The 72,089-nt window shown below is 39.9% G+C and overlaps 1 protein-coding gene and 1 long non-coding RNA gene across 13 annotated transcripts in view; one reads left to right on the plus strand and one right to left on the minus strand.

Moving 5' to 3' along the window:
* Window positions 1–2,593: 2,593 nt before the first annotated feature.
* On the minus strand, window positions 2,594–33,059 carry pax6b (paired box 6b). 10 transcript variants are annotated; one of them, XM_048606972.1, is made up of 17 exons: window positions 32,780–33,059; window positions 30,814–30,940; window positions 28,316–28,373; window positions 25,487–25,622; window positions 24,108–24,172; window positions 21,552–21,615; window positions 21,232–21,286; window positions 18,532–18,662; window positions 18,076–18,117; window positions 17,732–17,947; window positions 16,791–16,956; window positions 8,495–8,653; window positions 8,180–8,262; window positions 6,367–6,517; window positions 4,338–4,453; window positions 4,088–4,238; window positions 2,594–3,109 (listed from the first exon to the last, which is right to left on the minus strand). In XM_048606972.1, exons 7-17 carry the CDS (start codon window positions 21,239–21,241, stop codon window positions 3,024–3,026), a joined length of 1,311 nt encoding a protein of 436 aa, XP_048462929.1. In that variant the 5' UTR covers window positions 21,242–21,286; window positions 21,552–21,615; window positions 24,108–24,172; window positions 25,487–25,622; window positions 28,316–28,373; window positions 30,814–30,940; window positions 32,780–33,059; the 3' UTR covers window positions 2,594–3,023. The 10 variants fall into 10 exon arrangements, with proteins under 10 accessions (XP_048462929.1, XP_048462928.1, XP_048462933.1 ...); XM_048606971.1 differs by lacking the exon at window positions 24,108–24,172; XM_048606976.1 differs by lacking the exons at window positions 18,076–18,117; window positions 24,108–24,172.
* Window positions 33,060–68,225: 35,166 nt separating this feature from the next.
* Window positions 68,226–72,089, plus strand: part of LOC125485273 — a 10,908-nt gene continuing 7,044 nt past the window's right edge. Inside the window, exons 1-2 of one of the 3 annotated variants that reach the window (XR_007263997.1) lie at window positions 68,226–68,386; window positions 70,565–70,717. This is a non-coding gene — a long non-coding RNA (uncharacterized LOC125485273). The other 2 variants (XR_007263998.1, XR_007263999.1) reach the window with 2 other exon arrangements.

A 72,089-nucleotide genomic window follows, 5' to 3' on the forward strand; every position in this document is an offset into this window, starting at 1 on the left:
TATACTTGTGAGAGATCAAAGCAGGCAGGATTGAAGATTAAATATCCTCACGTACTAACTTGCAGGTTCATAGTCCAAGCTGACAGTGCCCCAAGGAATCTCGCTCCGTTTACACCCAATTAAGTCATCCCTCTGGATCCTTAAACTGCTCAATATTTCCAATGAACCAATGCATTCCAAGAATCAGTCGTATACCAGCAGCGCCATGATTTAGCAACGAAGGTTATGCCACGTGAACTAACTTTTCAAAGGGAAAACAAAATGGTGACTATCAGTACCAGAGGTTGTGCAAGTATTTTAAAATGATCCATTTCCCAACATTCACTCTCCTACTGCATAACCTAAACCTGATCTGCTTGAAAGCGAGCCACATGAAGCCAGCATTCAACTCGCAGAGAGCTTCCTGCCCAACGAAGAATCAAATTTATTAAAAATCGAAATAAAAACTGAAAATATTGGAGATGCTCAGGCTGCGCAGCGACTGACAAGCAAGTTAACGGTTCACTTGATAGCCTTTATGAAATGTTAACGTTGTTTCTCCACTGACTCTGCCTGATCTGCTGTGTGTTTGCACCATTTTCGATTTTTACGTCAGATCGAGACTTGCTCAAGCCTAACACCTCCGATAAGACAGAAAAATTTAGCTTTGTAAACGCTTAGTGAATTTGTCCTCGAGTTAAAAAATACCGCTTAAAAAAAAATAATTTTACAAGTGCTCAGGGCGTCCAAACGCAGATGCTGCCAGACCTACTGAGTTTCTCCAACGGTTTCTGGCTTTGTTGGTTATTCCATGTGACTTCCAAATTGGCTTGCATGCATTAAAAGTATAGTGGTAAAACTGCACTTGAACTTGAAATAACCGAAATAATTGCGGAACTTATCATTATGAAGGCTAATGTATGATAAGCATGTCTCAGTTGCCCTGATAACTGTGGTAAATTTATAAGAATTTCCGTTCATGTCTTCCAGTTCTGGAAGAAGAGTGAACCATTCAGTCTTTCCAGGCTATTCCGCTAGTCAATTAAATCATGGCTGATCTGTATAATTAATGAATTAAATCTACCCGTCTTACATCCATAGCTCTTTAAACCCTTACCCAACAAAAATCTAATTCTGAGGAAAGGTAATTGGACCCGAAATGTTAATTCTGATTCCCACTCCATAGATGCTGCCAGACCTGCTGAGCTTTTCCAGCAATTTCAGTTTTTGTTTCTGATTTACAGCATCTGCAGCTCTTTCTGTTTTTAAACACCCAATTATCTCAGTTTGGACACTTGCATCTGACTTGCCCTCAACAGCACTATTTTCTTTGGCGGAAAAGAGTTTGAGATGCCTTTATATTCTTGGAGATACAATTGGTTTTACTTGATTACAAACGTGAGTAATAATAATATTTAGTTCCTCTAAAGTTCAGTTTCTACAAATAAATAATGAGAATGAATATTTTTGAAGTTTGTTTTTATGCTTGTCTTTGTTTAAATAATTTGGTTATGTTTCTATTCAATGTTTAGTAGAATCTTGCAAAAACATCAAGTCACTCGACCTTGATCCATAAGAGTAGATGACTTTAGCTAAAGCGCAAAGAACGACATTATTCATAATTGATAATTTAGGGGTGTTACCCTCCAATCGACATTTTAATACTTGTACAAAATATGTACATTTTTACAAGTTTCTTTTGTTTCTGCTAGTAGCTGTATTCTGTGTAAACAGCAAAAATTACAGTGTTGAAGCCAGAACTTTAAAAAAATGCTTACTGCATCGAAACGTGAATATCACCAGTTACATTTATCAACTCACCCATCCAAGAATGATTAAAAGTCTAATGTTGACATGTAAGATCATTTTAGGAATTCCATGATACATCCATAACATAGCGTTTATTTTACTTTTCCACTTAAAAATTAAGCCGCATAAACAGGTAAAGGTAGTTTTTAAAAAAACGTAAGCGATAGGATCGCCATAAATCCAAAGAGTAACTCTCTCTGAATTTATTGACAAAATAAATGAACACAATACTATGTTTTAAAACAGGCAGGTAGTAACTGAAAAGTATGCTTTGGTATATCTCGGACATCATTCTTGACTGAAGCTTTGATATGCAATCGAACATAACTGAAACATTTAATGTTTTAAAACTCTTGATAACCAGTTTAATTTTGTATGAAACGTCGTTTTACTTTCACGAGAAATAAAAGTTTGAACGTGGCAGCTATCTATATACAAATACCAGAACAATTAGCTTGCACGGAGTTAAGGAAGAAAAATAGAACGTTGTTGGCTATAATGATGCATGGGTGGATATAAATCATCTCTAGCGTATTCGGGTGAATATAAATGAAATTAACTTTATTATAGAAATCATTCCGGGAGATTTCTAGGGAAGACAAATACTTACATTTCGACATAACAAATTGGATTATATCGAAGACACAATCTACCTTTATCTACCAAATTGTCCACTTCCTTGAAGTTCTGTTACCTTTGCACATAAACTTATCAGTCAACGACCTTGGGCGAACCAAAACAGATACAGTTCGCTTTTAACACAACTAAGTTGGCTTCCCTTCCCCCACCCCCACCCCCTCCCGCCCCTAAAATAAAATTTAGTGTAATGCAATGGTACAAGTTGGTAACATCAAAGTCCATAAATCTAGAAATGTAGTGGTAGAAGCATTCGATATTGGCCTAACTGATGGCCGCTAGGTTGACCATGATGTCTTGTAATCATCCCATGACCAACGTGTATCAAATATCCATCGAGTCTAGTTGTTCTTGTTTTAAACATACAGAAATGCCCATTTACAAATAATACACCGACTGAAGAATTTCAGTGGGGGAGGGGGAAAAGAACGTTTTGTTCCGTTGACTTCACACGCCAGGCACCACACAAGTCCACGTGGGTCTTCTCAAAGTGAACGTATCGGGCGCAGTCCCAGAACAAAGATACCTTCAGAGTTTCCTCTCAGAAACAAATACTGCTGGGCATCTGACTCTCCACAGTCTCTTTCCACTCTCCCTTTTTACTGCAATCGGGGCCAGTACTGAGACATGTCCGGTTCGCTTCCTGGCACTTGAACAGGTACAGACACTCCAGGGGAAATAAGTCCTGAGAAATCGAACCAAAACCATTATTAAGACACACAAACAAAAAAATCACAATTCTTGAGCTTGCAGCTTTTGTTTTGCACGCGATGAATTTTTTTAAAAGAAATCTAATCTTACATCAATAACAATGATGTTGTGCAACGCGACCATTTTGAAATCCAACAAAACAAAATCAGAAGAAAAACACAAGCATTTATTTATTACTAGTGAGTGCTAATTCCCCAAACAATTCCAAAAACAAAAATAACATAACTTGTTTATTATAAGACTCGAGCGCTCCGGTCCTCGGAGCTTTGGGGAGCTTTAATAATGTTTGCTAAAATCCTGACGCTATTTTAAGCTACAGGTTCATAATTAACTCGGGCGATGACAGTTTACTTTGACTCATGAATCCAGCAGGAATGGAGAAACCCATCAGTCATAGATTCGGAGACTCATACAGCACAGAAACAGGCCTTTCGGTCCAATTCGTTCATGCCGACCAAGTTTTTCAAACTAAACTCGTCCCACTTGCCTCCGTTTGGCCCATATCTCTCCAAATCTTTCCAATCATGTACCTGTCCAAATGTCTTTTCCTGTACTAGCAAATACTTATGCAGCATATTTTGAACACTGAGGATCCGATTTCATAATTTGTTCATCAAACGAAATACTAATGCAATTTCTAAGTTCAAATAACCGGTTAATTCGTTCACTAACAGGTCAGGCATAGCATCTTTAGCATTCGTTGATAATTCATTATTAATACTTGTTTGCATCTTTTTGTCAAAATATTCATCCAGGGGAAAATTGATGGTTTAAGAGGATCGAAATAAGTGGTTTACAAAAAAATGATTTTATTTACAGGGATCAAATCACTGAGAACTGAGGTTAGTATTCAGCTAAAACATTAATTCCTATAAGTGGTCCATCCAAATACCACTGGGCCTGGTATGGAAGATGCTGGCAACTTTTCAATTAATCTTCTCCATAGACTTACCTGTGGATGTGGCCCCCGAGGTGCCCATAGACTGGGGGTTCATATGTGACTGCATGTGAGGCGGCGTGTACGTGTCATAACTGCGTCCATTAACTGACGGACTGTTGGGCAGCATACAGGAGTAAGACGGCGTTTGGCTGGACACTGGCGACTTTCCAAAAAACAAATGGAAAACACAACATCCGTTTGTGCATGCCGTAGAGAAAGTATTTAATGGCTGTTGATTCTGTTTGTTCTGCTCCATACTTACTTGCATAGACAGGTTGTTTGCCATGCTGAAACTGGGCATCGGTGGCAGTGCGCTGTAAGTGTTAGTGAGGGATGTGTCTGCCCGACCCAGCATTGCACCTGTGGCAAAAGAGGAAACTGAAAACAAAAGAAGCGAAACTGTGTGTTAGAGATAAACTGGAACGTGAGAGTTGACTGTTAAACCCTGCGCACGAATTCACCTCAATTTATCACACTTAATTAAGAATTATCTGAATGGAGAGAGATGGTTTGGTTATTCATGGGCCAGTCCCGCCCACTAATTGACTTGTTACAGGATCTCGACACCTTTGCTGGACAATCAGAAGAGCAGGAGAAAGGCCATTCAGTCATTGGGGCCTGTCCTACCATTGAATTAAATCATGACTGAGTTGCAAGTTAACTCTATTTACCAGTCTTTCTGCCATAATTCTTTATAACTATTTACTCCTCCTTCTCAACCTCTCCTCTCGTCTGAGGTGTGGTGATCCTCGGGTTAAACCACCACCTTCAATATCTAATGAGACAGCAGCACTATGGTCTGATGAGACTTTGGCAACTTTACCTGTTACTGAACAAATGTCTATTCATACCAATGTCAACATTATCCATGACCCCAGCTCGAGCATGAGGAATTTTCGAGGGGTGACTTCTCGATTTCAACTCAGCATGAAGAATGCTCAGCATGTAAGGTGTTGCCCTCCTGCTCTGGACTTCCCCACAAGAGAAAACTGCTTCTCCATATCTACCATGTCAAAGTCATCTCATTGGGATCTATTCATGTTGAAACGTGAATCTGTAGTCTCCCTCAGGCCTTTCTTTTCTCGCGTGGCCGCCTTTCAGCCACTGGAGCTCGGCTGTTTAATGTGAGGTGTGGGGTTGGGGGGTGGGGGTGTCTTCCTTACTGGCTCAGTCAGATCTCACTTGGTGTCCATTTCAATGCACTCCCAACGGGTGCGGCCGGACAGTCAAGCAAGTTGTAAAAAATCTAGACGATGTTTGCCATGTCCTGACCAGTCACTTTGACGCACAGTTGGATTGAGGATCACCCGACTCAAAGGAGATTAGTAATGCAGCTAGTCACTTAACCGCACTGTGAAATTCAGACTTATAATACCCAACTGTTTTAACTATCGAATATGGTTGGTGGTGATAAAGTATGGAGGGGCGATGATAGGTAAATACGCTGGGCGGGGGGCGGGGAATGGTGTTGAAGACTTGTGGCCGGCGTTGACTGACTCACGCTTTGAATGTGTAACACAACTTTAAGCAACATTTCAAATAATTAATTGAACGGAATTTCAAGGGATAAGGTTATTCAATATTTTTTAATAATCTGTCCTATCCATGTTACAAGACCTGATTGTACCTTTATATTGCCGCCCTGACGCAACTAACGCCCGTTATCTGTTTCTTTAAAAATTATTAAAAGCCTCTTTTATCAGATAGTCCTTTATATTAAAGTTAAACTCATCAGCCGCTAGTAAAATACACTGGGAAAATTCCGGCTGCAAAGGAATGCATTCTATTAGCCCTGACCCAATTAAGACTTCAGTCCCACGTAGAACATATTTCTATTGTTACGATGCCCTCGGGGGGTCGAGGGACAAATGGGCCGCAGAAGCAGATAGCATTTTAACATGTCCTTTTATTGTAATCACTGCACTTTTCAGTTCTCGGGAAATCATAATTACTAAGTCTGAACACTCAATTTATTGCAAAAGTGTACGTGTCATTCTGTTCATGACGGACATTCAACCTTCATATTAAACAATATTGATGGGCAATTATTGCAATATTAGCGAGAATGTATCTGGGAAAAGAAATGTTGGCAACTTTAAACCTGTTCTCATAATGCTGTCCCCCTTTGATGACTTTACACTATTCTTTTCTGAGCTTTTTTGAGATTGATAATGTACTGGTTTCAGTCAAAGCACCCACCACACTCTGCTCTACCCCCAAATCCTTAAGATTGCATTTCTCTGGCGCAGCTTGTCATAACGCATGGATCTAACTTGGCGCACTGTCCTCACCGGGAGTTGTGGGCTGAGGGATGGGCTGGTAAACACTGGTACTGAAGCTGCTGCTGATGGGGATGTGGCTCGGGGTGTTGCTAGCTTGTCGTCTCTGGTTCCTCAGCTTTTCCTCCCGCCTCCACTTTGCTCTTCTGTTGGAAAACCAAACCTGCCGAAAAGTAGAGTCGGAGAGAGAGTGAGGTGACTGAATGTCAAACTCTAGAGAACAAAAGAAAGATATGCATTTTTATAGCGCCTTTTGCATGTGCCTTTCGTTTCCACAGTCTGCACCTTTCATGCCCATAAGACATTCTAAAGCACTTTAGAGCAAACATTTTTTTTACGTTTAGTCCCTGTTGTAACACAAGATACGCGCATAGCAAGCTGCCACACACGGCAATGTGATAATGACCAAAACATCTGGTTTCCTGTTGTTAGTTTAGGAATAAATGTTGGCCAGGACATCCGGGATTATTGCCCTGCTCTTCTTTGGAGTAGTACAATGGAATTTTTAATATCCATCTGATAGGGCAGGCATTAAAGGTTAAGGCCTCACCTAAAAGACAGCATCTCTGGCAGTGCAGCGTACCCCGAGTACTTTATTACGAAAGCCAGATTGTTACCAACTGAGCCACAGTTGTTAGAATCTAAATGGGACGTTTGAAGAGTCCTCACTGTTGTAAAGTAGCAAACACATAGAACTAGCTCCCAACAACAGCAATAAAATGTTGATCACCTAAGCATTTTTTATGATGTTGGTTGAGAGATAATTATTGGTTAGGGCAGATGGGGCTTCGACTTCTTGATGTACTTGAAAGATGGCACCTCGAACATGGTGCCCAGTGCTGCACTAAAGTATGTCCTTAGCTTTTGTGCTCCAGTCACTTTAGGGGATTTGAATCCAAAGCCTCGGAGTGATTCAATCCTTTCAAGTGTCATCTGTGTCCCAGTTGGTCACAGTCTTGCTTCTGAGTTACAAGGTTATAGGTTCAAGTACCACTTCACAGATTTGAGCACAAACTCCAGCTTGACACCTGAAAGTGCTAGTGAAGTGGTGTTGGTTTTCGAGTGAGATGTTAAAGAGGCCCATTTTCTTCCTAAGGTGGACTGAAAAGATCCCATGACACTATTTTGTGGAATATAAATGGAGCCACTCTTCTCAACACACGCCCTCCCCCACCCCGCCCAAGTCTGCCCCTCGACCACCATGACAAAAAAAATGGTCATTATCTCACTACTCTCTGTGACAGTTTGCAGTGGGGAATTGGCTGATGTGTTTCTAACATTACAATTATGGCTGACTTCTAAATTGCTGTCTTCTAAAGGGTTCATTGGCTCTAAAATGCCTTGGGGAGTCCTGTGGTCATGGAAGATGCTACCTGAAAAAATACAAGTCTTTGCAGAGCTTAGAGCGCTGCCAAAAGTACTGCGCTTGACTGAAGTACAACCGAACAAAAAAAAAGCAGCTGTGGATCAGAATTTGAGAAACAAACTGAAATATCAGAATATTTCCATGTTTAAAATTGGATTTTAGCTTGTGCAATATATTTCTTGGGCACTCCATCCTCGGACAGTACTGTATGCAGCTGAAATGTCCACCCTGTATATTGTTCGAATGGAGAAGAATTCCAATCCATTGTGCAAATTCCCGGCAAAAATTGATAATCAGTTCAAAAATTTTTAAGCCTTCACGACAAAAAAATTACAAATCTTACAAATGTTTATCTTCCGGGCTCTCAGAAATATACCAAACAGCTTCAGATGTGTTACTGTTCACAATGTAGTCAACTTCACTAGTTGAGTCACATTCAGAAACGGGCCATTGGTTTACCTGTATCCTAGCTTCCGGGAGATCTATTTTGGCCGCTAACCGTTCTCTGGCAAACACATCAGGATAATGAGTTCTCTCGAATTCTGGAAGAACAATTTTTTTCTTTGTTTATTTGTGGATCTTGACAAAATAAGGAATAGCAAGGTCATCCGATAGCAAAGCATTGAGGGTCGCAAATTTCTATTCTCCCTCATTCTCCTGCTCTCACTTACTCTGTCTCTTTGTGGTGTACACTTGCAGTTCGATTCTTGCCTTTCTCACTCTGTCTCACATATTCCCTCTCATTCACTCTCTCCATCCCACTGCAAATCTCACCTTTCTCCAGGGCCTCGATTTGCTCCTGAGTGAAAGATGTTCTGTTTCTTTGCAGTTTCCTTTTGAGCTGGAGCCTCATCTGTGCTTCGTCTGAATCGTCGCTGTTTGAGTTGATGGAGTTTGTATTTTCACCGCCTCCTTCCTGTTGCTGACAGCCATCTGGAGCAATAACGGAGGAAGCAAGACCAAATTAAAGGAACTCGGCTTCCTACACGGACTATGGCGTGAAGCTAATTGGAATATTAGTTTTAATGACGACCCAAAGAAGTAGCAGCTTCTCTCATAAATGCTGTTGAATTTCTCAATCTCAAACTATGACTGTGCAGTCTGCGCAAAATGCAACTGTGAATTACTAGTTTAGTTTCTTATCCTCTGGTTCCTTTAATCTAGGTCAAAAAAGTTAAAAAATCAATATGATTTGAGTGTCTGGAAAGAATTCAGCCCCATGAATTTATTTTTGCATCACTTTCATTGTATTTTGTTACATTATCCGAACCTTCTCAACACAGGTCATTCCCTCTACCAGCATGGAATAGTTCGGCCGAATGGCATTTTCCAATGCTCCATATTTTATGTCATGCTCGATTAATTAAGCAACAAACAAATCTGACTGGATTTTCCTTGAGGAGACAGAAGATAGAACAGAGAAAATGAAACTCCAAGCATCGACAACGATTCCCAATGTTTCTGGGCCACCAGAATCTTTGTGCCAACCCGTAGCCCAGGTGGTATTCTCATGGGTCAAATGCCTACCTGATTACTGGATCAAGTGTGAGACCACTTGAAGCAAATAGATTTACGTCACGTTGTTTGGCATTTGACTGTGATATCCCTGCACGCTCAGTGCAAAGTCACCCTTTAAAAATAATCAAGCCAATTTGGACACTCTAACAGTTTACAAAATTTAACATAGAATCTTCGTTGGTGTCAGGAGGAAGCTAACGTGCATTTTGCGTTAAATACCAGAGCAGAAATCCTTTCCTATTAATTACAATGGGGGAAGGGTAACCACCAGTCTTACTCCCCATTGCATCTTACGAACAACCGTTTGAAAATGCATCTATAGTGGAAACGTAACCCTGGAATTTTCTCTTCGCTCGTAGTTATTCCCAATAATTTGTCTGTACTTCCTATTGCTACTGATCTTATCAAAAGTTTCCCTGTCGAGTTACTTTTTAACTTTATACACTGTACGTTCCAGAAGTTTGAATGCCAGCATTTCTCCATCCGCTGACGTAACCAGAACGTTGCATGAAAGCTCATAATCTCGGTCTGTAGTTGCTAAGCACGGTGCAATTATATCATCAGTAATAACAGCCTATAATTTTCTTATATTTAGCAGAAACCACTGTTCACTACTTGTGATATATAAGTACTTTTAAAAAGGGAACATAATTTGTGACGAGCGCCGTAATAAATTCAGAGACGATAGTTTAACATTTTGGTTTAATCGAGACAGACCTGATTCTTCAGATGCACATTTGCTGCAAATAAGACAAAGCTATTTCGATTGGCTAAACAGCTAAACAGGTCTGCAGAAGAGTAACTGTCAGTCCACACTCCACGTTATTAAACTCTTGCAACAATGCAACCACAATCCTGTAAACATCTGTCAATATTACTGCTCGGTGACATTTTTGCAAGGTTTATGAGATAACAATTTTCCTATGATTCATGGTTGGTCGAATCCTTTTAAAGCGCGATTCGGACTGAAACCCAATGAGAATGATTCTATCATTATGTCCCTTTGGTTTACGATATTCCCCTGATTTTTTTTAAAAAAACCAGAATGTTGTAAACTACGACAAATGACCTGGTTCTGCCTTGTTGCATTTAAAACGTGGCTCGTTCGGAATTTGTTGAAATCTGTTTGTCAGCTGTATTGTAGGACACTGAAGATTAAGGAATTTCCCTTAAAATAGAGATTTTTTGTCCATCTTTCTAACCACCATATGGGCTTTTTTTCATGTCTATTGCAGTGGCCGCCAACACTTGAATAGCCTTTCAGGCGTACAATGCCAGCAGAGGACGGAAACTATTAAAGTCCCAGGCCAGAAGGTTGGCAAATTTTCGTGGGCAGAATTTTGAGAATACAATCGCTGGTTATCGCGGGAAGACAACAAAAGGATTCTCTTAGGCAGGCAGTGCTCCACATTGACACACAACGACCACAGTCAACAGACTTTTCAGCGAAGTATGTTAACCTTTGTACGACGCTGTCATTAATCACTGTCCAGTGAGTTGGACTGTTCAGCACCATTTAGGCTTAAACATTCTATAGGAGGAGAATGGGCCAAAGCATTTGGAGGAGCAGTTTGAATGGGACTGTATGCTACTGTTCTGTTTATTCAACGGGGAGATAAAAAAAGAAAATCTCACTTAGCTAAGACTAGAAAATAAAAATCTCCAAGCGTGTTGTTGTTGCATTGTTTTCCCTTTAAAACATTCTCTTTTCCGCCATGTGCTATGACCACTTCATGTCGAACTGCACCTAATTCCGCTTCTCCAGGACTAATCTTTGACATGGCCTTTGACGGCGCAACCTACGATTTGCAGCTACCATTGGTTCCATCTTCCACGCGTTTGCCCTCCAAAGCGTATGTGCACGTTTGTGAGGGGCGGCGGTGTTGGGGGTGATGTGTTGAATTTGGAGCCTGCGCGATAATCGAGGGGCTGGTTTAAGCAATCTTATCTCGAATTATTTTCTCTCCCACTGAACTGGGAATTAGGCGCTGCACTGCTCTTCAACGCTCTTCTGACCACTTGCCCCAAATGGCCGACTTCCTATAAATCCTTGGTGGAGTATCTGCTGTCCTTTATCCCGTGTCATTAGAAAACATTTCCAATCGCATCTTTCCTTCCTTTCTAAGCGCAAACAGCGCGATAAAGTTCCGTTCTCTACAGTCCAAAACTTGGCGACGTCTAATCGATAATTTAGGTGGATACTCATTGGAGAAAGAAATTGCCGTTAAACAACGAATTTATTAGTCCACGTTGGATGCAATAACGAAATTATGTTTGTAAATAAGCTTTAACACTCCTGTAAATATATGTACTTCATAATACTGAAGCATTCCATGTCCTATATTAACTATAATTGAACACAGGTGAACGGAGACACTCGCCATGTTGTCTATAGCTTTAGATATAAACCTAATATCCTGGTTGCCTTTGATATAGAGAGGGTACAGTAATTTGAAATTAAAACACAGACAGACACACACATACACACACACACACACACACACACACACAAACCAAACGACAGACAATTAAGTTATCTTTCTTTTATGTCTATTTTAGGGGAGGGCGGCTTGCAATCTCTTAAAGAACCAATTGAATACCCTGGTCCCTGGTGCTGTTACTCTTAATCCGTAAAAAGAAGGATAAATGTGCGTCCTATTATCCCACAGCCAGACCAACTGACGCTGGGGTTAGGATTTGTTTTCTACAATAAGGCGCTGGGAAATAAAATCATTCCTTAGTTTCTTAGTGTCTTAATCATTCACGCGGAAAACGAGCAAGGAGATAGCAAACGAATTGCGGCACTTCTCAGTGCTCCAGCCCAGATGAGAAACACTGTGCCCTTCCCCATAAACCTTGTGAAAGGGAAAGTGTCTAAATCCTATAGAAGGCTTTAGCCATATAAGAGAGAAAGAGAAAAAAAGATAGAAAAAAACCTGTCACAGCAATCCTTAAAACCCTAATTCGCTGGAGAATGCCTCACTCCCCTACTTGAAGGGTTGGCCAGATAGTGATGTCTCTCTTAGACTATTGTCAGGCTTGATACTGGTATTTCTTCCACAGCTGGCTGACATGAATCAGCTTGAAACCATATTCCCCCTTAAGAGACCTAACCCTGACTTGTGCTTCCAGTAATGGACTTTTAAAAATCTGCTCAAACATCCCGGCACGAGGTTGGGGGTGGGGGTTGGGAATCGGGATGATTGGGGCGAATTAAGAATCTGCGTGTATGTTGGGAATAAAATGCCGTTAATGATTTGGGGGATATATTTGTTCCATGACTGTCTCCATAAAGATATTGAACAAACATTTAAGTCCAGACGACCTGACTTACACTTGAAAAGTAATTATTGTCTACACGGGTTATCCCTATGTTTTAAATGAAGTGAAATCAGACTCTCTCTATTAATACTGCTTGCATGATTTATTTAGCCAATTGGAAGAACGCCCATGCACTCATGACGGCTTTTTTTAAAAGTTCGTTCAGTTTTATTTATCAAATCGTGTAACAAAAGTATAAATCACTTTAATGCGTTTTAATTTTACAGTCCGGTTCTCGAGGTGCAATACATTGACCTCATTGGCATAGCATCAAGCATTCGGATCTACGCAGTTTGACTTTTGCCCAAGTGTTAGACAAACTGAGATAACTTCGAATTGCAAGCACTCAGCTGGTCAGAGGGATAATGTATCAGATGTTTCATCAACAGAAGCGAAACGAAGTTACTTCGTATTTTTAGTGGGCTAGAATACTTGCCATTTTTAATATTTCGTTTCTTTCACTGTCAATGTAACACAAAGCATAGCTCAGATTACAACTTTGCCCCTCAACTTCCTCAGACCATTTAGCAGAGGCAATTGCAGCTTAAAGACTATGTGATTTCATTACACGTTTGATACCACTGTTCCAATCACACAATGTAGCATAAACGTTAATGATCAACGTTGACAATGAGATTAGGATTGATTTTTTTTCCAATTTTATGACTTTAGGTGTTCTATAACCCCGACAAAATGATTCCTTGTGATAACTTTGGAATAGAAGGTATGAAGGCAGTTCTGTTGAGAACTGTCCAGATACAACGCAGCTATGACCAGTAACACAATCGTTCTGTTGCACGTCAAAGACATGCTTATGTTTCCTGATCAGTTGAAGGTAATGTAAAACCAATAAAACAAAGACTAATGTTAATATGGCGCTTTTTTCACAACCTCAGGATGTCCCAAAGCTTAAATATGTATGTGTACAGCCGATGAAGTACTTTTGAAGTGTGTCACTGCTACATTGTTGGGCACAGGGCAGTCAATATGAGCACAGCAAGCTCCCACAAACAACAACGTGATAAAGGCCGGATAATCTGTTTGAAGTGATGTCGATTGTAATCAAAGATAGTAGTTGATTGTAATCAAATGTTGCTTTAGAGTTGGTATTTAAAACAATTATCAAGAAACACAGCGAAACATTTACAGGGCAATGGCGAAGGGGTGGGCGAATGCAACCAATCGAATTCCTCGTTGAAAGCGCACAGGGCCAAACACGAAGGGCTGAACGACAGTCCCCTACGTTACTTGATTCAAATGTTCGATAATTTCGTGCCTGCAAATAGCTGTTAGTCTGAAAATTATTTTGATCCTAAACCACCCGCATCCAGTATTTGGTATGGCCCGAATTGATGATCAAATGTCCGAATTTCGAGCAGTCAAAGCTCAATATGTTTCCATGCATGGCTTGCACGCTCCAGACAACTCAAAGGGACAGTAAAAAACATACCACCTCCACCAAAATCATTAACATATAATTGCAGTAAACAAATTTAGATTTCCCTTGCTATCCCTAGAGATTCCAATCGACACAATTCACCTAAAATACCTAGTCAGCTTAAACAGTCTAGTTAAGATCCAAACGAACAGGCCCAAACCAGGCTCGAAAAAACGGGCCCAACTGAAATGAAATGTCTTAGCCGTTATTTCAATTTTGATCGATAGAATACAAAGATCATTTTTAGATCTAGCAATAGTAACAACTTAAGACATCATTATTAAACATCTTATCCAAGATCTTCAAATCACTCCAGTGCTCTGACTTTAGTATTCCCACATTTACTTCGCGCAGTTACACAAAAAATATTTTACAGTCACAAAGTGAACTTTTTAAATAAAAATATTTCTGCTGCAAGTTTCTGATTTGTAATTAACATTGATGCCCATCTACCCCCTACTCTTGGTATATGAGACTATTCAAGGCACCCAGAAAGGTACATGAACGTTGTCACTCGGCTATCAAGTCTCTGAGCAAAGGCTACTTTCCCAGGTTTGTTTGTACTCTTCTTACTGTGATGAGTGGAGAGTTAAAATTGTTTAGAAGTTTGGACTTTTAAAGCGCCTTTGTATTGTAATACAATCGTTGTTAGTTGTGTCGATGGCTTCATTAAAAGTGCTATAACAAGCTGGGGGATATCTTACAGAAAGCAATGCGCTGCTGTGTATCTTTCTAGTGCCCTTCTTATATTGTTTGCTTCTCAGAAAGCTGACATGTCTAATTGGCAAGTGGTGCGATATGGTGTCCAGGGGTCTCATGTGTAACATTTCTACAGCTGTCTCCTAGAACTAGACGCTTATTCATGTTGCTTAATGAGAAACAAAACGCTCTCTAATGAGCAATTACATAGCGACAGAATTGTTCCCATTACAAATTCTTGCGTGTGGCTGAAGCATCCTTTGTACAATATATTCCGCACACTGTTGCTGATTCTGCGAACAAAAAGCAGGTTGTGGACGGGACACCTCCTCCCCAGGCTGATGACTGTCAAGAACAGGCTCACTAATGACACAGTGGATACAGAAAATGATTCACTTGTCGGTCTCGCCCACTACCTCCACCAACACCCACCCCCCTACCCCAATCCAAGCCACTAACATCACATCCAATTACACTGCAAATTATCTCGCTGCTATCGCGATAATAAACATGAGCTAACCTTAAACATGAACGACGTCAGCTCCCCAAATGACTTAAAGAAGGTTGTATGGAACAACGTAACGTTTCAAAACCGCATACACTTATTTTCATGTAATATTGGAACACGGTTTACATAAACGTGTACCCTTATTACTAAATACTTTTTAACTCGGTAAGAATACGCATTTGTTTTCAAAATGATTGGCCCGGGCGTTATTTGTGTTTTCAATTGTATGGTTCGCGTGCTATCAACAGCGTTAAGTTTACTCAAATAAATGAATTTGCACCAGGCTCCTTTCTGTTGCCCCCACTAACAATACACACGATCTCCTCCATCTTTATCCAAATTATTCAAGGATAAAACCTTTGACCAATGACCAGAAAGTACTTTCCAAAAATTAGTGCTTTCTAAGAGTTCTCTGGGACTTCCCAACTGAGTGTTTCGCTGCGACGTTTAACTGGTTTGCATTCACGATTTTAACTGATGGGATTGATAACGCCCGCACTTGAATTCTCATAGACGACCAGTGCCTTTGCACAATTCAAGCTTGATTTTAATTCTAGCTGATAATTTTCCATTTTCACAAGATTAAATTTAAGATACTCCTGCCATGAACCGGATACTTTATGTTAGCATTCTGCGTAATAATTAAATGTCATTGCAAGTTGTGAATATGTGTAAATGGATAATATAGCCATATTTAACAATTAGGACAATGAGAGCATTTATGTGCCCAATTAAATGGAAAAGCAACTCTGTTTAATTTAATGTTTAATTTCTAAAATTCCGGTATGAATTTTCATTGTATTCCTCACCTGGGAGAAATGGGACAAGGATGATTGAGGTGATTGGACAAATCCGCCTAAAAAAAATTGTTGATTTGCTGAACACATGTGGTGAGTTTTCCGTTGAAGGTAATATATAAATGCAATGTGCTGTTGGTGGTTACAGTCTTATTGTTCCTAACGCTTACAGAAGGCCTGGAAGATTTGCCCGCTCTAGGCGTTGGACAGTGTCAGTGTTCAAATGTTCCGACAAGAAGTCAGCCTTGAAATGGATAAAATGCATTCCTTCAAGAGTTGCACACTGTCATTTGTATTTGGCGTAAAATATACATTCGTTAATTTCATCACTAATCTTGACTTTATTCTCGTACAACGATTGTCTGCAACTGTGTTGCTATTCTTTTCAGATATTAGACGGAACATAATTATCTAATTGTCAAATTTAAGAAATTGACATCGAACGGAAAGAAAACAGCAACAACGGGACTGGGCTGACATAGGAAGATGAAATCCGCTGGCTCTTGACAGTTAGATCAGACGAGGAACAACTGCCAAGCTGCAAATGACCTATTATTTTATTCCTAAAATGTGTTGGATAATGTATACCTGGTCTTGTTTTGTCATTTACTTAGATATTTGCCTTAGCCTAGTGTGGCCCACTTGCTGAATAGCTAACCAAAATAACTGTATCTCTGAGTATGACGAGCTGACCAGCGAATCTAAATACCCAAGAACATTTTATATTAGGTTCTCCGTCAGTTAGTTAAAGACTGGCCCTCATAAGAATAGCTAGCCAGTGTTCCTTACCTTGGTTGGGCTGCCCTGGCACCGAACTGCCCGGATACCAGCCTGGCCGGGTACCCCATGCACCTGTCTGACCGTTCAGCATCCTCAGCTTATCATACATCCCATCTGCTCCCATCTGTTGCTTTTCGCTAGCCAGGTTGCGAAGGACTCGGTTAATCGATGACACCTGAAAGCCAATCAGCCATTCTTCTTAAATATCTTTCCGCTCTTTAAGTGAACAATTTGAATGTTGAAATTCAAGGATGTCCGTGATTAGTTCGTGCAATTGTTCAGTAGAAATAAAATCGAACTAAATCTACAAGAATTACGATCATCTAACACATTAATTTAATCTCATACTTCAGTCTCAGCTGCGTATATCAAGCACTTTCGTAAAGGCTTGACAATATGTGTTCATTTGCATTCATATCAATAAACAACACAAAAGAAAATAAATCACAAATGCCAACGATGAGTTAAATTAGTATATATACATATTATATACTTGGTGACACAGCCTTGTGACTCAATCTACACCAACTGGTATCTTCCATTTCACTAAGCAGCGAACACTTAGATCAATCAGTATGAAATTCAAGAGTAATGTTTGAAATAATCATTGCAATCAGGATCAAAAAAATCTGCACATTTCGCCAGTTTAAATGATTTCACTTCATAACATTCCACATTTACCCATCGAAGGAACAAGCAACATTTATTTAAATGCAATGTCTCTGAGTTCAAATTCCGAGGGAATATTAATCTAAAGAACAATCGATGTCTGAGGGAGCTAGTTATTTTAGTCTCCGCCGCTGCGGTCTCCTTGATAATGAAATCACACATATGCTTTTATTTTTTTAAAAAATTGTTTGAGCAAATGAGGCGTACTTTCTGCGTGCAGTCGTTAGTGGCAATAAATAAATCCTTCCCTCCGTTCAAAGTTAATTAAATGTTTTACTCACACTTGGTATATTGTCGTTAGTACAGACCCCCTCAGAGAGCAATCTGTCTCGAATTTCCCAAGCAAAGATCGACGGGCACTCGCGTTTATACTGAGCGATTTTAGAGACAACCTCAGGAGTGGCTACCCTTGGTTTACTCCCTCCGATTGCCCTGGGTCTGATGGATCCAGTTTCATAATACCTGCCCAGGATTTTACTGACACAGCCGTTAGAAACCTACATGTATATGTAGAAAAGGGAAAGCATTGCTATCAAAAAGTGTTTGACAAATAAAATGGTTCTTTTTGTTTGATAATATATATTTATATGGGTATATGGATATAGTTAAACAATGTTGAGCTTACTTTTCGATTATCCACTACTTGGACTTTTGCATCAGCATGGGTCTACAATACAAAAATATACCTTAAATGGCAGTGGGAAACGTACCAATATTGCATTGATTTCAAGAGAATTTCTGGCGCGTGCCAAAGTTATTTAAAAAAAGTTTCAAACTTAATTTTTTTTGCATCAACATTGGGTCTACAATACAAAAATAAACCCTTAAATGGCAGGGGGAAATCTGACCATTTCTCAATCATTTCAAGATAATTTCTTGTTTTTTTTTCGCCAATTTTGAAATAAATTACTTTGAAGGTACGAATGCAATTTTTAGGAAGCATTTTTGGATTGTAGAAAACCCCTTCTAGAAAATGATTCAATAAGCTGATTGCATATGCAACGGTAACACTGTGACATCCTGCATGCTTTTCAGGTCGATTTGCAATGATGTATAGACGTATTAACTGATAGATTGTTACCTGGAGAATCCTTGATATATCGCAGGGCCTGGCTCCGCTGTGAGCAAGTTCCACAATTTTCTGTCTGGTCGAGTCAGGCAATGGTCGACCATTAACAAACACGCCGCCGAGCTGGTTCACTCCACTGTGACCTAGGGGTAAAGCAACAGCGAACATATTCAGCGGCCGAGACCCAAGAGGTACGCTCGGCGAAGTTCTCTGCTCACAGCGCCCGTCCTTAATCACGCCCGAGATCTCAGTTGTAAAACAAAATCTGTCCCATAAACTCGCACTCCTGCTCTAAACACCAAAACCGCCAATCAAACCGGAATATCGTACGAGCTATGAAAACGTCGGTGCGCTTACAAATCATCACAGCCGAATTAAATACGACAAACCACTCGATACAGGTATTGCAACAAAACAAACAGAACCAACGGAAACAAGATTTTTGTTCAGCTAATCGAGCAGCTAACAATGCCTCTTTGACTGACAATGCAAAATCAACTGAATCCAATGTTACAAATAACACGTTTATCTTCCCGGTATTACAACAGATGTCCAGAGCAACCAAAACAAGCCATTCTTTTGCTTGTTAAAAACAGGAAAAGGTCAGTAATTGTCAGTTTATGGAGACTCCGAACCTGAAACTCAGGCTGCTAACAGTGTCCCTCGAGGAAGCTCCCGGCTTAAAGAGAACCTGTTCTCCTCTCCCTAGGAGCGCCTGCTAAATTGGCTCCAAAAGCCCAGCCACTTAGCCATAAATAAGCTCCGAATATAGGAGGGAAAATGATGAGGTTTGCTGACATTTGTCTCGAAAATCAAGCTAGCTGCACGTCAACTTTGAGCTTAATTTCTAGAAATAAGCGGAAGTCTCCCTGGATAGTGCACGGAAGGATAATTGAAAAGATCAGTCCCAAACACTTGTGGCAGGCATGTCACTTTATGACACTGTTCTACTTTGAAAATCGGATCGTCACGACAAATAGAAGCATGATAAAACGTCCCTTTCTGTCCGCATTTGTATATCATTCATAGTGTCTTGGACTATACTCGTTACCCTTAAAGGAAGGCTTCATTTTAAGGTTGCCTGGGGGCTAGGCGCGATCACGATACCGGGGACGCGCGTCCTACTTAAATCAGCGCTATTTAAAGACGCAAAAACGCCAGCAATTTTATGTTTTTCTTTAAATACAAAGCAAAGCCATCTAACATTTTAAGCACCATATCTAATACATAATTATAGCCCATTATCATCCGTGAGTTTTAACATTTATTCCAAGAATCACGAGTACACAATTACGTTTAGCTCCCAGTCATGTTCTTATATTCATTTCTTTTTTAAAAAAAAAGCAAGCGATACAGTTTTCACCTTTGAAAATCTATTAAAGTCAAGAGAACTCTTTTGTACAATTTTCGCACACATTTGGAGTATTGTTGTAAGTCGGTTGTGTGTGTTTTTTTAAGCAAAGCATGAATTCATATATCACACACCGAAATAGGACATCAGTTTTTAAACAAGCTTGGCATTTTCAAACAACAGCAATAGGTGTGAATCTCTTAAAGAAAACCATCAGTCCAGGTAACTGGAGAACTGACGCCCATTTATGTTTGGGAGTGTCGAGTTCCCTATCAAAAGACTCGCAGTGCATTTAGCAGTGTACCTTACACTGGCCAACGAATGCTCAGGCCCTTCCTGCATTCTCAAGCCACCCCTCCCCCACAACTTCCACGTGCAATTTTCCGGGTTTACTTTTCAAGAGAAGCAACATTTTTTAAAAAAGGCACAACTTAATCACTACACTCGTCTCTGTACTGAGGCGTGGAGGAATCGCCCAGTGGTAATGATTATGCGCCCTGTATTCTATTGCGAGTCATCTAATACAAAACCATATGGTGGCAATTTGGATGTTATGCAGCATATACACCCAGGAGTTATTAGCACAAAGCCCGCAGAGCCCGCCGCGACCTTTAAACAAACTAAAGGCTTCACCCGAATGATATCTCCTCAGTAATTCGCACAACAGCTTACTTGATCACACACACACACACACACACACCCAAATTCAATTAATCACATGAAGATTGAAAACAGGGATCTGAAGTTTTATTTCTATTTTTCGCTCCCGGAAGGATGGGGTGGGGGGTGGGGGGGGGGTTAATTTACATTAGCAACTAAATGCATTTTCTAAGAGACGAAAATAATCTATTTATTTTGGACGCATGAAATTTGGACCAAATTCGCCGTACGACCGCAAGATAAAAAGAAATCCTGGGTGGAAATGAACAAAGAAAGTGTAGGTTTGTTAGCTCTTGATTCAGTCTTATAGTGGAGTTGGGGGGCAATGAACCTGAACGGAGGAAGTATTCTTACAATAGATGGATCCACAGGTAATCGAGGTGATCATGTTTTTTTTCTCTCCGAGTTAGTAAATTTAGGTAGTCGTTTTAATTGGGAGTTTAGCGCCACATGAATTGAAGCTGGTAACCCCTCTTACAAGGGCCCTGGCTAACAGTCACTACGGTTACATCTCATACTGACGCTGAAAATTGCTAGTGAGGTCCTGGCTGGGCAATTAAATCAAGGTGTTTTACTATTGATGACGGAACCTGCATTCTTTGGCATTAACACTTGAAGTGCTGGGGAAGCGTCCTATTCCTGACACATTAGTATTTGGCATAAGTTCCATGATTCATAGAAGTACAAGAAGCGTCACTTACTGTTCTGCATGTTGAACTGTTACACCAGAGTCCCACGTGGCTTGTTTAGTGTGTTCTAATAGTAATAAAACTATGCGTTAATCAGGGCAAAGTCACAATCAAGGAAACATCTACAATCTCTGAGAAATTTGACTCCACAATATTCTTTAAAGGGAACAATTTTAAAAGAATTGGCTAAAACAAAGCAGATAGGCTACACAGAGGCCGCAGGCGGCTGTATTGTATGTATCTCATTGCAAAGCCAGGACTTTTTATATTAAGGGGTTTGGAATATTCGATATTTAAAATGCTGCCCGAATGTAATAATATTTGAAACTTGCCTGAAACCTGTGTTGACAGCCTGTGACCACAGGCATCTGTTTGTTACTAGTTAAAGTCTTCCCTCTATGGAAAAAGAAAACAAAAAAAGTTTATTATGGCAATTTGATGGGCGATTTAAATATATATATATAATTGGATTACTGGTGCAGCTTCCTGAACCTCCCTACTTAGACCAGAAACTGCACTGAATCATTCGGTAACAACCTGACCGTTTCAAGGTATTTGGACTTGTCTTACGGACCGCGTAAAAGTTGCTCAAACATGACAAGGGGAACCGGTCTTTCTAAGCCGGTATGCCCATCTTGCGCAATGTACCCTCCCCAACCCGTCATCAAGTTACTTTCAGGAAGGCGGAAAGAATTTACGCTCGAATTCTATGTCACATCTCAACGCAGTGAAGGCGCCTGTTTAACTCATCTCAGGGACTTCGAATGATGTCCGTTCAAAAATGTTTTGCCTCCTCGCACGGGTTTCATGGTTTCCTGTGTGAGAAAAATGATAATACCGCACGCTGGACGTATCACTTCAGGATCTTCCAGGGAATGTTTGCAATACTGTTTCAATGCCATAAGCATGCGCATAAACCGGCCTCATTTCCCATACTTTGTGAAGACAGTATGTGAATATTTCGCTTCTGCTTTGGGCGGACTTATAATATTTCATCATTGACAATTCTGCATATTTCTCGGCATGGTTTAGTTCGCTCAGTTTAGTATTTCAGTGTTTTTTTAGGGGGGATGGGCAGGGGCTCGTCCTCAGTCTAAGTTTTCTCCCCCCCAAAAAAAACTTATTAACGTACTGTACGCCATAACGTACTTTTGAACTTAGTTCCTCTTGATTAACTTTCTTCCCTGGTCTTTAGATCCTCTTTTATGCTGAGGTATTCTGACACACGCTGTCTACCTCGCCTCAGTGCTTAAAAAGTAGTAACGGGAGGGGGTCAGCACTGATCGACAATGGCTACAGAAAGTGAACAATGCTTTCTATTCTGCTTACAGCCCGTACCCAGAGAGTTACTCCCCCCCCCCTCACCCACCCACCCACACACACACACACACACACACACATACACACAGGCTCTCCGAACAGCAACACAATGTTCAGCTAAACGTAGCGCGTCCTCTCCCACTCACACTCATTCAAGGTGGGGGGGGGGGAAGGTTGGTGAGAGAGAGGGGAGAATCAACTTTCACTATCGAACTGTGAGCAGTTTTTTTCAGTTTTGTTTTGCTATTCCGTCTCCCCCACTCCCCAAATAAAACAAGTAATTTCTGTTATGAGTATCTGGAGGTAATTATGTTGCTGGTATTGGGTTGTTAACGGTTGTAAAAAGACACAACAGCTCCGTGGGACGCTCAATTGCAAGAAGACAATTACAATAAAGGGTCTATTCACGGGGTTTGCTAAAAGAGGGGTACAATAACGAAATGGACCAGCTTTCATTTTCCTTTTACCTCTTTCTCGAAATACTTCATTCTGTTTCCCTTTGCCACCGTAAGTAGAAGGTATACTCTGCACCCCCCACCACCTCCCACCCTCCCCCACCCTCACCCCACTCTTACATCTGACTTAAATTCCTGCAGCCTCGGTTTTCCACCCTCCTCTCTTCTTTCTATTCATCAACACACCACCGGAAAATAATTTATAGTCTAGCTTTGTTATCTATTCCTGCACACACAAAAAAAAATAAACTTCAAACAAACACTTTCTCCCAGCATGCAGACTTCCCTGCGTAAATATTTACAACAGCCAAGGGTGACTACCTGATTATCCACAGCAAGCGGGAGAAGCCGGGCGCTTTAACTCCGTTGCAGCCAGCGGAAGCCGTCGCTACTAGTAAGGCTACGAAAGATCGTTTGTGCTTTCCCGCTTTAAGAAAGGGCCTTAACATTTGCAATAAAAAAAATTAAAGGGAAAATGCCGTCTTTTGACTGCGATGGGCGATTTTCACGGCTGCAGGAAGTGCTTTCCTAATTACTCGGTTTGCAAAAAGCAATTCATCACCTTCTGAAAAGTCCACATGCCGTTTTACTGCCTTTTTAAAATGTACTTTTAAAAAATACACAGAAAAGCAGTTGATAACGCCCTGATCCATTTCAGGGCTAGAATTTTAAGACCAATCTTTACTATTGTCCCTCGGTACATAGATGAAATCAAGTGCTGAACAAGCAGTTGTTCCTCAAAGGCCCAGCCTGATACTGGTCTTTATATATTTACACGTTTTATATCTTCTACGTATATAAATGTACGTCTAACAGCAGACACCAAATACACAGGGTGCGTTCTTATTGTATCTAACAGCCGATTTCGAACCAAACTGTCACCCTTTTTTCGGCCCAGTCTTTGCTCAACGCTGGCCCGAGACTAGACGATATGAAGCATAGAATTGTATATATTTAAAACAAAAACACCCGTAAATCTCACAGTAGTCCCCTGTTCCATACCTCATTTGCTGAATTTATTTTTCCCTTTATCCTCCACATTCAGATTTTGTACCAACGAACCGCAAACTTGCATGCATTTTAACAAATGTAGAAACTCTATCTTCTTCTCACCTGAGCCAATATTTCCTTGTTTTAACTATTAAGATGCGGTCAGTTCACAATTGGAACACTCGTGCCTATAATAATGGGAAAACTACGCTGATTATTTTTACTATCAGAAATTCGAAGGCTTATTTATAATGAGAGGCACAGAAATCCTCGGTTCAGCGCTCAATAATTTATTATAGTATGGAGTAGTTACGGTAATTTAAATCTTACAGACACGGCTCCGTTTACGTCTGCACCTCACAGCTAAATATCTTAATGCTTGACGCGAAAGCTGAATTAATGTAATATTTTTGCTCTAAATTGCGAGTGGTTATTAATATCAACCCAAAAAATAAAACTGAGATGCTTGGTTCTCTTGTCAGGCCATGCTCATTTTAAGTGGCTATAAATTATTTTAGTGTGAAATTAAAACAAAGTTTGTAATACCGAAGGATCTGGTTTGAACCGCAGGGAAAGAAAGCATTGATCAAATGACTGCGTGGAACCGGAGCCGAGAAAGGACCGCTCATTTCAATTCATTTGCTTTTTAACACGAACACATGCAGTTTGGTGTTTACTCGCCGAGCCCATTAGCCCTCGACAAGGTGAAGCACGTTAATAACTAGATTTTGCCTTAAAAATAACGTAAAGCTCTAACGGTTGCACAGACTTCTGACGAGTTTGAAACACTCAATGCAAACGGCACTAATGAATCGGCTGATTGCTTAATTCAAACTGACACAATGCATTATCGGGTCATTGCATCTTCATCAAACAGCAAGCTTTGGCCTAAAGTGACTTATTTTACTCTTTTTTATCATTAATAAACAACAACTACTTATAAACATGCAGAAAAAAAATGACATTAGACAACCCCACAACGCAGCATCTCAAACACATTTCGCGTCTCCTCCCAGAAACGCCAATTTACATTTGCCTGCAGGGAGAATAAGGGGATTTTGCTAAATTCTCTGGTGTATCGTTCCGAAATTATTTATTTTAATAGTGAAGTAAATGGATGCGTGACCTCCGAGTTCGATTAAAATTGCCATTAATAGTCAAAACGGCTCGATAGTAGGGTATAAACAACTCACAAGTTAAAAACTAGCGAATGGTTTGATACAATGACTTGGAATAGACTGAATTTCCTTTGAGTTTCCTGAAGACAGTGCACCTTTATGTGCCCCCTTAAGAATTGCCCGTTGTTTCATTGCGGCATTTGAAAACAATCCGCAAATGATCAAAGTCTCGTTAAAATGTATAATATGTTGCACTGAATCTGAGCTGAGCTATAAATCATAGATAGAAGCTAAAGGAAACTTATATTTGTCTTGTGATTGAGTAATGTTAATTAAGATGTCCAAAATGCACTAAATTAAATGTAAGAAAGCAAACAGACTCACCTTTATGGGGCATTCTGCGTCGCTGTCAACACGTCCAGCAAACAGTTAAGATGGAATATGATGGGCGACTTTTTAAGACTTGCTAGTGGATTATAGTTTCTCCACAGAGAGAGGGGGAAAGAGACAGGGCAAATTCCTGCGAAGGAGACAGAGATTGACAATAAAATCTGCTGTCACTAAAGAGAGAGGGAGTTGTTGAAGCACGCGGAGATGGAGAGACAAGAGAGGGGAGAAAGACAACAGAGGACAGAGAGGGAGAGAGAGAGAGGGAAAGAGAGAGACAGCACACCTAGCTGATTGCTGATGGTGCTAGTTGTATTAATGTATGTCTGAATTCAGGAGGTGCGCTCGCCTCGCCTCGCCTCCACTTCACTGGCCCATTAGCAGAGGGTGACCTTTGTCATCATCCGCAAGCAAAACACTTCCTCCCTGCGCCTCACCAGAGCGGGAAATGCACTCTTTCAAACCCACTAATCACTCCACACGGTTTTATGCACCACATGCAAATACACACAAATAAATATTTCCTTATGCAAAGAAGGGGAAAGAAAGCACGCCGGGCAACCGGGTACAAGAGTCCTCACTGCTATCTTCGTCCTCCCTGCCTGTATGGGCAGCTTTTATGGGTGTACACAAAAACTTTATGTCAGGATTCGGCTAAACGGCACCGGTGTAATGTGTATGACCACGTGGGGTGTATGTATATATTTTAAAATGTACCCAAATTTCGAATTGGATTGAACGTTTTAAGAGCCTTTTTTCTAAATTTGGAAGAAGGTTTTGTAAGAACTGGGAGTTATGAAAATATTAAACCGGGAAGAACCAATTGCTTTATTGATTTGAGTTATTAGATGGCTGAAGGTAGTCATCCACTTTGAATAACTAATCATATTTAACATATCCTCAACTTTCCTATCGGAAAAAAAAACACATTTGGATGAATTCACACAAATTACCAATCTCTGGTAATGTTCTTCTAAGTAGAGGGCTCCCGTCCCCTTGTCAGGGCCGATTAAATACACATTTACTTTGTGGACTCCAGCCTCTGGTAAATAGGTCTGAAGTGTCTGCACAGAAAACATTCCCAAACCTCTCCCACGCGCCCTTTGTTTGCCTGGCGACCGTTGTTAGCTTTTTATTTTCTTAAGGAAGTAACAAGTTAAACCTCAACTTTTCTGGAGGAGATGCTCCGACGTTTGAAGAGAGAGAGGCAGAGACAGAGAAAACATATTTCACATCCTCCACGAGAGCTGTGCGTCTGTTTTACTGCAGCTTAGTGCAAGCTCTATTAATTTTAATTGATCATTTCCAATGGGCTGTGCCACTTCTCTGGCTGCCAGAAAATCACAGGGAAAGTAAGAAAATGAACTAGCAGCTGACCACACACCAGAACCACATTTGTTGAATGCCCCACCATTAATGTACACCTCAGTAAACTCCAAAGCAACCCCTCAGCGCCTGGTTTGAGGTTACATAGGTAGCACCAGTCTCTGCTCAGGGTGTCTCCATTATTTATCCCATTGGAATAGGGCGTACGTGTGTGTGTGTGTGTGTGTGTGTGTGTGTGTGTGTGAGAGAGAGAGAGACAGAGACAGAGAGAAAGAGAGAGAGAAAAAGATGCAGATAGAAATAAGGATAGATTGATGTAGAGAGAGAAAGCAACCAGAAGGGGAAAAGGGGGGGGGGGGGGGGGCAGGGGCTGGAGGTGGGGGGTTCACAGAAACGCGCAAAGCATAAAATGAAGTCGTGGATGCATACACTTGACTTCTCTTGACATGTGAAAAGTGCTAAAAGTCAGAGCTCATCAATAAAGTATCTTGAAAGTGAATAAGAGCACTGACAACCATTGCATTCCTAACTAAAGTACAATGCGGAGACAAACGACTCTGCCAAATACTTTGCATCTGAGTGAAAAGGACGCCTCAATAGGAGCTGGATAATGAGCTGCCCAGACCGTCATGCACTGTCATCTCGAGTCCTAGCCAGAGCTGCCACTCTCTTAGTATTGATCCAACTCCCTTCTAACTTTGCCCCTCAGCTAACGTCAATATTCCCGGATTCCACTTTTTTTTAACGAACGTCTATCTTTATAAATTCGAGAAGTGGGCCTATTCGGGAATGCGAGGGTGGGAATGAGAGAGAGAAAAAAGAAGGCATTATTTGTAGGGGAGTTACAGGTCACGCTGTGACCGAGGACAAGAGTTTGCATGGGAACGTCGGCCTATTACAGCAATTGTCTAAAGAGAGAGATGGTAATTGGTGGGGGTTGTTTTAGGTGGTTAAAATCGAGACTTTGTCCGTTCTGTTATGGCGGAGCCATCGCTCGCCTTGCAGTTCCACATACGCAAGAAAAGTGTCTTTTTGTTTTGTTGCAAAAAACGCCACTCGGGTTAGACAGCGCGGAGCGGGCCCTCCACTGGGTAGCCTCTCGCTTTGGTAAAGAACGGCTTTAAACCTCAAACATTAACTATAACAGAAAGAGGGAAGATAGGGGGAGGCAGGCGAATGCATTAAAATCTGCAACTAGATTCGGTGAACTGCCGGGGTTTTAAAAAAAAAGTTTGCCTTTCACAAGTGAACTTTGACAATTCAAATCTGCAATGATGCGTTTACTAAGCGTGAACACGGATGGTGATGAAATGAAAAGGCCTTGACTGTGCCGCATAGAAACTTGTCGAGCTAGTAATTTATTCCGAACCAGGGAGTGAAGTACACACACACAGACACACACACACACAAAAGTTTCACACCGTGCACTTCAAGCAGAAACTCCGCAATCGCAACAAAATGAATGCATAAGATTTAAAAAAATGATAATAATGTACAAACCGGTTTCCTTGTCCTTTGGCTGAAGGAAGGTGTGGCTTCGAAAAGCTTTTCAAATTAGCTGGAAACAATTGTGCATTAATCAGAGTCTGATTATTTGTAAGACAGAATCCGCCCCGCCGTTCTTTCTTGTTTAAAAGAAGGCAATTTAAAATGAATATCCCTTTTTTGTGTGCTACTTTAAAGTTTCGTCGATCAGTTCTTTCTGCAGCCGGTTGGACTACAGTTGCTTTTCTTAGAGGGAGGGGGGAAATTAAAGCGCCTGCTCATAACAAACAAAGTTTGAAGAAGTACAGTTGGTGCCTTCATAAATCCACAGGCGGCGAAGGTGATTTTTTTTTCTTTCTCTCTCCCTCTCTGTTTCGCTGCAAGCTCAATTAGCGCATTTCGGATTAGCGCCCACTAAAACGGACCAGAAGACCTTAATCTCGTCGCTATTTCCCCCCGGGGCAAAGTGTTCTTTGTGGGCTCCGCAAAAAAAAAGTTTTGAACACACACAACACACAAAAAAAATCATGCGAAGGGTGGGAAATACTGAATACAACTGACGTCATGCTGCAAGAGAAAGGGGTTTATTAAAGCGCATCGCCGAAAGAGCTTTGGATACATTGGCTACCATGGATTTATCAAGGAGTTAGGAATAGACGCTAACAGCCAATGGGGAAGCACACCAGCCAAGGTTTATCATTACAATAATTGATCGTGGTCTACAATTCATCGGTGAAGTTTAAGACTTGAGAACCCCCATTGCACGATTAAGACATATAAATGTCCATACACAAAACAACCAGGTCTGTTTCAGAGTTCTTCCGATGCCTCTCTAAGATATTTGCACAAAAGAAAAAGTTATTAGGGGCTCACCTGATCGACAGCTTTTTTTGTCAGTGGGGAGGAGGGGGGCGCTGCAAAATAAAATCCTCCCCCACCTCCTCTAAGTTTGTTAAAAGGCACGGAGTGACGCCATTTTTATTGAATGTAGCTCTCAAAGAGGGAAAAATGAACTTTAATGAGTCTTTTAATTTGTCCTTTCCGGGCCTATCCGGCTGCCCGATTGCATTTAGCAAATTTACGTTTTTAAAACTAATATAACTAATGGGCACTAGCGTGACTCGATCGTATATTCAATGATAAAGCTTTAAAAAATATTAAAATGGAGAACTCCAGCGCAAGTTTTGTTTTATTTTCCACGGGCACACGTTCACAGAAGGAGGGACGGTAATTTGACGAGTGCTGCTATGATTTTTTAAGGCAGGAGGGCAGAATTAGTTGGTGCAATTTTAAATTTGAATATCAAAGGGGTCGTGTAAAAGAGAATAACAGGGACCAAGAATATAAATGGGCAATGAACTTGTCAAAAAGTTCTTTATGTTGCTATGATCGAGAGAGTTGAAGCCCCCATCTCCGGACCCAGGGGAATACCCTTGATGGAAGTCGGTGTTGGGCAAGATTGCACAAAATAGCAAAACCCAGTCCGGAAACCCGGAAGCAGAGAGAAAAAAAAGAACGTCATTCAAAATTTCAAAAAAATTAAAGTGTTTAAAGCTTGAGAATGAAAATTGTAGCAGTGTTATTATTTTTGTAATGATTGGCATTCCGGTAGTCGTACAGATACAATTAAATAGTACGAGGTTGACCTTTTTGCGGGGTCATAATATGTTCGGGAACTTTTTCTATTCTTCTATCTCGGACGAAATAAAACGTTTCTTCTTGCTCTGACAGGACTGAAGAAATGAGCAGATCAAATATCCCGTTTTTCCCTAACCGGCGAATAAAGCCCAAATTCAATACAAACAAGTTCACTTTTACAATGTCCTCAAGGAGCACAAAATGATATCAAAACTATTTAAAACCACTCGCTGCTGTTCTTGTTTTAAGCTTAGTCAATCAACTTTGTTTAGCATTAGTAATTGAGATTAGTTTTTGGCTTTTAAAATCAATAAGGAATTGGATGACAGGAAAACCAATGGCTCCACCCCAGGAATCTCTTGCCTGTGGGTTGATGAAATTAATCGTTACCGTTAGCACAGGTTGGTGCAGTACAGTGCGATTAAAACACTTGCTGCCTAGAAAATAGCGTGCAATAATCTCCCAGTTTAAACAATTCCTACAAAACACGCTTCCTTTATTTGCACAGGCGTAATAGAGAGGTTGTGTCAGCTCATAGAGGCTATACGAAACCCTGAACAACGAAAATGTCAAAAAGTTTATTAAACCATCTGTGCAATTCGTTTGAATTGACCTTAGTACAATCACACTTTACGTTCCTTTCGCATTCTGTATTATTGCAAAGTGATGTGCTTTAGTGGACTTCCTGTCCGAAGGCAGCAGCGAATATTTTCGGTTTCAGAAGAGCTAATAAATTGTCAAATTAACGTTTTAATCTCAACCCCTCCCAACACACAAACACAATCTTCCTCATCTTGAGGAGTCTGACTCATTAATCGCACTAGCGCAGAAACAGACCTCGTCTCCTAGCATTAGCAAACCAAGCTACCAAGTACCTTTCACAATCCACAGAATACTTAAAGTCGTCTTGTCTAGTCCAGTCGGTAGAATGTAGAGATGCACGATTTCTGACAACTTATCCCAGCGTCTGTGCCTTGCGGATACTTTATGCCTATCTGTGTACTGAACACAAAATATATTTTGAGCTATCGTATCAACACGAACTGAGATAATACCCCATTATTTTTCGACTACACTCTGAGAGAATCTTTGCTGGGTCTGCCCGCCTGTTGGTTTTCTAGAGTCACTCATACTCGACAACAAAAACAAAATTAAGAACAGAAACTATATAGCACGTCTTTATGCGGAAAACCGCCCTCTCCCCGTTTAAGCAATGTTTTAATCTCTGCACATGTGGACAATACGTGAATTGTACTGAGAGCCGGAAAATGTTGCTCAATCAGGAGATGTCCCAAAAGGTCAATGGGATTCAGTTTAAAAACACCTTCCTGGCGAAATGCACTGGGCTTTAAATGTACATTGGTCTGCATTGGAAGGGGTGGGGGTTAGTTGGGCAAAGGGCTTCTAGTCAGGCCAATTATGTTACAGACCTATCTCGACATGACAGCTGGATAAACAGTATCTCTGATAAACCTCTCTAATGAGGGAGGAGGGTCCGCGTTACAAGGCGCTTGATTTATTACCAAGGTATGGTCCACTACCGGTGTGCCCATGTACAGTAGAACCTCCACCTGACCCCAGCTCCTAACATAGCCACAATAGCTAGCCCGGAATATGATTTATGGTCCTCAGACGAGGAGGAGAAACTGGAATACACACAGCAAACAAAGAGGGACCTCGTAAGGTGAGTTGGGTTGTGCTTTTATATAAATTACCAATAACAAGCTAAAGCATAAGTTGAACAGGATTCTTCAAATTAAGTTTGTTAAGTCTGAACATTGATTGCCAAACAGGTAGCCCTAGGTTGATGTCTATGGCGCAATTATCCTGGCTCGTGAAAAGGGAACAATTCTTCTTCAACATAGCTGCAGATTCTTTCGCTTCGAAGAAGTTTCCTTTAAATGTCCTTTTTTGTTGTTGTTGCATTCTTAATGCGACACGACCGCGCTTGAAATTCACCAGTGAACTGTTAAATATCTAAACCCCCAAAATCGCCCCGACATATTCAACCCCCTGACACGCACAGGGAAGTGATAGGGGCTTATGTAATATGAAGCCACTGCTTGTTTTTTTTACCTTGATTGTTGTTTAGACGCCGTTCAAAAGGCCGCAGAAATCAAACAAGTTCCTGGGATTTCAAAGCGTGCGTGCAGCTCTTTCCTGAGACTCGACACTTTTTTATTTGTGGGGAAAATGAAAGCAACTTCGAAAAGCGAAGCAACCCAAATCTCCATCGCAGATAGGAGTGTGATGTGGGTGGAGACGATTGAAAAATCGTCTTTTATTTCCCCCCCCGCCCCCCCCCCCAATCCCCGCTACCCCCGCTTCAGAGAGGCAGTTGACAACTACAACAACAGAAAGATTTGGTCTGTTCCCGTGCCACCTGTTACCAGATGTTGAGAGCAACTTTGCTGGAACCTCGCAGACCGTGTTGCCTATATCCCATCAAATTAACTCCCCTTCTCCCGCGCCCCAAACATGGGCACTTGCAGCTTAGTGCAGCCGCAAATTTTGGAATGATATTCGCCTGATGTAATTAATATTTGCACTCTGTCCGTCGCAACACAATAAGTGTGATTGCTAGAACAATTCCGAAAGACGATCTCTAAAGGCAAAGATCTCCTGTAAAGGGGGCTTATATCAGGCGTACAGAAAAAAACACCGGAGTGTACAACGAACATGTTACAGAGGCGGAAAGGATAACACAGAAATAGGCGATCGATACAGATATTCTGCACACTCAAAATAAATAAACAGAGGAAAGCAGAGAGAGAAGGTTATTAGAAGAAGCCAGAAGCAGACAGCAGCCGTAAGTTGAGGACGAAGCAGGAACTCTAGTACCTGAATCAAGTCGTACATCGGCGATTCAACACGTTTACTTTGGCTCCCCGGTCCGGTCGGTGTATAAGAACGGTGGGAGGTTTTGGTCCCTTTTTTTCACATTGGGCTCTCGCTCAGAGTTTAAATGTCACCGGGACTATGGGACGGCTTTTCGTTCAAACACAAACTTTCCCCCTTAATATCAGTGTCAGGCCAACGCTGATTGGACCAGGCGCCTGCGTGACGCAACTACACCCTGTGCAAACACAAGGGCTGCACTTCACGCCAGGCCTAGCGCCGCTCTCGCTTCAAGTGGAGATTTCCTTCTGGTTAGATATGACCGCCACCTCCAACCCCACCCCAACCCCACCAACCCAATCTCCTCCCGTTAAAGAAACGCCGTGTTGTGACATACAGAAAGTGCGGAAGCACTTAGTGAATGCTGAAAAATTATTTTCTTTTGCCAACGTTACAATGCCCCTTTAAGAAAAGAGTGGCCTCGCGTTGTTTCCCTTATAAGGCCATTTATCCTAAAGCAACATTGCAAGTAATGAGTCCATAAAGTTTTCATAGTTCTGACTCAGATTAGTGTTGATGGCAGCATAATGGATTCAGTCATCATTATATAAATATATGAATATGCAAATATGTCCCAAAGTCTATATCTGATATATCATATGAATGGGAGCAGCGAATTCTGCAAACTTGCACTGTGGCGATATTTTAATGACAGATTCTACGTGTAATCCAAAACTGCATTTATTCTGTAAGAATAGTACATTTTAAACTAGCACTGGAACTCCCTGTCAGTGAATTATTTTTGCTCAACATGTTTCCTATTTAGATATTTCTAAGGGTACTTTGTGGTACACATGTATTTCAGGGTAAAGAAAGTGATGTTTATCTGGTGTGAAGTATTAGACACCAGACCTCATATAACAATTATTCACACAATTAAGTCCCACAGTCTGACATTAAGTGGCAAAACATTCACCAGAACTAATAATTGCTTGATATAATTTATCATTCACCTCAGGTCTACGGCCATGTCTCCGTGATTTAATCCGAAGTCACCAATAAAGTAAACATTGATCCATTGGTTCTCCGTTCTGTTTGTTGAATAGGTTCAGTCAGGTAGAAAAATCAACTTTCTGCTTCTGGCTGGATACCTTCATTAAAACGGTAACTAGCCTTAGCGCAGCGAAAACAGATCGAAAGTGCAACCCCTCCAACCGTATTACCTGACCCTTTATCTTTCAAAAGTACACCCATTGCACACACAGTCTATGAAAATGTCTTAAATACTTGTCAACAGGAATAAAATCAAGGTTTACACTTCCCGTCGACTGTAAACGCGCTGTAATAAAATCATTTTTTCTCTTTATTCTTCAGAATATCACAAAATACAGGAAGATTGGAAAGCGAGCTGTGCAAACCTTTGCATATCTTCATTACAATTAAGTTATGCATTTGATCCTTATTCATCGTTAAAGGAACATCCGGGATTATTCGGTTTAAAGATGTAAAATCATAGGACACGTGCCTATATTGGCCTCATTGTGTCTGCATATGCATGTTCATATATGTATTTTGATCTCTTGCTGGTTAATTCTAATCAGCTTTAATGCGTGCATTTGCACCTTTATCTTTACAATATTTATTAGCCTGTTTGGACATTTAATTTACCACGCTGTCATACTTCCTGCAGACTTGCTGGTTTTCACAAAGACCATTATTTATACACATTTTGTAGAGTAAATAATTTATTAGGATCTTCCCTCACACCCTCCATTCTCAGCAACGGTTTGCGGTTTCTAATGAACCATTTCCAGCAAAATGATCTTCATGCGTGTTGCACTGTCTTGATTCCGTAACTACGTGTGCTCCGAACGAGCCTGACTTTCGCTATGAAAGTTGCATTGAGGGACTGAAGGACAAATCTGACCCATTTGGGCAATTTACGGCGAAAACACACTGCGTTCCAGATTTAAGGAAAAAAAGATTTCTTATTGGAGATTTATGCAACCAGTTGCAATGCTCGTTTTACTACAGTGACGAGAGAATGTTCATTGTTCCAAATTCACCTCTAAGAAGTCCTTGCTCAAGCTTGTCCTCGTTTTTATTAAAGGTAGGATACTCTGTCACTTTTCTAAATCGGCCTAAATGAAGCAAAAGGCGTTTAAAATAAATGTGTGTTTGAAAGGAAACAGAAGCAAGTAGTGTTTGTTCCCACTGTGGATCTGGTGGAACAATATGTTGGCAAGTATGGCAGGAAGTGACTGTTTCAACAGATTTTTTTTAAAAGGAGAACTATCAGGGAAAAGTGTTTTGCTAATGATGCAACCCGTTGCTATTAGGGGGTGGGAGCTCTGAAACCGTGCAACCGATCAGGGTTCTCCAAGGAAGCGCTGGAAAGGTCGCGCTGCCCCTTATCTGTCTCTCGGCAAAGGCAAGCGCCGCTAAAACAGAGCCAGGTGTTACCTTGCTCTCTTCAAACTGCACAACTCTCCAAAAGGAGCTCATCCGTGAATCAATCTGTGCCGCCAGACCCGTCGCCAGAGCGCAAGATTGTTCAAATGGCCTCCATCACGAGCATTTGATGAGTTTATTTTTTGTTTTAATTGTGGATAGGTGTCAGAGCGAGCGGATGTTAACTGATTGTTAATGTGGTGTTCCAGACATGGGGCTGTTTCATCTATTCCTTTCTCTGTGTTAAAAGTTCTGCACTGTGATTGCAGTCGGAAAGAAAGTGATAGGTAGAACATGGGTCAATTTTTATTTAGATGACATCACTGACTTAATACAGTTCTGTCTGTCCAATGCCTGGCTGTCCTAAGATGCTGTTGCGAGTTGTATCCAAAGTGAAATGGGAGTAAAATTGTGACTGTTTTACAGTGTCGATTCTGTTGTTACTTAAATATTAAAGTTTTTTATATCTAAAAGAAAACTCACATTTTTGTCGCCGCAGTGATTGTTTTAATAAGTTTGTTACAGTGCGTCCAGTTATAAAGTAAACAAAACACATAGATAAGCTTTTGTCTACTTTTTAAATCGGACTATTATATTTCGGTGCATTTTGCATAAAAGATGCAATTCTTGTTCTTCGCTTTACGGTGTGAATGAAAGATGTCAAATCAGTATCCCTTTGTACGTTTCACAGTCCCTGTGGGTGCAATGAACAGTGTGTTATGTCGGGTGGAAATTGATTGCCTTCAGTTGGTAGAAATTTACATGGCAGCATCAAGACTGTATTACAAGTGTAGAGTATTTGGACACAATTAAATGTCATTGATTCTATGGAAATTAGCATTCAAATCATTTGTTCAAAGATGTTCGTTGTGTATACACTGCGGATTTTTTGAAGAGTCAGAAATAGGTGAAGATACCTCCTTGGCTGACAGAACATGTTCAATACTGCGGGTTTAAGATGTTTTCTACGTATTTTAAATTTCTTTGTATGATGCCACTTTACTGACAGGCAAACCAGCTGTTTGCTCGATTTGCAGTTTGCATGGTGCCTCGACATTGCTCTTTTAAAGTGTATTTTAAGGAAGCTTGTATATTTTTCAGTCGACTTTCACCTTCAATTGGAATTGATAAAAGGAAATCGCATTTTCCCAAATGCCTTCAAAGGTTCCAATCTTCCACTTCCTTTTGAAAGCAACGAGCACGGTAAAACATCTCTGCAAATGCATTAATGTGCTGACTCGTTCAAGAAAATGAGAGTTCCATTTCTGAGTGTGACCATCTACGCGGTTTACACATGTAGGCTCGCAAATCTGAGAGCTGCGGTCTCTTTAATGATGGCATTCTTAACATGAGGTGCAGGACTCCTGTCAGAAATTTAATTAATTAACCTGCCTATTCATGCAGTTTAACTAACGACATGAACCTGGCTGGCGCGTACTAAAATTATTTGAGAAAATGAATGCCTGGACAATGCGAGTGGGTCGGACGCAACGGCAGAAAGTTTCCTTTTTTTAAAAAAAAGAACTGTTTTATTCAATTTGGCAGGAATGACTAGGAAAAGTGGAATTTTGCTACAAGGGTGTTTGCAAAGCCACCTGGGTAGCAACGAAATTTTGACCCGAATGGTCGACAGGTGAGCTAAATAGACTAAATCCATTTTAAGATTGAGTGCTACTGCGCCTTTACATACTGCAGCAGGCAACGTCAAAATGCGTAACAAAATAAAACAAGCGTTTTATAGTCTGCAAACAACAATTAACTCTTATCAGTCGAGTAATCCGAATGTCCTCTCCCACCTCCCTATCCTTAGCCCGCAATTCCCAACATGACTTCCTGATCCCTAAATTTGACTCGACTGACTGGGGTCTTCCTGACACCCCCTCCAGTTATTGAAAAGTATTCTCCCTGACACGGACACACACTGTATTTAATCAGTGATCCAACTCGAAGGTAAATGCTGAGCAACCGTAATAAGTGTACCACCAGCTTACGATCGCTCGGTGGATTTAGAATCTCCCAGGAGTCCGTTTAACCAAACGGTAACGGAAAATGTAGCGATCTCAAAAAAAAGGTCTGACTCATTTTGATCTGCACCTTCATCAAAAGCGAGATGCAAACAATTAGTGTTTGTTTAAGTTTCGGGAGTCCATCTGCTTTCTTTACACTGTCAGTAGAGGAAGTCCATGGTAGATATTTTAAACGGTGGGGTGGGGTGGGGGGTGGGGAATGCAAGGTTTCAATATTGAACCTGTAAAAAGCAACAGGACAACTCCTGCGTCGTTCCTCTCCTTCACTGCAAGCAGGAAAAAATAACGAAAACAAAATATGGAGAATCGAATGAAACAATCCCGAAATGATCCAAGTCTCCCCTCAGTCCGATTTGTGGTATCAGGTTAATTTCGACATTGGTGATGTTTTACAGGACGACCAGCTTCCAAAGTTAATCCTATTGTCACTGACGAACTCGACTCTAACTCAAACCCGCCGTTTACAAACAGTTTTTGTTCCTTAAGTATTCAAATAACAAAAAAAAAACTGTTTCTTGCGGTAACCTTTGGAGCATCAGCAGAAATCGGGGAACTAGGCTACAATAGATAGTTTTATATGAGTAACATGAGTAAAATGCATATCAACTAACTTGACACATATTGCAGGAAAAGATCACAGAGAATGTTAAATCGCTTGTCCAGTTACAAAATGCTGCTGTCAATTGTCGTACAAATTTCCTACCTCTTAGCGTTATCTACAACAAACGCAGGACTATGTTAATAATTCGTTGTAAATTGACAAATCGAGGCGGACCGCTTGAGAATGAAACTAAGATTCTACTGTTTACTCTGTCTTCTGTTAAAGTAATATGCAACAATAGCCAGGTACAGAGGCTTGCTTTTAAAATTGCATTGGGTGTCAGAATGCCGTAATTAAGTGCTTACTTCCCGAACGCGCGTTTTCAAAAGGTAAGGTTGGTTTGAGTTACTTAGCCAACCTCAGTCAAATCTAAGTTCAGATCTGGAGGGTTCCGATGTTACAATGCTTCGACTGTGGCAATGTGTTTAAGAGCATCCTGTATGAGCAATATATGTTCCATTTAGCAACCAAGCATTAACAAGCTGTTGCTAAATGAGTGACATCTGTCAATCCAAATGACAAAGATGCTGTAAACAAACATCAACCTGCGAAATCTGATCGATGCGTAGGTGCATGACGTGTTAATTTGGGTTGAAACATCCATTCAGATTCACACACACGCACCCATGTAAATCAAATGATAAATGCCCAAATTCTACCTGGGTGGCTATTTTGTTGTTTCTGGGGGCTAACGCCTTATTAATTTGTCTACAAACTTCGTTTCATGTGGCAGACTGGTATTAATAGTTACTTGCCTGCACATTTATTTTTCTCTCAAAGCCAGCCTACAGACTCATTTGTTTTTTTTTCTCCCCATGCCGGGTTTTAGGCTGAAGCATTAGCCGAATTCCCCGGGGCTGACTGAATGCAATTTGCTGTATGTCGACAGGCATGTCCTGTATGTTATAGATTCACTGTTTCCCGACGTGACAAGGTCTGAGTTCGATCTACAATTGTAGTCGAAAGCGCAGTGAGCCGAGACACAGCCTCCATCATTAAAGCCTCTCTCTCCTTTAGGAAATAACACGATGATTCATTTACACATAAACACTCATAAATATTCCATTAACAAGCAAAGAGCACCTGTTTAATGAATGACACCGCGGCGCTCTCTGTACGTTCAGATCAGAAATTATTGTCCTCAAAATTCAATATGATCAGATTTAACTTCTTCCATAAATCGGGAATAACAACTGAGCTGTAACAAGGGGACTTGCACTTACTCCTTGACCCTTGTAATTGGATTAAATATAGACGGAGACCCAAAAATATATATACCAAGATTGACACCTGCCAACTGGACTTCCTTGTGATTGATTATAATTCCTGGTGCTGGAAACAATAATGAAATAAATTGTATGGATAAAACAGCATACTTGTCATTTCTATGCCAGGAGAGAGAGGGAGAGAAAGCGAGGGAGAAGGAGTTAGCATATTTGGCAAGCTGTTAGTTGACAAGACACAAACTAAACGCAAACAATACATGCGTTCAGATGGTGACGCAGAATCAACCATCCATCCTGGTTATACATTTAAGGAAAACAACCTCGCATGTTTTAAATAGTTAATTGATAAGTTGGCTATTAAAACTTATCTCTCCCGCTCCTCCGGCCCATGCCGTATCTGCCTGCAAGGGCTCCTGTCAATAGCAAAGTCGTTGCGAGATTGATGTCTTCAGATTAGGATTCTTCAGAATGGACCTGCATCTATTCTAACAATGTCTGATATTTTTGCTCGTCCAGTGTCAGTTACTGGGTTAACTCCTGTGTTTAAAGCCAAAAATAGTAAAATTCCATATGTCGGTATCTTCAGCTCTAATGTTTAACTGGTGCATGAGTCAGAACTGTTTCCCTCTTCTATTCCGCCACCCGTTATAGATCCTAGAACTGCTTTTAGTACTGCCTGAAATGATGCCGATTGCACTCTTATCATCAATATCAAAATAATGCACAGAACTGGCATATACCCCAATCCTTAAAGCACGAACAACTTCAGAGAGGGTTAGGAAATTGGCCTGAGAGATGTCAGAAAGGAAGGTGGTTAATGGTAATGTGATGCTCAATTACACCACACCGATTGTTATGATAACCAAACCAAACTGTACGACTTTTTTTTTAACCAGCTAATGAAGTCATTGTTAACGCCTTGCCTTCAGATCACCTGCGAAATATACAGATGGTGGCGCAGATTTATTGGATTCAACTTCGAAACTGGAGATGGTCGGATTTAAACTCGCAACCTTTGAGGTTACTGATGCCAATAGCGCAATCACCACATTGCTGCTGGGGTAGCTGTAAATGCGCCATTGCTGAGTCACTAGACAACCTGAAGACTAAAGAAACTAATGTTCTATTGACTTCAGGGTCATTTCAAGAATGTATTGGACTTCAGTTGATCTCCTGATACAGCTATACAGCAGTAGATTTTTTCCTTGTAATCTAAGAAGTGAACAACAACAGTTCTCCTTCCTCAACCATATTCTATCTGTTTCACTAGATTTTTGAAGGTAACCTAAAACAAATGTACATTGAAATGGTGATTGGATTTGAAGAAATGTTTGGAATTAGAGTTTTGCAAGGGTCTATGTTAGATGCTCTAAATAGTGACCTTATGCACAGTTGGGTACAAATACAATATGTTTTCTTCTGGTTTCTGTATGTGACACAGAAGACTGGAGTACAGACAACGTCTAACCACAACTCTGAGCACCAAATAAAGAGGATAAACTAAATTAAGTATGTTCCAAAATTATATTGGAAAAATATTTTACAATGACTATTTTAAAATCATTTTGTGCTCAAAACTATGTAATTGATGTACAAAAGAGTGGCACATAGATAAGTAAATTTAGTCCATAATATAAAAAAAATGGAAGCACCAGAGAAAGTGCAGAAAAGATTTACATGGACGATACCAGAACTGGGAGGATAGAACTCTCGGAAAGGCTTAAATAGGATGGACAAGAGCAAAATACTGCAGATGCTGGAAACCTGAAATGAGGCCAAAAAGGCTAGAAACAAAATCTCAGCAGGTCAGGTAGCAGCTTTGGAGAGGAATCAGCTCATCAGTTCTGAAGTAAGGTCGTCAAATTGAAATTTTAAACTCTGTTTATGGTTTTATGATTTATCTCAACAGATGCTGCCTGACCTACTGAAATTTCCCAGCTTTCTTTGTTCTTATTATGGAACAAGTTGGAGCTCTTTTCCCAGGAGCAGAGAAGACTGAGAATAATTTAATAGAGGTCTTTAAAATTATGAAGGGTGTCTATAAGTAGAGGTAGAGATGTTTCCATTTTTGTGGGAAACCGAAACCAGAGATCATAAGATATAGGAATTCAGTTGGAGACATTTTAACTGAGAGAGTGGTAAGAATATAAAACTTGTTATCAAATGCAATGGTTGAAATGAACATCAAAGATGCATTTGGGGGAAGATCCATTGTTTATATGTGGGAGTAAGGAGTGAAATACATGTTAATAGAGTGAGGCAAAGAAGCTAGATTGGGAAGAGGCTCGTGTGGAGCGCAAACACTTACATAGAATTATTGGACCTGGTGGTCTATTTGCTTTGTAAATTCTATGTAACATGTTCTTCTGGAGGTTTGTGCAATAAATGAATGAATGCATCACTTAACTAAGTTGGGGATGCTAGAATGGAGAAAATATGTTTAGATCAGGAAATTCATGCAACAGAATTTTATATAATTTTGACTCAATGTCAATTTCATTGCTAAATGTTAGTTGATGTTTTAAGAATTTAAAAAGCTCCATATTGAAATAGAAAACTTGGGAAAGGTGATAAACCTGTCTGTCTGAAAATGTATGGTATATTTCATAATGGCTCGAAGAAGGTGGTACAGTACAGAAAGCACACAAAAATGTAAATCAAAATATTTTATGGAAAGTCATCAGTTGTGGAGACTAGTTGCATGTTTGTATCATTTCAAACAGTAGGAGCCATACATACTAAAATCCTTGATTTGAAAATAACCAGCAGATAATTCTCACTGATGGAAATGAACTTATGTCTGAATTGTAATGGCTTAATGACCCTTATTAATGCATTAAGCAAACAACAGTAATGAGGATGTCATAACTTAAGACTTGGAAGTAGTATGAATTGTTAGGAGGATGGTGTTAAATTTCCAAGGGACTTAGGTTGAAAGAATGGAAGGACAAGGGGCAGATGAAATTTAGCATAGTGAAGAATGAAATGATTAAATTGATAAGAACAGTAGTGAGAAGCAATATAAATTAGAAGGTACAATTCTAAAGGGGGTGTAGAAGCCGAAAGACCAGGGATCTATGCATATAAAATTGTTAAGGGTTGCAGGGCAGGTTGACAGCTCAAATAATAATTTTCTGTCTGAAAGTATTTTTGAGATAGATTTATTCTTGGTTTTTAAAATAAAATTGATCATTAACTGTAGAGGAAAAAAATTGCAGGACTGTGGCAAAAGGCAGCAGAGTGGAAGTAAGTGAATGCTTTTGCAATAAGCCAGCGTAGACATGACAGACCAAATGGCCTTCTTCTGTGCTGTAACCAATGAATTGATCAGAATTGCTGACTATAATCCTTCATAGCCTGGGTTACAGCGAGCAAACACACCAGTGGACAATAAAAAAATCTATTGATCATATTCCCTATTACTCCAGAAATCTTTTGGATATTCCAATTGTTATTACAAAGTGAAGCATGCCTATTAGAGACTATATGATTTCAAAATTGGAGGTAATATTATTTTCCAAACATAAATGAATCTCAGGAATATGGAACCCCTTTTTGCTCTAGATTAATGCTTGCAAAATGTGGCCAATGGTGAGCCAAATTCAGAATACAATGTAATTCTATTGCCCAGATCATTGGACTTCCTTTGAGGAAAAAAAATGCAATCAATGAGTTGCAAAGTCTGAAATGACAGCTTGACAAGCAATAATGTGATTAAATATATTTTCCTGTTTCGTCAGATGATTCATCCCCATTCAAAAACATCTTTAAGTGGGTTTATGTTGGTGTAATAGAACTAAACACAATTGTCCTCTTTCTCACACAGCTGCCTGGAGATGAGCTCACAGTGAGAGATGCAGAAGTAAGTGGCTCTTGTCCAATAGCACTTTATTCACTCTGTAATAATAAGTGGCTACCAGGCAAGTACAAGACAGTTACAAAATGTCACCCTGAACATGGTATATAAGTATACTTGTCTTTTGTTCCTTCCTTGAGATTTGTCATTTCATAACATTGCCACAAAACACGAGATTGCATGACAGTTTACAAATTCCTTACTGCCACAATATTTCTTCACAGGCCTTAAAGTCACAATGGTTAAATTCTAGATTATGAAATTGATGATGAGCCATCATATATTGAACAATAAGCATGGAGGTCTTAATAGAACAATGAAAGGCCAGTCAGTTTATGTACCATATTTAGCTGTGTTATCTATTTTTATTTCCTTCCTACACCTCATGACATGTTCTTGGTTCAGTGGTTAACGTTCTCTGTGAGTCAGGAGAATGTTGGTTCAAAGTTCAGTCTAAGTCACATATTTTAGTGCACTACTGAAGGAATGGATGTCCACTCAAAAGTGCTGAAACCATTTCAAGTTAATGCAAGATGACCAATGGCACTATTTCAAAGAAGAACAACAGAGGTTTGCTCTTTGCCTTGGATAATAACTATCCCTACATGAGCAATAGTAACAGACTATCTGGTCATTTAGCTTGTTGCTGTTTGTAAAACCTTGGTGTGTAAAATTAGCTGCCATGTTGCCTAGAAAACAACAATGACCACACTTCTTTGGATGTCCTTTGATTGTGAAGGGTGTCATATGAATGCAGCTGTTCCTTTCTAACCTGCCTGTTTCTTCAATTGTTTGAGTAATTTTAGTAGGTGGAAGTTATTCACTTGCGTTAACTTACTGGTATTTGGACAATTTTCAAAAATGGGTACCATGAGGTCATTGAATAAATACCACAAACATATTGGAACCAAGTAAATGTATTGCAACAAAGAGCTATGTCACAACAATGGCAGGCATGTCTACAATGTGGTTCATAGGCTGTAAATTTGAATGGCTCATTTAACCCCCTTTTTTTAGTTTTTCAAAATAAACACCAGCATAACTTTAGACTTAAATATGTTTAAGTTTAGTTTTTTGCAAAACTCTGATGTAAGCTATTCAGAGCGGTAAAGTTATTAGCTAAACTGTAGATGCAAAAATTGAAAGTGGCTATGGATAAGATATACTTATAAAGTTAAAAGTAAGATCAAGCCTTTATCATTGCATTCCTACGACTGGCTTGAAAAGTTTCCTCCCAAAGAGAAATGGTGAGACCCTGAAGTCACAATTCTGTGTCAATGGCTTCTGTAGTCAAATAATTGGAGATTGCCTGCACTAAAGGGGAGAACAGGGTTTGGGAGAAACAGAGTAGATTTCTTGTTCCTCATTTGGAGGTTATGGCACTTATAGTCTATTGGATTCCATTAATGGTAACTCAGTGAATTTCTGAAAACTGTTCTCCTTGTGCTCCTTTTGGCTGGGGAATATCTCTCAGAGTCCTTCCTGGTAAATTATGTTAAAATAGTGGCCCAGAGCCTGTTTTGTACAAAGCAAGTTGCTGTTTCAAAATATTATATCGTGTGTCCATATTAGATAACATTTTATTTTAGTTAAGGATTTTAACTGTCTTAGACATCAGTTCAGATTGTTCTTATTGTCAAGTTTGGAGAGCTACGATGAGATATTCACACTTCCAGGGACCCGTAGTCCAGGAGTATTATTTTACTCTTGGAAATGTTCATAGAAATCTAATAAGGTTACTTGTGATCTCTTCCTGAGATAAATACAATCTAGTTCCAACTACAAGTTCAATTCTGAAGGATAGCTATGTGACTTGTGGGAGCCACTTTATGGGATTCCATCACTTTTTTCGGACAGATTAATCTTCTCTATAAAATATGTAATTGTATAACTACACAGGTGCAACACTTAATACAATAATAGATTTATTCTCTATTCTTTATAGCTATATTTAGTATTTTAATTACATTATCTAGTTGCATGGTAGACGAATAGACATTCCCCCCATTATTAGCAAGTGCACTTCAGTTGTTGACTGTAAGGCTACTTATTGTTGCAGACTTCTGTAAGTTTAGGCTTCTGTACAACTAAATGAAGTCAGAAAATGCAGGATACGCTCATGAGTTCAAGCACCATCTGTGGAGAGAGAAGCAGAGTTAATGTTTCAGGTCAATAATTGGAGAGAGGAATAAATATTATAGGTAGCTATTTATGTATGATAATGCCACTTGGTGAAACCCACACATACAGTTTACTGTTCCTCACACTCAAGTTTGACAGTGTAGCTCTGTGCATCTTTGAATACATAGCTCATCTCTCCTAATGGCTCTGACCTGTAAAGCAGGTAGGTGAAGTACTTACTTCCCAAATAAAAAAAAATGTTTAAATTAATTAATTAGAAGTCAGCCATTAAGTTGTAAAATCTTGCATCACGTGCAAACTTAAGGCAATTAAACCTATTCGCTGGACAATAGCCTATGCCTCATGCTTTATCATCGGAGTGAACAATGGTAGAAAGATGTAAAAATGTGCATTTATTCCACACCTTTTATAATCTCAAGATATTGCATAATGATTTACACCCAATGAAGTACTTTACCAGTGTATTCATTACTGTATTGTAGGAATGATATGATTCATTTTGCACTAAGCAAGTTTCATCAAATGGCAATGAGATAATGGCCACAAAATATGATTGTTGTGGTGATGATTGCCAGATTAATATTGGACAAGATATTGGGATGACATCCTTCATTGTCTCCAAAATAGCACCATAAGATCTTTTACATTCACCTGAGGGAAATAGACTGAGCCTTGAACTAATATCTCATTTAATAGGTATCACCTCTAAAAGTGCAGTACTCCTTCAGTACTGCACTAGAAGAGTTAGCCGATAATCAGTGCTCAAGACCCTGGAAGGAACTTAAACCCACAAGCTTCTAACTCAGCAGAAAGATTGCTGTCAGCTGGTATTGGACTGAAATTAGTTGGACTAAAGTGTGAATTACAATAAGCAATTCTTAGTTTATGTTGAGGGTTAATTATTATAATTGATAACAGGAAATAAGTATCTCGTATGCAAACTACTTCTCATTGCTGAGACAACAAGGTGCAGGGCTGGATGAACACAGCAGGCCAAGCAGCATCATAGGAGCAGAGAGGCTGACGTTTCGGGCCTACACCCTTCATCAGAAAAGGGGGAGGGGAAGGGGGTTCTGAAATAAATAGGGAGAGAGTGGGAGGTGGTTAGAAGATAGATAGAGGAGAGGATAGGTGGAGAGGAAACAAACAGGTCGAAGAGACGGGGATGGGGCCAGTAAAGGTGAGTGTAGGTGGGGAGTTAGGGAGGGGATAGGTCAGTCCAGGGAGTACGGACAGGTCAAGGGGGCGGGATGAGGTTAGTCGGTAGGAGATGGAGGTGTGGCTTGAGGTGGGAGGAGGGGATAGGTGGGAGGAAGAACAGGTTAGGGAGGCAGGGACGAGCTGGACTGGTTTTGGGATGTGGTAGGGGGAGAGGAGATTTTGAAGCTTGTGAAATCCACATTGATACCATTGGGCTGCAGGGTTCACAAGCGGAATATGAGTTGCTGTTCCTGCAACCTTCGGGTGGCATCGTTGTGGCACTGCAGGAGGCCCAGGATGGACATGTCGTCTGAGGAATGGGAAGGGGAGTTGAAATGGTTCGCGACTGGGAGGTGCAGTTGTTTATTGCGAACCGAGCGTAGGTGTTCTGCAAAGTGGTCCCCGCGCCTCCGCTTGGATTCCCTGATGTAGAGGAAGCCACACCGGGTACAGCGGATGCAGTATAACCTCATCGTTCCCCAACCTTGCACTGCCCGCTTCTATCTCCTTCCCAAAATCCACAAACCTGAATGCCCTGGTCGACCCATTGTCTCCGCCTGCTCCTGCCCCACCGAACTGATCTCCAACTATCTGGACTCCATTTTCTCCCCCTTGGTCCAGGAACTCCCTACCTATGTCTGTAACACCACCCACGCTCTCCACCTCCTCCAGAACTTCCAATTCCCCGGTCCCCAACACCTCATTTTTACCATGGACGTCCAGTCCCTCTACACCTGCATTCCCCATGCAGATGGCCTTAAGGCCCTCCGCTTCTTCCTGTCCCGCAGGCCCGACCAGTCCCCCTCCACTGACACCCTCATCCACTTAGCCGAACTCGTCCTCACCCTCAACAACTTCTCTTTCAATTCCTCCCACTTCCTACAGACAAAGGGGGTAGCCATGGGTACCCGCATGGGCCCAAGCTACGCCTGCCTCTTTGCAGGTTACGTGGAACAATCCCTCTTCCGCACCTACACCGGCCCTAAACCCCACCTCTCCCTCCGTTACATTGATGACTGTATTGGCGCCGCCTCGTGCTCCCACGAGGAGCTCGAACAGTTCATCCACTTCACTAACACCTTCCACCCCAACCTTAAGTTTACCTGGACCATCTCTAACACCTCTCTCCCCTTCCTGGACCTCTCTGTCTCCCTATCGGGCAACCACCTAGAAACCGATATTTATTTCAAGCCCACCGACTCCCACAGCTACCTAGAATACTCCTCCTCCCACCCACCTTCCTGCAAAAATGCTATCCCCTATTCCCAATTCCTTCGCCTCTGTCGCATCTGCTCCCAGGATGAGGCATTCCACTCCCGTACATCTCAGTTGTCCTCGTTTTTCAAGGACCGTAACTTCCCCCCCTCAGTGGTCGAGAACGCCCTCAACCGTGTCTCCCACATCTCCCGCAACTCATCCCTCACACCCCGTCCATGCAATAAGAACCAAAAAAGAATCCCCCTCGTCCTCACGTACCACCCCACCAAACTCCGGATCCAATGCATCATCCTCTGACACTTCCGCTGTCTGCAATCCGACCCCACCACCAAAGACATCTTTCCCTCCCCGCCCTTATCTGCTTTCCGGAGGGACCACTCTCTCCGTGACTCCCTTGTTCGCTCCACACTCCCCCCCAGCCCCACCACACCCGGCACTTTTCCCTGCAACCACAGGAAGTGCTACACCTGCCCCCATACCTCCTCCCTCACCCCCATCCCAGGCCCCAAGAAGACTTTCCACATCAAGCAGATGTTCACCTGCACATCTGCCAATGTGGTATACTGTATCCGCTGTACCCGGTGTGGCTTCCTCTACATCGGGGAAACCAAGTGGAGGCTCGGGGACCGTTTTGCAGAACACCTACGCTCGGTTCGCGATAAACAACTGCACCTCCCAGTCGCGAACCATTTCAACTCCCCCTCCCATTCCTCAGACGACATGTCCATCCTGGGCCTCCAGCAGTGCCACAACGATGCCACCCGAAGGTTGCAGGAACAGCAACTCATATTCCGCTTGGGAACCCTGCAGCCCAATGGTATCAATGTGGATTTCACAAGCTTCAAAATCTCCCCTCCCCCTACTGCATCCCAAAACCAGTCCAGCTCGTCCCTGCCTCCCTAACCTGTTCTTCCTCCCACCTATCCCCTCCTCCCACCTCAAGCCACACCTCCATCTCCTACCGACTAACCTCATCCTGCCCCCTTGACCTGTCCGTCCTCCCTGGACTGACCTATCCCCTCCCTAACTCCCCACCTACACTGGCCCCATCCCCGCCTCTTCGACCTGTTTGTTTCCTCTCCACCTATCCTCTCCTCTATCCATCTTCTATCCGCCTCCCACTCTCTCCCTATTTATTTCAGAACCCCCTTCCCCTCCCCCTTTTCTGATGAAGGGTGTAGGCCCGAAACGTCAGCCTCTCTGCTCCTATGATGCTGCTTGGCCTGCTGTGTTCATCCAGCCCTGCACCTTGTTGTCTCGGATTCTCCAGCATCTGCAGTTCCTACTATCTCTACTTCTCATTGCTGTATGTTCTGAATGTTCTAGAGATAGTGTGGGAAAAACCAAATGCAAACATACGCAGAAACACTTAGCTTGAGTATGAAAAAATTGTTCAGTAGATCATTGCAGCACTTTTTAAAGCCTGTCTAATAGCATACAAGTCTTGTGTTCTATTCAAGCACACGTGTAAGCAATGGTTGGTGGGGTGTCTGATAGAATCTCAGGCCGCTGAATGTTAGAGCCAGATTGGGAACAGACTGAAGTTATACATGGCCCTTAGTTGTGGTGAAGGAGAAGTTACTTTATGATACTGAAAACTGACATGGTCACAGCACTTTATATGTCCTTGGAAATTAGATTATCAAGCACACTACAAGAGGATTATTGCTAATTTCATATCAAGTGGCATTTTAACCACATTGCATTGTCATAAAAGTACCAATATAGTTAAAGTCTGAGACACAAACCTGGAAAATAAGAGAAACACAGCGACTATCAGCTGAAATTAAAATTTGAAAAGTTTGTAATTTTCAAATATTCGCAATTCTACACCACATTAGCAAATCAATCATGTCATTGCTGATAATGAATCCACAAGGCAAAGGTATTGAGTGTAAATTTAAAAAGGGTCTTACTTCACTATTGAGAACATTTGGGAAGAAGTTCATGAAACTGTTCTTAGAAACAGTGCAGCCTTTCTCAGTTATTCATGAAAAATTTGGAAATAACATTTTCCGTGTCTATAGATCAATAGATCAATGCCAGAGGCAAAAATTCTTGCCTTTGGGAAAGAGCCCCAGCATCATTTGGGTACATTTACAGTCTATTTGGTGGAAAAAAACAGTAGAAGCTGTTCAACACGGAAATATGCTCAGTATTTGTCTATGTTGTGTTTCATGCTCCGTTTTCTAAGGTGTAGAACTTCTGCCTGGCTAATATAGAACCATTGTGTCAAAGGAGATGGAATCAGGGTCTCCTTAAGTCTACCATATGATTAGGACAGATGTTTCTTCCTCCAACAGGCTTAATTGGCCAATGCAAAAAGTCCAATTCAGCAAGTAGACAAGTGTTCTGAAGCTTCAAAGTGAGAATTCCAAAGATCCTTGGTGGGTATTAAAGCAACACTCTTCTCAGGGATCCATAGAAACACGCAAAAAATGAGTAGCTGGCTGATAAAAGAGACAGGACTTTCTAAGAGTTAAGACGCAGACACAGCTTTGGATGAACTCAAGTGTGTGGAGGTAGAATGTTGGAGACCAGCCAGGAATGCTTTGGAATAGTTGATAAAAACCAAAAGAACTGCGGATGCTGTAAATCAGGAACAAAAACAAAGTTGCTGGAAAAGCTCAGCAGGTCTGGCAGCATCTGTGGAGGAGAAAACAGAGCTAATGTTTCGGGAAGGTGACCCTTCCTCAGAACTCAGTTCTGACCTGCTGAGCTTTTCCAGCAACTTTGTTTTTGTTTGGAATAGTTGAGTCTAGAGTTAATAATTATGTGAAAGAAAGTTTCAGCAGCAGATGAGCTGAGAGGGGAGTGAAGTCCAACAATATTATAGAGTTGTAAATGAGCAACTTTTTTGTGGGTGTAAATCATCTCAATGTCAAATATGACAGCGAGGTTGTAAATAGTTTGGTTTAGTCTCAGACTCTTACCCTTCAATTCGGAGATAGCAAGAACTGCAGATGATGGAGTCACAATCAATATAGTGTGGAGCTGGAGGAACACAGTAGGTCAGGCAGCATCAGAGAAGTAGGTGAGTTGATGTTTTGGGCCTCGATGCTTCCTTAGGACTCATGATGACCCAGTCTGGATGAGGAGTCTAAGCCTGAAATGCCAACTCTCCTGCTCCTCTGATGCTGCCCGACCCTTCAATTCTATTTCTTCCTCTCCTGAAGGCAGTGATTTAGATGGGTATAATTCTGTCAGCTCTACCATTGTTCAAACTATAATACCAAAATGTCTATTCATGTGTGTATCTGGACATTTAGTGTGAAAATAATGATTTTCCAAAAAGAATCAAAGCTGAATCCAAACTTGTACACACATAAGGTTCATGTTTTTAAATATTTTCGGAGTAGGAATACAAATTCATTCTTCCCTCCCTTTCTAGCTCAGAAATAGCTGGAATAATGGAATTGCACAATATTTTCCCTCTTAATAACTAACTTAGCTCCAAGCAGAATCAAGTCTGAGACTTTCTTGTAGCCAACCTTATATCACACAATATATTAGCCTCTGAGCTACCGGGGAACTCAAATACTTTTAGATTCTTGATCATTAGAAAGCAAGTTCAACTATTTCTATTTACTTATGGGACATGGGAGTCACTGCCTTAGTCAACACTTATTGCCCATGCTTATTTGTCCATGAAGAGGTGATGGTGAGCTGCATTCTTGAATAACTGCGGTCCATGTGCTGTAGATGGACCCACAATGTTGATAGGGAGGAAATTCCTGGATTTTGACCCAACAACACTGAAGGAATGGTGATATATTTCCAAGTCAGGATAATGAGTGGCTTGGGAGGGAACTTGCAGGTGGTGGTGTTCCCATGTATCTCCTGTATTCAGCCTTCTCCAGGAAGTGGTTGTGGGTTTGAATGGTGCTGCTTAAGGATCCTTGGTGAATTTAGCTGGTACTCACTACTGCTACTGAGTGTTGCTGGTGGAGGTAGTGGATGTTTATAGATGTGATGACAATTAAGCAAGGTGCTTTGTCCTGGATGGTATCAAGCTTCTTGAATGTTGTTGGAACTGCAGTCATCCAGATCAGTGGTGAGCATTCCATCAAATTCCTGACTAGTGCCTTATAGATGGTGGACAGGCTTTGGAGAGCCAGGAGATGAGTTACTTGCTGCAGTATTCCGAACCTCTATGCTGCTGTTGTAGCTGCTGTATTTATGTCTTCAGTACCATTGCTGGAATATTGCCAAGGCCCCTATCCTTTGCAGTATCAGTGTCTCCAACCATATCTTGATATCATGTGGAGTGAATCGATTTGGCTGATGACTGGCATTTATAATGCTGGAGAACTCTGGAGGAGGCTGAGATGGATCACGCACTCAGCTCTTCTGGCTGAAGATTGTTGCAAATTCTGCAATCTTATCTTTTGCACTGATATGCTGGGATCACCCATCGTTGAGGATGAGCATATTTGTGGAACTTTCTCCTCCTTCTCTAGTCAGTTGCTTAATTGCCCACCACCATTCAAAACACTGGATATGACAGGACTGCAGAACTTTGATCAATCTGATGGTTGTGGAATCACTAAACTCTGTCTGTCACTTGCTACACTGTTTGGCATACAAATAGTCTCACTGTGTAGCTTCATCAGGTTGAAACCTCATTTTAAGGTTGCTCTGGGCATGCCCTCCTGCACTGTATGAGTTCGAAGATAGCTATGCAGTAGATATGGTGTTCTTAAGTATCTTTGGGACTTTCTAATTCAATTTATGCTTTCTATTCCTCACCTATCATCAATCCTTATTGTTTTCAATGGCTGTTGAACATTTGGTAATACTTGTCTTTAAATAATAGGGAATGTATTTGTTAATGTTTATAAGGTAGCACAGACAAGAGACAAAATATTGGATGTATATTTTGTGTACAAGATCACATGTTGCATTTACTAGATGTCATATTGAGTTGATATTGAGAGTATCAGCATATGCTATTAGATTGCAGGACTAGCTTACTAGATTGGTTTACTAGATTTATACTATTTGGTATAAGTTTACCATGGAGCAGCATAGCTAATGTGTTGCTAGTCCTCACTATTGGTTCAATTCGTTCATTCCTGATGTTAACTCAATATGTTGCAAAGTTTGTTGATATTGTCAAGGAGCTCAAATTACACTATTGGAACTCTGAAATTGAAGTCAAAGCATTGCAATTCAAGTATTTGTTATAAAGCTAGCATATTAAGAACCATTGTAGATTGCAGAGTTATTGAATGTCATCGTATAATTCTTCTGAAAATTGTGTATTGATATGTAATTGTTGTGATGAGATGAAAGACTCCACCACAATTGCTTCTGAAGTGTTGAATTATCTCTGTGATAGGAAGAGCCAGTGTTTGGGGGGCTATTTTGCTGTTGTGATACCAGGTAGAAACATTGAAACATACAAAAATAGGAGCAGGAATAGGCCATTTAGCTCTTCAAGCCTGCTCGGCTATTCAATTTGAACATGACTGATCAAGTAGGGTAAATATTAAAAAAACAAAAATGATTGGCGTAACACTGTCACTACCATCATACATATCAAAGTGCTTTACAGCCAATTAACTACCTTTTAAAGTGCAGGCCCTTCTATATTATAGGTAATTCAGCTGCCAATATGCATACAACAAACTTGCACACACAGTAGTGTGATAATGGCTAAATAATCTATTTGTAATGTTGACTGAGGATTCAAAGTTAGCCAGGATGCCGAGAAAATCTCCCCAGCTCTTCTTCACAATAGTGTTATGAGATTCTTTAATTCCCCCAGAACAGATAGATAGGAACTTGCTTTAACATCACATTCAAAAGATAACACCTCTGATCGGGCAGCATACCCTCAGTACTGCACTGGAGCATAGCCTTGATTTTTGTGTTCAAGCTCTGGAGCGAGACTTTAACCCAGAAATTTGATCCACAGGCAAGATGGCAATCAACTGATTGATGTGCAAGAGCTTTTGGTATTACTATATGCGCAAAATGAAAAGAATTTTTGCATCCCCATTATCTCAGACCCTTACTCTAATATCAACTCGGAGCTGCAAAGTATGCAAATATGTTAGAACGTATAAAATAGAAACAATAAAATATGAATGTGAGTAAGTAATAAGGTTGCAATTTCTGAAAATATCAGAGCTGCACTTTAACAGTTTATAAAGACATCAGAACCATCACTATTTATGAGCACACCTTTGGTCACCTGCCCTAGTATCTCCTTGTATATCTTGATATCAATTTTTTTTAATAGAACTCCTCTAATGCATGTTATTAATGCACTTTATTAAATGAAAGGAGCTATACAGATGTATATTCTCATTGTTTTTCACTTCAGTCTGTAAGTATGTATTTAACAGAGAGGGACAGGGGAATAAAGGGATATTCCGGTTTGGGCCAGACTTTTAATTAAGAGCATGCAATAAAAATTGAATTTGTTTTTATTATTAACACCAATTTCACCATTAACAAAGGTGAAATGATTTCCAATTATTATTTGAATTACAGAATTAGACGGTGGCTTTTAACTCATTCAATTCTATCTCTTCTTACAATATGCAATATTATTTTTACCATTTTTCTTTCCTTAGTTTTTCTTAGCTTTATAATTCAATTTCTGGCTAGAAGCTGTCAATAAGCTGTTTTCCCCATGTGCAACTGTCTTGTTGATTTAGGGGTATTAGAAGGCTTAGTTTAATAACCGGTGCATATTATATGAGGCAATAAATTAGGCAAAGGATACCTGTAGTATAAATTAAATCATAAGATCATGATCAGCTACTTACTGGACCAACTGAAAACCATTGTAAATATTGGGGCCACGTTCTATTTGACTGAGTCATATAAGGATGTGGGTTAAATGATTAGGTATATATGAAGATTGTCCTGAAACATGTAACTCTGTTTTTCTTGCACCGATACCTCCTGATCTGCTGAGTATTTTCAGCACTTTTATTTTTTTTCTTATTTAAGATTTCCAGCATGTGCAATATTTTGCTTTTATGTGTAAGTGCAGGTTTTTGTCATGATCTTTTTAGGTGCATCTTAAAACCAGAATCTAAAAGTTGTAGCTGGCTCTTACAAGAACTTGTTTTTTATTAGTAGACAATTCTGGGTAAAGTTCCCTTTCCAGAAAGATGACAGTGGACTAGTTGAGGGCTTCCAAGAATCCTATACCATTTATGGTCATTTGCTGATGCTGTGTGTCAGATTATCACATTAATTGTATTGAATTTCATAATCTTTATTCCTCTAATTGAATCTTTTGGTTTCCTCGTACCCTAAACCCTATGCTATTGTACACATACAGTTTGAAATTTAATAGCATTTTTAAACTCCTATTATGATTCAATATCTGCAAATGTCTCCAAAACTGAAAGGAAGAGAGTTGAAATGTTAGTGGAGAATTAGTTTTACATTTTACAGTCCTTGAACACTTTGCATGGTATCAACCACATTGTTCAGGAACTGAACTTACACTTTCCCTCATAAGAAACAAAGAGATTCAGTACTCTGTACTGTAAACAAACTAGGACTGTAATTTTCTTATAATAGTGTTGAAACCACTGACCTGAAATTACAAGGGACCATTTACTATCCAGCTGCAATTCTTCCTGAGTAATTAATTTAAAGGGGAACTCCAAACAATTTACAAATGACACATACAAAATTGTAATGAGGAATTTGCGATGTGACTGATCATGTCCTGAACATGCATTAGTTGAATCTGCTGATTGACTTTCACATTTAAGTTGCTTTTGGGAAGATGCTTATTTCATACCTAATATGCATGATAAAATTTTTTCAATACATTTTAATTACTTGCTATTACTAGTGTGCTAACTGAGCACACAGCAGCAACTCACACAAATATAGTGCCTTTAATGTAGCAAGACTTTTCAAATATCACAGAATCATCGTATAAAATGATAACAAACCACACAAGGACACATTAGGACAGGCGACCAAAAGTTTGGTCAAAGAGGTCAGGTTGAACGAAAATCTTAATGCAAGACAGATAAGTGAAGATGTTTAGAAGGGAATTTCAGAGCTTAGGGCCTAGACAGCTGCAGACACAACTGTCAATGATAGAGGAATGAAATTGAGATTCACAGAAGTCAGAGATTTAGGAATGCAATGTTCTAAAAGGGATTTCTGTCTGGGTGCATTACAGAGATAGAGAGCTTTTAGTGAACCAAGAGCAAATGCAGGTCTGTGAGTATAGGGGTTAACAAATGAATGGCACTTTGTCTGGTATAGGAAATGTGCAGTAGTGGTTTCAAGAGCTCAAGCCTATAGAAGGGAGAAGATGGGTGCTGATCAGCAGAAAATTGGAATAGTCAAGTGTGGAATAACAAAAGCACGGATGGAATTTTGAATCACAGAGGTTACAAATAGACTGATTTAGTTTCAAACAATGGTCTGGGATGGGGTTACAATCAAAGACTGGATGAAAGAATTACTTCTTTTCCATGTGTTTAATTGGAGGTGCACTTAAAATGATGTTGCGTAGATAGAAAAAAAAATGAACTTATACTTTTCACAACCATGGGACATTCCAGGACACTTTAAAACTAATTACATGCCATTGGATTATATTTAGTGTTGTAATGTAGGAAAATATGGACAAATAAATGTGTGAGATTAGGCAGTAGAAAATGTGTGATCTGTAAGTAGATATGTCAAATTTCAGATATTGATGATTTTTATTTCTTATGTTAAATTCTGTAGTATGCAACATATTGAAATTGTTCAAGTGAAAACACAATCCTGCAACCAATATATTCTAAACCATGTACATAATGAATTGTGGAGAAATTAATGTATCTGTCTCCTATATCACAATAAAATATATTTGGACAATTCCCAAGCATGTTATCATCCAAAGAACATTGATAGTGAGACAAAGATGCAGACAGTAGGGTAGGTGATCAAAAGTGTGGTCAAAGTGATCAGTTTCAAAGGGTGTCTTAATTAAGGGGAGACAAGTAGAGGGGTGGAAAGGTTGAGAAGGGTATTTGAGAGCTAGGAACCCAGGTAGTTGAGTGCATAACCTGTATTGCTCTTTGAATCAGTTTGGTTCACAACATGGAAACCCAAGCACTATTCCCATTCTTCTGACTTCCTGCCTCCATCACAACTGGACTGTTCATGAATGACTTCTCTGCTCTACCTGGAAAAATACTCGAACCCTAAGCATCTTTCTTGATGATCTAATTACTGTTTCATTCGCTTGCCTTTTATGTTGGTGTCCCTTTCCCCATATAGCCTATCTGACAGTGTCATCACTTTTCACAACATTTAGTGTCACTAGGTTATTTTACATAAGCACTTTTATAACACAAATAATAAATATTCTAATATAATATCTGACCCTACTATGTATTATGAGAAACTGCATTAACCCTGGGGTAATATTCTAGTAGACATGTTATCCCACTGTAGACTGTATTGTTCAGCATTGTTTAGCTTAATTGGTGTGAGCTAACGTAGGTTTATATAAAACAATATAAAAAAAGAACTCATTGAGTAACATGAACCATTTGATGTGCTGCCCAGTACCCTAGTGATGAAAATTCCCAGTCTTGCCTTTAATTACAATGAGAACTTCCCACCTTCAAATTAAGCACATAAGTAATTTCGAGCACTGTGACGAGACAGCCAAGTTACGGGCCTACCGAATTAGTTTTAGACTGCTTGTACTCCCCAGTGAGTACATCTATTAACATTATAATCTCAAACACTGTTTTTCATGTATACACAATTGTCACTAAATCAACTCCATCGAGTCTACAGAGACACTGACCCATGGCAATTCAGCGAAAGTGTAATTATCTCTGTGTAACTTGGGATAGATTTAAGAGATTACATTTCAACTAAATCTATATCAATGCTAATTTTACAAGACTCCAGGTGCTAGCCACTAGGAGATGGCGCACTTGCCCAACAGCCTGTTTTAGAAACGAGGGAGCTTGCTGTGTATCGAAGCAAGGGAATTGATGCCCCCTCTCCAAACAAAAATTACACATATTTTTCCACAAAATAGGTTTGTATAATGCAAAGTACAACAAAAGCACGCATGCTGAATTAGCATTATACAAAGGATTTTTCCCCCAAATCTCTTCATATTCTCTCACTGCTCAATGTTTAATGGTTGATCGTTAATGACAATCAAAAATAATGGAACCATTGATCGGAATTAGAAGGTGTGAAAAGCTTTAATGAGACGATAGTTCACAAATATAATATCTAAGAAGTGTTTCTATTCATTTTTTCCCAAATGTCTGAATTAAAATGGCCTCTTGTGTGCCTGGATCCAAGCCACGATTCTACATTTGTTCTGTATTTTTGTCACTCTCGCTCTCTCCTCGCCCCCTCCTCTGTCTCTCTCTCTCTCGAGGTAATTAGAAAGTCTTGCTGTTCTTTTAAACATGAACCGGGGTTCGACAGCTTCATGTGAAGCCAGGGCAGCCCAGGTGAGTAGGAATTGTATGAAGACTACGTTAAAAAGAATGAATTCAAGAGATTGAAATTTAAATACGCACTGTGTATCCACAACTAATTAAAACCGAACACACACAGTAGTTTGAAATGGCGGAAACAATGAACGACAGCTACATATTTCCAAAGAAAAACTTGTTACATTATGAGGCATTGGCAAGACCTTCCGCGTATGCTAAATTCCTGGTTCAAAAAAAAAGAATGCTTCTAGATTGTCAATGATAACTAGTCACAAATAATATCACAAAGAGAGCAAATGATTTAGATAATAGGAGGACTGAACAATTCGTCACTTCGTGTTGACTAGATAACAAGTAAGTTGGAAGAAAAGTCGAGAATATAAAGTCAGAATGCTGCCATGCCTGATTTAGCAACAGAGATTTATCAGCACAACAAGGGAGTTTGTATATAAATAATTGACGGGATATCTGAAATAATTCACGGAAGGGAAGTAACACGAAATAAATCAGGCCAATAACAGCAACAAACCGTCCGGAAAGGGAAACCATGAGGGAAGGTGCAATTCACATTTTATGCGTTTTCTTCTGGATGACAACTATTATAAAGTAAATATCGTGAAGATAATTGAAATGATGACTTCTCGCAGTTTTAAAAGTGAGGGGACGAAAACAGAACGACAGCAATTGCAGAATCCATAGCTGTATATAATTTAAATTTACATTATACCGTTGACTTGCTTCTCTCTCTCTCGTGCATAATGTCTTCAAAAATCTTCTGCTGTAACAAATTTAGGAGGTTGAACTTGTTACATTATTCATTCCAAGTATTGTTGCCCAGTAATGGTTTGCCTAAAACACGAAGCGGTTGATATAAATGCCTTTCGATGTGACAATTCGTTCCACGTTATATAAAAATGAGTTGAATGATGCGGTGGGAAAATTAGACTTGCGGATCTCCTGCTTTCTTGGTGTAACGGGGAGCAATATATTAATTTTTTTTGAAATGAAGTTGACCAACAAAATCTTAAACTAGCTGATGTTTATATTTTAAAAAGCCATCTGGTAATTGACTTGCTTAAGATCTTGCCTTAATTATGCTTTTAATTAAAGATAATTCAAAGCACTAGACCACATGAAGGGCAATAATTACAAATTACATTACAAAACCAACAGATGTAGACAGTATCTGCTGGGAAAGGGGAAGAAAAGGTGTCTATATAAAAATTGAACAAAATGCAAAGTTAACAATAAATGAGTTGGTGTGTCCAACTACCTCGAGAATTTGGGACATTTCATTATGTACAGTGTATGGAGAATTTAAGTCTTCTGTCACTATTGTTTTCATATTTCTTTGACATATATTGATTCGAAGGCAGCTGCAAGGCTTTGTCACAAGAGAGAAGAGCAGTCAAAATATATTAGCTTGATGGCATAACTTGAACAGGAATACCAAGCCAGAAACATGACAAACACATGATCAACCCCTTGTCATCCTATAGAAGCAAGGAATTGGACAAGAAAATCCCTTTCTTTGTACAGTTATAGGATTGGGCAGAGCATTTTCCTTTTAAATAGAAAAAGTTTCAGCACATCCATGCAATTTATCTTAAAAAGGAAGTTTGATTTTCCAGTTCCAAACTGCACACCAGATGTTATTAGAACTACAGAGTTATGTAGCACAGAAGGAAGCGCTTCGGCCCATCGTAAGCGTTCTGACTCTTCATGAGAACCATCCAACTAGTCTGACCACCCTTTCCCCGTTGCAACATGTTTCCTATTCACGCACCCCTGCAAGTATGAACATTTGACTTTTTTAAAAATAATATATAGTTCGACTTTCCTTTTAATTTTCTCCCTAAGAAAGAGTATTTAAAATGATTAAACAGCGTGACGGGAATATTTGACAAAAGTAGCCATTTTCTCAATGTCTTTCCGTATCGTTATAAACAAGATTGATATGTAAGGTATCAGTTCACTTAAAGCATCAACTCTTACACGGTGGAGGATTTTGTGAGGTAGACTGAAAAAAGGGGGTTTGGTTAATTACAAATGGTCTGCAATATAAACAATTAAACAGAACAGAATGTTTTCCAGAAATTTTGCATATTGCAGTGGAATGCGGCGTTGCATATAGCAATATCTATAGCGTTTTTCTTAAAAAAAATTGCCCTAGTTATTTGTAACACATCTGATCAAATCTTCAGCACTGAATGGATTTTGAGCTGCTCTGTAGTGCATGAAGAGCAAAGAACAGAAGTATCATTCTGCAAAGTAAAACCTGAGCAATTTGTGCCACCTACAGTGAGGCACCTTTTTCGATGTTCTCACTATCTTCCAATTGTTATGAGGAAATGTTGCAAGACAACAGTTTCGCTCCCCGTGTTTAATGTCAATCTCTTTTGAAATTGCAGTGGCTGTTCCAGCAAAAAAAAAAGGCATGTCCTCAAAAAAATGATTCTACAATAATTTGAACTTTCGTTTTATTGCATGCTCATTTTCTGAAAAGTACTTCACATCATTGTGGGGTATAGCTTTTCTTCCAGTGGGTTGTTTTGTTAGAGTCAAGCTGACACAATAGTGCATGATCTAACTGGCAATGAAATTTCAGTTTGATTATCATATTGCAGTGGCAACATCGACAGACGTCAACTTAGAATCCAAAACACACCTTACCAGGAAACAAGCACAAAAAAATCTAACGGTATTAGCTTCTAACTGTTCTTGTTTCCTGTACGTTCAAGCAGAAGACATGAAGGTGGAGCTTCTTTACTATTTCCTGATATAGCGAATTTGAACCTTTAATTTTGATATTTTACTTGTTTATATTTTATTAAATGCGCCCAATGTAATTACAGTCGACTTTTAAAATAAAGCCCCACCAATTAGAACTAAATCTGAAAGTGTCATTTGAAGAATCTTACCAGCGCAGACGCTAGATTTCGTTCCCAAACTTTTGCAGCAGCGATAAGGGAGGAGGGGCGGGGTGAAGGGTTAAGTCGAAACGCCCAAAATAACTTGTTAGGTGTGAATCGAAATGTTGCTATTAGTTAAAACGGAAAAAAATCACTTCTGTCTGACTCAGTTACTATGGAACCATCTACTTTTTATTAGAGCACTTTTCGTCCAATTTAACAGCATTGATCTTCTCCTAATGTTATGACTAGTACCGTGCAAGTTCTAATTCACAAAATATTCAAGATTAAAATCTTATTTTTAATGCTAGGTGGGCTTGAAACAAAATGATTCTTATGAGCAGGTGTCCCTTTCCAGCGAAATCCTTCATTGCGCTTTCAATCAATACAAGGACTACTCTCAAAATTGAGATTTACTATTATCGACCAACAAGATAAAATGTAATATTAACAGATAATTTTGTCTAGTATATAGGTTACCTGTTAATACCGAGACAATATTTTGTGTGTAAGTTTATTGATATCACTAACCTTTGACAGGTACTTTTGAAAGCTTTCCTCAAAGACCCCCAGTTCTCGTTTGCTTTATTTTCTTAGTGTGCAGCGGTATATATATGAATAAAAACTTTACTTCGAACACACATGAACTCTTCCAACTTGAACTGAAGAGACATAAGTATATATTGAGTTTTCTTACTCATACAGAATACATAATCTACCACATTTTACTTTCTGTTATGATAGATACATTCAAAACACGTTACCTATGGCAAAGCTTCAAAATAACACAAAATTGTACTTCACGACGCTGTCTTCAAGAAAGCTTTTTTTACCATTATCAAAATTAAATCTGTCACTTCCCGTCGTCAGTCACAATGACTGCTAAATGTTTTCAAAGTACAAACTGAAAGCACTAAGGACAAACACGGAAATGACGAGCCAGCTGTTACTGGCTCACTTTTACAGGGAAAAAGTGAGCCTTTTAAGTATTGTTTTACGTTCAATGGGGAGTAGATACTAGTTTTCGGCGTATAACTGAAAAAAGCAATGGGATGGAGGAAATGGCGAAAGCAGACCCCATTTCGTTTGCATAACTGCAGATGTTATCGTTTTGGGACACTGACTCATCTGTAAGTTCAAGGAATATTGACTGAAGCAAAAAAAAGGCGAAATATTATTTATTAATGAACACCAAGTTTACTAAACAAGTGTTTTCAATTACCACAAACACAACTTTTCCATTCGGTGCACGATGCCTGTGGTATTTTTTGAGATGCATTCATACAAAGAATACTGCGCTCAGGCGGTTTCAGCTGTTGCTGCACTGAATAAAGTAATGACTCGGACTATTCAAACCATTTTAAACCCGATTAACTTTAACTTAACGTTGCACTTGTACTTTCATATTGTGACCATGGCGCTTTAAATTTGCAGATTTGTTCTCGATATCAATCCCGTAATAAGTTTTTAACACCACCGACAATTGTTACTAAATTAGCCATAGTATGAAGAGTGGTAGGAATGCGATTACAGCTCATGAACTTGAAACAAGCCGAGTCCAACTTGAAACCGAGACTGTAAGATATGACCTTAAAATAATACACTTGACACTGTGTCACTTTCACAGACGTTTAATGTAATGAATAGTAAGCTCCTGGAACTCCAAGATTCTGTAAAAAAAAGACAGACTTGTCAGGAATATATCTGCACCGTAAGCTGACAAGGATCTATTTTCTGTGATCAAAAGATGGAAAACTTGCAAGGAAACCAAAATCGAAGGGCTTTAAAAATACTTTAAATTAGGAGAGTTTGTATAAGCATTGCCCCTAAAAAGAAGTCCCTCATATTTTAATGTTTTCCCTGGAATCACAGCTTTAAGGAAAACACCAGTTAATTTATTGTTACTATACAGACATGTGAGCTGTAATAGCTCCTTACCCACAAGTGCTCCTGAGTAAATGTATACTTGCAATAGGGTTATAACATGAGGTGTTTAAGTTTCCAGCCCCAATATTAATGTATCAAATTTACGCCACTAACTTGTCATGGTGAGGTGTAGTTCGCAGAACTTTCATGGCATAAAATGAGTTTGTGAGAGGGTTTTGGGGGTGTGGGGGAGGGGGAAGAGGGAAACAAATGATCCCAATTATCAGGAAGCCCACTGGGCTCATTAACATCTTGAGTGTGGACGGATCGCACTCGTTTCCCCCTCCGTTCAGAGATAATCATTCTTCTTGCCCTCTGACATTTACTCGCTGCAAACTGCATACCTCTTTGGAATTGCACAATTGTTTTATCGCACCACCACTCCAGGCCAGCCAAACATTAGTTTTGGAATGGGTATTTCACTGACTAAGAAAACTCCATTAACATGTTGACTGTTTCTCCCGTACCCTTTTTAACGATTTTTTTTTACCATTTATATGTGTAATTTATTTTATACTTTAGGAACGTAGTGACTGGCTGCCCATTTGTGAAAAGAGTTGCTGACATTTCGTGCACAGGAGCAGCAGCGGTGACACACAGCTGAAAGAAGAGTGGAGGGACCGGAAGATACTGCAGATTTAACTAGATTACAACACTTTTGAACGTTGACTGCATTCTGAGCACAGAGCCCTCTTCTTTTGCTTAACTTTTTGCCCCCCAGCCCGCCCCTATTTTCCTTATGGCCTATTTCACTAAAGTTCCTACCGCAGTTCTAATGCACAATACATTCCCCTGGACAATCACAGGGGCGAAAGAATGATCCTTGTTGGAGAAAGGGGTGTTGAAGTTACGCAAACGTTAGGCCACAAGCCATGTCCTCGCTCTCTGATGTCTTCTGTTCCGAGGGTAGGTAACAGATGGCAGAGGCAGTCACCGACAATCCTGAACACATTGTGACTTGCAACTGAGAGTGAAATATTCACTGGCATTTAAATTAAATAGACTCTTATGCTTCAGAAATACTAATTACGTTTTCATTCAACCTTCCCTCAATAAATCAACATTTAAAGATGGGATGATACTCCCTTCGTTAAAAAAGGACCATTCTGCCCTTTGTAAATCGGTGCAAACAATGCATCCATTCTTACACACAAAAAAAACACGATGGGACCTCCAAACATCTGTGCAGCTCGTCACTTGAAGGAACGCCAGCTTCACTTTTAATTCGCCAGTGCAACCTGACTTTTTTTTAAAATTACAATTTGAACTTTAAGAGAGAAAAAAACTGGAATCCCGATTTCACTTTCCCGAGCGGAATAGCCTTAGATTTATTTTAACGCCACTCGTTGTAAGCATTCTTGGCAAGCACCATTCTAACTTGTGAATTTGTTACCGACTTCTGTCTGCTGAAGAAATGACCTGAAGAATTTCAAACCCTTGCCACGTTGTGTTGAGAACCACTATACAGCGGGACGCAGCCACACAATTTTTTTTCTCCTTCTGAAAGCCACAGGGAAATGGACTCCATGCTTGACTAACAACAGTTTTTTTTCTCTCTCCATTCCCGTTATACATATGTAAAGGAAGGCCAATAAAACGCACGGATAAAGGCTTTCGCTGCTAGGAAATCTCGGCCAGACAAAACCCTCCACTTGTGATTCTTCAAAGCTCCCCCAAAGCTACCAGTTTACCAAAGAAATTCACAGTCAATACCTCTGATTGGAAAATAAATAGCTTGTGGATATATAAAAAAAAACAGCCCCATTGTCACGCTGTGAATGCAGGTTTACATACAACAGCTTTGCTTGGGTAGAGAGAGAGAGAGGGACTACTTAGATAGGATGGAGAAAAGACCTAATGCGAAATAAGTTGCACTGATTCGAAAGCAAATCGAATTCGGAATAAATCTAAACTTGAGGGGTTTCAAATCTGATTCCACTACAAGTGGCCAGTTATTGAAAGGTTCCGTGGGGCTGCAAAACTGACAGTTGAAATTGTTGTAAGCGCAACTGTAAACACAAGTGAAATATCCACTAGATCGATATTTCCATTCCAGTAAGGGAAGGGAGTCGTTAACAAGCAGGCAAGCACGGTTTTAATTTCAGATACTGAAGTTTCATTGTAGTCAGACTTCACTCTGCAGCAATAGAACGATTGCTAATTGTGTTTGCCATGGGTTCCGGAATTCTGTCCATTCTACATATTTCAGATAATCTCAACACAGACATTAATTCTTGAACCCATATTAGACATTTTGTGGTTGAACTATCTCAACTAGAAATTTTGAATACATTCTAACCATCTTTATGACATTCTGTAACTGGGAAATACAACAGATCTAGTTGCTCTTACAGATTACGATATTTCTGATAAAAAGACTAAAAAAATTTCAAAAACACAAGGTTCTAAGTACAAGAGTTCATATTCATGCTGAACAATGTTCCAGCTTCAAAAAGCCCCCGCCTTGCTGATGAACACCGTTAATGAGTTGATCCTTAATTCATCCCTGACATTGAACAGAACCAAATGAAACCGTTTTGTCTGTCACACGGAGATTTTTTTTATTTGCCAACCAGCTATAGTTTATAGATAGCGACTCCAGGGAGATTATAATAAGACAATTTAATTGGTATCCTGCAAAAGACATCACCCCGTTTATATGTGATTTCAAAGCCAAGCATAGCATTGTTTAAGTCGGCCACATGCAATTTATAGTTATTTTAACATTGTCTTTATTAGTGCAGTCAGGGCCACTTCCACAGCTGCAGCCTGAACGCTAATTGAAACTAAAGAGAGTTTCAGTTTGAAGAGTTGGGACCTCATGTTGAGGTTATACAGGACGTTGGTGAGGCCTTTTTCTGGAGTACTGTGTGCAGTTCTGGTCGCCCTGTTATAGGAAGGATATTATTAAACTGGAGGGGGTTCAGAAAAGATTCACCAGGTTGTTGCCAGGAATGGAAGGTTTCAATTATAAAAGTAGGCTGGATAGGCTGGGACTTCTTTCTCTGGAGAGTAGGAGGTTGAGGGGTGACCTGAAACAGGTTTATAAAATCACGAGGGGCATATACAAGGCGAGTAACAAAGGTCTTTTCCCTAAAGCGTGGGAGTTCAAAACTAGGTGGCATATTTTTAAGAGGAGAAAGATTTTAAAAAGACACGAGTGGCAACTTTTTTGACACAGACAGTGGTTAGTGTGTGGAATGAACTGCCAGAGCAAGCGGTGGATGCAAATAGTTACAACGTTAAAAGACATTTGGTTCAGTTTATGCATTGGAAAGGTTGAATGGATATCGGCCAAACGCAGCCAGGTGGGACTAGCTTAGTTTTGGAACATGGTCTGCATGGACTAGTCGAACCGAATGATCTGTTTCCATACTGCATGACTCTATGACTCTATCATTGTTCCAACAATGCACGGGTCAAGGTCTCTGGTGGTTCTTCAAATCCGTTGAGATAAAGACATGCTCATTGAAGTACACCTGTCATTGTAACTCCATTGAGTTTTGAACAAACTCCTCCTTCTAAAAGTCCAGCCAAACGATTAGCACAATTTAAAGTATAGTTTTTTTTTCCCCCCGTAAATCTGGTAATTTAATCCAATCGCTCCAGTGGTCGAGCAGTGTACATATTGTTTAGCAATGAATGATCAAGACGCCCTCTGGCGGTTGATTTGTTCGCCTACGTACAATTTTTGGTCATTTATAAAAAGTCCATAATTAGCATATTAAAAAGTTTGAAGGAATTGTACTGCAATGCAGATAGACTAGGAGAAATTGTTTGCAATTGGATTGCAAAGAAAACCACATTGACGTGAAAGTGAAGTCACTTCGGTCAGTAGATTTACAAATTGGAATTCTCGAAGGTACGCAAACCTTGTGTCTTATGCCTCACAAACAGATGAAAAAAAAAACAATTTTACAATAAGAGTTTGCCTCACAAACGGATGAAAAAAAACAATTTTACAATAAGAGTTTGCTTCAGTCATATTTGACAAGACGAGATACCATTCATGCACTGTAATAAGATCAACATCATTGAATCGCGAAACACTCCTATAAGCGTTACTTAGCCCTTACATAGACGCAATGATTTCAACAGTACAGTCGCTGGCTTTTAAAACGCAGATTCCGCGGTACTCTTCCAAAATTTATTTTATTGACTCTTGATAGGTCTGTTAGTGGCTATTGGTTAATCCAACGTCTAACTCTTGTTTAGGACACGCCAATCCTTGACTCATTTACACCTTATGAGTCAAGGATTTTCCCAAGTAAATAGGAGACCGATTACTTTTCTTGGTGCCTGTTCGGAAGCATGGGAGCTGGAACCTGAGCCTGAGCGGGAACCGCTTCACTGGCGTCTAAAATTCCACTTTAGTTCCCTCGCTCGTTGCGTTTTTCCCGAAATGTCAGTATTTAAGAAAATAGAAGGCAGCTTAGGAGGATTCAAAACAAAGACGGTAGTTGGAAAATTACAAGTCCCGATGCGCTGTATTGTCACGGCAACCGCTGGCAAAACGGATATTAATACAAATGTGCGACGGGGAAACCTTGTTTCAGTGAAGTCAATTTGTGGCTATGTGTGCGATCTCAATCATTCATAAAAGCGAAATGATGGGAACATTTAATATTTTGCATGATTGCACGGAGGTGACTCAGACTCGGTTAAACACAGTTAAACTGACTTAACCGTGGCAGCATTTAAATAGACAACATTGTTCTACACGTAGAAAATCCCTGTTTAATAGTTTGCCACTGGGAGATTGCTGAAGGCCCCTATAAATTTACGTCTGCGCCCTTAAGTGGAAATTAATCACGAACATTTGCTGCTTATTGGGAATTTCAGCCAGCAAGTAAAGAATCCTTCCTTTTTGTTAAAAATGTTATTTATCAAACATTCTTGTAGGAAGGATTTGACTGTCGGCCAACCGCTCGTGGAGGTGAAACTGAGTTGAGCCAGATATGTGCATTTACTCGGCCGGTGGTAATACGCCGATACTCCGCCGATCATGGCTGTTGGCGGTGTTTTACCACGCCCAATACCCGCCCCGTCTGTAGGCAAATTAGTGGGACATATTGCGTCCCCGACACCTCTAGCTCACAGAACATTAGCACCATCATCAGTCATCGTGCAGTCCTTATATATATATATAATATATAAAACAGCGTTCAAAAAAGTGAAGCCCAGCAACTTTTAATGTGAAAGCTGTGGGAATATCACAAACTCCAAATAGAATTCTGGTAGTTGTTCACTTAAGTGTAGGTAGCAGTCTGATGTGATTCACTCTAAAGACATTTATACGGTAGCAGGCCATTCTACTGTATCCCATTAACTTCCAACAGTGACGATATGTAACGACACTTATTACAATGTAATTTCTAAACAAAAACCTTGGGATTTGGGAATTGTGGCAAGACTGCCTTTCCCTCGTTTCCCTTGAGTGGTTAGTGATTGGCCATCTTCCTGAAGGCTCTGCAGTCACTCGGGTGAATGAAGGAGTTGTCTCAGACAGCGAGTTCCAGGACCTTGATTAAACTAATTGATGCCAAGTAATCGGGAGCACACAGCGGCAACATTAAACATAGAGGATTGACGTTTGGGTTTGTTGCTTTGTTTACTTACTAATTTTCTGTTCGGCCTGAAGTGATACATTCCAAATTCACAACTGCGTTTAATTAAATGCAAGGAGTTTAGTTTCTTTATTTTCAATTGATGTTTTTTGATCTGTTTAAATGCATTTGGGAGACAGATAACGTAAACGTGACTGGCAGTACTGACAGATGTTTTAATTTTAATGGGTAGGGAGAAACCACAAGTTGCTTGATTGTTTGCTCTGGATTTCAGAAATCCAAGTAAATGCTACAGTGAACTGACGCCGTTTCACTTGACCACAAACTCTAGCCAGCAGCATACATGTGAAAAGTGAGGAAAGCTCACACAAAACCTCGGACATTTCCAGGTAGTAAAAGTATTCAGAGCTCAGCTTTTCTGCTAACTCTGACAATGGCTATTTCTGCAAAAAAAACACTTCCCAAAAGCTACTTAAATACAACCAAACTCTCAGAAATAGGCAAATATGCTTTGGAAATTATTGGATAATGAATCTTTAAGATTTTGTTTTGTATGTTTTAATCAACTTTGGGATTATCAGTGTGTCACAAGTTGGGCCATTTTATGCAGGTGTAAGCAATTTCAGAAATTAAAATAAGAAACATTGATTGAATCTGAACTTGTAAGTTCCAATCCCTGTGTAGGAATTATATTGCCATTTATTCATTGTTGTTGGGTCCATATCCTGGAACACCCTTCCTAACGGCACTGTGGATGTACTCACACTCCAAGGACTGCAGTGGTTCAAGGAAACACTCATCAGCATTTTCTCAAGGGTAATTAGAGATGGGCAACAAATGCTCCAGCAACATTCATGTTCTATGGTGGAATATCAAAAAGTAGTAATAATGAGTCTGAATCTCAGGTAACATCAGATTGACTCTTAGACATCCATAATGTGATATATTTTAGAAAATAGGAATTATTATTTGAAAAAAGTTCCACTTAATTCATTTTCTACCATTCTGCTAGTTGCATAATATAATTAGAATGGAGTGGTTGATTAATTATAGTAATCAATCTCAATTAATTAGTTGACAACTGGAACAGGTACTAAGAGTGGTGTTTAGTTTGTTTCTATGTGTGAATTTGAAATAGCTTGTTTGTAAAGGAAAAAGACTACATAGTCATCATATTGAAATCTCCTTTTATGGGCTGTTTACAAGAATATTCTAAATTATGCATTTTCATAGGACTGATTAAATAGATAAAGTCTCCTCCAATCTAAACCAGATGAAATCAATGATGTGCGCTGTCAGTTGCTGTGACTATGTAAGGGTTCTTGTAGTATGTGTATGAAGGAATCTCTTGGTCAGAAAGACTGGGTTCAAGTCCTACCTGCTCAGTACCATGTGTCATAGCAGGTTGTGAGGACTGCTTGAAATACCATATTGCTGTGACTAGCCAGCATTAAGTCCTTGGTTGCTTTAATTGACAAGTTGTTATTCTTCTTTCATCTAACTTATTTCCAATGTATTAGCTTTTTCTGATTTGAAGTGTCGCAAGGTGTGGAATGAAAAACATTATAGATGGTAGCAAAACAGCATTGAAACCTGAAAGCAATAGCCTGAGGTCTAAGGAAAAGCTTTGCAAATCTCTGTTAGAGTAAGAAACCTTCCATCCTTGCCGAGGGTGGCCTATAAATGATCTCTAACCCACAGTGGTGGTCTTCACTCTTGTCTGTCCTCTGAAGCAGCTTAACTAGCTGCTTACATGCCAAATTGCTATATAGAATAATAGGCTGCAATGTTTCTAACAGAAAGTGCTGCATCATGATGCTTCAGCCATCATGAGGAACAGTTAGGCTTTTATTTGTTTGTCAATTTTGTGTGTGTGTCAGGTAGCAACCTTTTTAGATGTGAATAAGTATCCATCTTGCATAGCTAAGACATCCAATGGATTAACTATCAATGTTTGCTTATAGTTTTATTTAGGCTAAGCAGTATTGAATGAAGAATGTACATTCAGTTTGAAAACTTTATACAGATTGAATTAGAAATTTCATACAAATGCACAGGAATTCATTTTATAATGGTTAATGGACATGGAAATCTAATAAACGTTTATGAGATGGTGAATTGAAACCTGAAAATCTAATGCAAATACATATAATTTGGCAACTTTCCAAGAAAATAAGGGGAAACTTAATATGGAATTTTTTTTTTCAGGAGTCAATTAAAGAAAATTCACTGAGAGTAACATTTTGAAGAAGACAGCAGAATGCAATCCTAATTTTCCGCAGAGATCTTTGATCAGTGGTGAAACCTATTTTTGCTACGAATAAGTGACCAAACAATGAAACTAAATCCAGGATGCAACAGGTCAGGAATCTTGATTATTTTTTGTGAGAAATTCAGTAATTATTTGAGATACACCCGAGTATAACATCTGCAACTACTACCCTTCCACCCCAAAAGTGCAGTGTTCCTGCTCAGTGAGTCATCTTCCAAATTGAATCGGATTGAGTCATTTGTAGGTTATGGTTCTTCAATTGTGCATGACACAAGGCAAGACACTTTATTTGCTTGACTCAGAAGGGAGTAATGCCAGGAGCCAAAATTTAAATGTAATGACTTTTAATTCAGAAAATTCAAATTTGCAGAGTTTCTGAATTACCAGATACTTGAAGAACATAATATATCATGAATAGAGTTGTGTGTCTATCTTTAATTGGTTGTTAAGTAATGCACTTGCACATAAGTATCTTTAATGTGCAGTAAACTGTGTTGAAATCTTGATATGGTGCAAAGTAGTGTGTACAGGTGTGCTTTGTGATCGGTTGATCAGCACGTAGTGAGGATGTCTGAGTTACTTTTCATATACTGTGGCTAGTTGATCTCAAAGCAATAATGACCCATCCCATTCTACTGTTTCAGTTTCCAAATCAAAAGCTTTTATATATGGCAAGTACTAAAAATCTCATAGGAGGATCAACTGTCTTGTGCTTATTTAAACTCCTTCATGCTATGAAAAATAGCAATGGTTTCTCCAGTATTATTTTAAAATAAATACAATGGATTGATCACTATTTGCAGAATATTGCAATGCACGTAATAGCTGTGGGAATATCTGGTTAGTGCAATTGTATGGAATTAATTGTGTGTGAAGCATCTTGAAATGTTTCTGCAAAAGATAAGGCATAAGTTGACAAGCAGCTTATAAAGTGTGTTCCCTCTTGAGTTGAACTTTTGTTTGCCAGTAAGGACAAGATGTTGCTAACTGACAGCACATATTCTATATTATATGAAATGAGAAACACTAAGGAATGGACTAGGTCTATATAATTAGACCAGTTCAGAGGTCTTCTGTTAATCATTACAGTTTTTCATGTTCCAGGTATAAATTGTAACTACTAGATTGTAACTACAGTCTTGTAGCTTGGTGCTCAATACAAGTATTCGTCTTGTGATACGAATTACACTTAGTCACTGGTAAACACAAGTACAATTGTTCAGAAGTATTTTCTGTTAAATTGTGCCTTTTGGAGAGATTAATTAAACAAAATTGTAACAAATATACATGCTGGAAAAAACTTTGAATAAAAACTCTTTTCCTTGTTTTCATAGGTAACTAGACTTGTATGATAAGTCAATTGATGCTGGCAAAGGAACTTAAAAAGTTGTATATATGTTGCAATTTTCAGATTTTCATTGTATTACTGTAAGTTTCAAAGAAAAGGAGGTAATTAATTAA

This window comes from Rhincodon typus, chromosome 17, assembly GCF_021869965.1.
Source record: "Rhincodon typus isolate 14 chromosome 17, sRhiTyp1.1, whole genome shotgun sequence".
NCBI lineage: Eukaryota > Metazoa > Chordata > Chondrichthyes > Orectolobiformes > Rhincodontidae > Rhincodon > Rhincodon typus.

What these genes read in the sequence shown, in the direction of transcription:
- pax6b (XM_048606969.1), bottom strand. An exon ending in AAGTAGTGGATAATCGAAAA is followed by an intron (nt 17,948 to 18,075) that starts GTAAGCTCAACA and finishes ATATACATGTAG; the next exon opens with GTTTCTAACGGCTGTGTCAG. An exon ending in TCCCGGAAGCTAGGATACAG is followed by an intron (nt 6,518 to 8,179) that starts GTAAACCAATGG and finishes ACTTTTCGGCAG; the next exon opens with GTTTGGTTTTCCAACAGAAG.